Genomic DNA, 72,089 nt, shown 5'->3' on the forward strand with positions numbered 1-72,089 from the left:
ACTTGGCATGGGTGATAGAAAGGTTATACCATTTATCTCTTTTTATTGGCACACACATCCACACACACGCACACACACAAGAAGAAGAGAGTTATAACGTCGTAGGAAACTATCCTAAAAGACGTTAAAGATTAGGTTGGATGTAGACTTATGTTAAATTAGATTTAGGTTTATTTAAGTTAAATTAAATTAGATTTAGGTTTATTTTTAACTAGATTTACGTTTATTTACGCTAGATTTAGATTCACGTTATATTAGATTAGATTTAGGTCTCCATAGACTGCGATGCCTGCATGAAGCGGGTGAAGAAAGCCCTCAATGGAATATCGGGTATTGTTGCCTTCACTCATGGTGGGCTCCGTCGATCCAAAAGTACTGGTGAAATGTCTTCAGAAGATAGGGAAGAAGGTGGATCTTCAAGGCGGCAAGAGTCACTACATCCCCGACACAATGACCATCTAGACAACCTCTAGTCATTCAACAGCAACTTCAAAGTTAGTAACAAGAGCAAGAACGGTCTAAAGGGCCAATTGCTGTCGTCAGATGTGGATGGAGATGAGGCAGCGTCACCCCCGGAAGTTAACTCTCACATCTTTAGTGATGAGAATGCCAACTCTTGCCGAGTTATGTGAAAAATTATGTGTTAAATCAGTTTTAAGGTTCTTATAATCCCTGTTAGTTTAGTTCTTTGTTTTTAATATAACATAATTTACGTTAGATTTAGATTTATGTTAAATTAGATTAGACTTAGGTTTATTTAGGTTTACCCACACACACACACACACACACACACACACACACACAAGAAGAAGAGAGTTTTAACGTCGTAGGAAACTATCCCAAACGACGTTAAAGATTAGGTTAGATGTAGACTTACGTTAAATTAGATTTAGGTTTATTTTTAGTTAGATTTACGTTTATTTAGATTTACGCTTATTTACGTTAGATCGAGTCCACGCAAGAATTACTTACGGTTGAGGGTTTAGAGTTAGACGAACAGTGAAAAGATCTACTGTGAAAAGATGTTAAGATGCTGTGAAGTGCTACAGCTAGAGAAGAGGCAAAGGGGTTTTGTCCACTACATGCAGTATCATGTAGACGTGGGTGTGTAGATTTCTTGTACCCACAAATATAGGTATTGACCAATAAAGACGAGATTATAACCAGGTGGTTCTGATCTCCGTGCACCTCTAGACCGAGGTGTGCGGGGATTGGACATGACTAGAGAATGTGAGGTAAAGAGAGAGAGAGAGAGAGAGAGAGATAAGACGAAGAATGCCAATAGAATATTAAACTTGTTGTCCAGGTTATAAGATTTTTATCCTCATTATGAGTAGTGACGAGGATGTGGGACCGTCCAACCGAAACACCTATCTCTCAACGAGGGTCTTATGTCCTTGTAATCAATGCAAGCATGCTGTGCGACGGACAAGACGTGTTTATTTGCAGCACGTTCGCGAATTTGCGAGTTCAATCCATCTATTATAGATCGAGTTGTTGCCAATTATAACTTGTCGGAATCTGACGCTGGCCAACAAGCACCAATCTTGCAACCCAATAGACGTGTTCGCAGGCGCTTTGGTCAAGCACCATATGTGAGGCCACAAGATGTAGCCTCTGACAGCTCGGGGGATGATCATGCAGAGCACATTCCCAACGAGGCAATGTTATAGCCCGAGATTGATGAAATGATCGAGACGATCATGGATTCAGAAAGGCTTATCTATGATGATATGAAAAGTGAAGCTGATACGCCATTGTATGATGGAGCACATATGTCTAGATTGAAAGCACTCCTGGTTCTTCTCAACATGCATGCAAAGTTTGGATGGAGTGACACTAGCGTCACAGCGCTTTTCAGGTGATCTATTACAATTAGTTTACTTTAATAAAACTCTAAATGTATAATGATCTGATAGATTTTTACACGACTGTATCGTATTTTTATGTTGTGTAGATTGCTTAAAGAGCACATACTACCAGCTGACAATGTGATGCCAGATTCCCGAGATGAAGCAAGAAAGATTTTGCGAAACTTGGGGATGGATTACAATTCTATCCACGCTTGTCCTAATGACTGCATTCTTTTCAGAGGGGAATACATAGACATGGAGAAGTGTCCGAAATGTGATTCCGAAAGATATCGAGTAGATCTCCACGGGACAAAAATTCCACAAAAGGTTTTGCGACATTTTCCTCTGCTTCCTCGCATCAAGCATTTCTTCAAATGTAAGTCCATGGCCGCCCTAGCATCATGGCATGAGGAGAATAAATCTTCGGATGGTGTGCTACGAATTCCTGCAGATTGCGCAGCCTGGAAACATATACATGAAACATGGTCGGATTTTGCCAGGGAAGCTCGAAATTTGCCCTTAGGCCTGGCTATGGATGGCGTAAATCCATTTGGTCAAAGATCAACCTCTTACAGTGTATGGCCCGTTGTCATCGTCAACTACAACATTCCCCCGTGTTTTACTAGGAAGAAGGGGCACCTATGGCTAAGCTTGATTGTGCCAGGGCGATATAAAGTGGGGAATATGGATGTGTATCTTCGTCCACTATTGGAAGAGCTACAACAATTGTGGATTGGCATAGAGGTGGTGGATATGAGCCGACACACAGGACGACGGAATGCTTTGATCAGAGGCATTCTAATGTGGACCATGCATGACTATCTCGGGCTAACAGAATGCTCAGGTGATCTATTGACACTCCTCACTCAGACACTGTAAATCTTGTTTTTTCCCATAGTTGATCTATTATCATGTGTATACATGCAGGGCTTCAAACAAGCGGATACAGAGCATGTGTCACATGTGGACCTAGACTGAATGCACGTAGGGCACCCTCACTGAAGAAGCAAATCTACGAAGGTCATCAAGCGTATCTTCCAGCGAATCATGTGTTACGCGACGGCTTTTTGGGAAGAGAGCCACCAAGGATGTGTGCACAAGCATGGTTAGAGCAGAAGGAGATGTGCGATGACGGATTGCCTCCATGGATGAAGAGACTATCTCTATGGTACGAGTTACCATACTGGCCCCGACTCATGATCAATCACTTGCTCGATCCAATGCACATATTCAAGAATGTGGGTAATCTACTATGGGACCATCTGACCGGCAAGAAAGATACTTTGGGAGCCAGAGTTGACCTTAGAAATGTGGATCGTATGGAGCAATATTGGCCGCAAACAGCGTCTGATGGATCGATAAAACTCCCTAAAGCACCATGGATTTTCACAAGAGCCCAAGAACGCAAAGTAAAGAGACCATTCGATCTTTGCGGACCCCCACTGGCATAATGCACTCGCTCCGAACGTGTTTTACTAAAGAAGGAAAGCTTACCGGTTTGAAGTCACACGATTGGCATAAAATGTGTCAGGTACATTCATAGTGGACTTTAATATCATTGCATAAAATGTGGACTTTAATATCATTGCTGCACATACTTTACAGTTTATTTTACCGGTTGCCATTGAGGGATGTTTGTCTCTCGACATCCGTAACACAATCTACAAACTTGCAAAGCTGGTGCAATGGATCTCACAAAAGGAGATCAACGTAGACTCCATACCATTCGCCAAACTAAATGCTGCGGAGCTTGTGTGCATGTTTGAGAAACATTTTCCTACTACCATGCTAACCATTCAGGTGCATCTTCTTGTTCAAATAGTTGATGAGGTGGAAATAGCTGGCACAGTTCATTCCAGATGGATGTTCTTCTTAGAACGTTTCATGAAAACGCTTAAGGGATATGTGCGTCAAAAGGCACATCCGGAGGGTAGCATGGCAGAAGGTTGGTTGGTATCAGAGTCCCTAGTGTACATTGGAGAGTGGCTAGACGGATTTGATAAAGCCCGGGACACGCTATAGCGAACCATAGATGATGAGCGCATATCTGGGATTGTCATGTGCAATCTCGGTGTTGAGAAGAAGATGACGGAAGATCTAGAGGCTAAAATCAACCAATTTTGCATGCTTCACAATCTAGTGATGCAAAAGTGGATTTCACAATATGAGGATGCAAAGCAAGAGCGACAAAGGGCACGAATCGAGTGGAGACGGGGAAGACGACCACCGATGCACTATCCAGCGGTTCTGGACAGCCTACCAACCTTCATGAGCTTAAGATGGTTGCACAACCAATTGAAAATCGCACAACAATGCGCTGACGAAGTGACTGAGGAAGAGTGGGAGTACTCTCGGGGTTGCGCGACCAAGGTAAGTTTGCAATGTACGACTAGCAAGTGACACTATTTATAAACGTTTGAACGGCCACTCATAATCTTTGTTCGTTGTAGTATAAGTCATACAGAGCAGCATGGTGTAAAGGTCGACATTTTAGTGTGGAACGAATCGACAAAAAGCGTTTTACTCAAGATTGTGGAATCATGGCAAAATTTGAACAGTCTAGTCGACGACGTTCCTCTAATGCAGATCCTGTGGTGGCGGAACTCACTTACTTCGGCACGCTGCAAGAGATTTTGAGGATCGATTACAGAGGATTTTTTGTCGACTTGTTCGACGTGCAATGGTTCAAGATAATCATGGAGGGTCGCAACGCTTCTGTGCGTAGAGGAGAGTCTGGTTTTCTTGAGGTGGATTCTACTAAGAAATGGACTGACCTAAGAGACACTTTCGTACTACCCGAGCATTGTGAACAAGTAAGTATGTAAATAGTTAACATCCCCCTTTTACAAGTTATGTGCTTGAAAGCTCTCATGTAAGTTATGTGGCTCTGGCAGGTAATATTTCATCCTACAAAGTCTACATCAAACTGGTGGTACGTCATAGAGGTAGCCCCTCGTAGTGCAAGGAAGTATGAAGGCTACCATGTGCCAATCACAACGGCATCAATGGAGGAGATCAGAGAAGATGCTCAATCAGAAGCCGTTGCGGTGGTGCCAGACGAGCATCAAGATGCTACTACTCTATATGGGGTGCATGCAGAGGAGCTACAAAATGAAACAGAGGATATGTGTTTAAACGGAGAGCTCTATATAGATATAGGAAGTTATGCTGAGTTATGCGAGGATGAGAGAGAGATCTCTTAAAGCCACAAATATTGTATTTGAACAATTTTGCTCCGTGTTGTAAAAGCTCTGGCTCTCTAAGTACCTTCCATGGTGTATAACGCTCTTTTTTACTCGCGCTCACATCTTTTGATTGAAAATTCTGAGTTTTCGACTTGCCTCTTCTATCACTCAATTCATTGCGTCATTGTATTTATATGCGTCATTACGTCATTGTATTTAATGGTCTTTGTGTCATTGTCTACTCTATTCATTCAATATTAAGTTTAAATATTCGTGTGTTTAATGCAGGTATGGATGATGAGGAGTTTCTTTCTTCTTTGTCACCGCAGCAGAGACAGTGGTACGTGGAGCGTCATCGCTCTGGCGCATCATCGCGCGTTCCTACTCCATCCGCATCTCCCTCTCTTTCGGAGCATTCCGCGCGCTCCGAAGCTTCGGCGTTGATGAGACGAGCTTCACACTCGTCTAGACACCGGCGCTCTAGTGGTGGCGGTGGCGGTTGTCGTGGGGATTCCGCCACCGATGCCTCCACACCGCCTCGTGTTCGACGAGACTCTTTACCCTCCCCTTCTTTGCCCGCCCCCACACCAGCCACAGCATCACCATCTACGCCAGGTTTTGCACGGCTGACTGTTCCTAGAAGCTACACACCTCTACCTACTCCGCCAGGAGCCACCCCACTCGACACTCCTCGCTTCGGGGCCCAGACGCCGATGGAGACACCTGACGTCCGTACCCCCATCGACACGCCGCTAGAGACCCCTACCGGGACACCCAAGTTCACGCGTCACCGGCCAGGGGGCTTGTCTTACTCCGTCAACTTCAGCGGCGGCATCATCATGGATGATGACGGCAAGAAGGTGATCTCGCGCATGCGTGGTCTTTGCTCTCAGCTATTTAGACACTACATACTAAACAAATGGAGTGAAGTACCAAGTGATTTATAAAACAGAGTCATCAGCATACTTCATGATGAGTTTCCCGTTCCAACGCGGGATCAGTGCTTCAATGAAGACCTGATGAAGATTCGAATGCGCGAATACTGCAAACAAAAGCGTTCCGAAGTGCAAAAAGCAATCAAGAATGGGTGGAACAAGCAAGATTGGCTGGCCAAAGAAGATTGGAAGAATACAAAGAAAGCAGCACGCGAGAATCCCGACAAGTGGAAGCAACAAAAGGATGCAGCCAGAGCGCGAGCAGAGGCAGGGAGCTCGCACCACTTGGGGAGCGGTGGATGGGCATCATTTGAGGCCGATTTTGTAAGTGTTTTCGCATTGCTCTTTATGTTCGATAGTTTAGGGTTTATGAGTTTTTTAATTCTAACATAATGAAATCTTTGTATGTTTTGACAATGGTCGATGACAGGACGTGATCCCACACCATACGAGCGCGAGTACGCAGGCAGGAAGGGCTTAAACGCCCTGATGGACATTCTCAGTTCTCGTGGTGGCATAGTTAGTATTAGGGTTTACTCTTTTCTATTTTTTGTATTGTTTTATAAATGTCGTTATATGTTTATACTTACTGAAAGCTGTCTTATTGTCTTTTTTTGCAGAATCTGTCAGATACGCCGCTTGGACGCGATGAGACGTCTGACTAGACGACGTCAGTTTAGCCGTAGCTAGATAGCATTAGTTTAGGGTTTCTTATAGCTTATGTATCATGAGACGGATTTTATACGTCTTTTTGAACCATGTATATTATTACATTTGTCACCGCAGTTCCTTTTGCCAATCAATTCTTTATGCCTATGATGTTGTACAATTGTCATTATTACATTTTCCAATCAATTCATTTTGCCTATGATGTGTACAATTGTCAATTTTGCAAACAATGCGTCTTGTGGGTGACTATTTTGGTCTATTATCTACCCTTGCACTTTTTTAAAAAAGTGAATCAAGTACAATATGGTTGATGGGTGAATGCCCTGCCACCAAAAAAAAAATCTCTCGGGCGTCGCTATAACCGTCGCTATTTATGGCTCTGTAGCGTCGCTATAGTCTTCTGTGTAAACGTCGCTATAACCGTCGCTATGAGCGTCGCTATATACGTCGCTATGAGCGTCTCTATATAGCGACGCATATAGCGACGCCTATAGTGACGCATATAGCAACGCCTATAGCGACGCATATAGCGACGCTCTCGTAGCGACGGTTTTAGCGACGCCGGGGGTTATAAAAACCCAGTGTATTTCCGTCGCTAACAGCGTCACAAGAGCACACAACCTCTTGTAGTGGATCTCAAGTGCTGACTCATTTAGCTCAAATTGAAGTGATACACATAGACCAGTCACAATAGTTAGCAAAATTTTTACAGTCTTTGTGAAAGAATAGCTAACTTGAGTAAAACTGATACAGGAATCCGGTTGTAGACAAGGAAGTGAAATCTTGATAGGAGTTGCGCAATCAAGTCAAGTGGAAGAAATTGATAACGAGTCAATCCGACAGTAAGTACTCTATTCAGGGCTTCACAAGTCTATATGAACCTTATATCTAGTCGTATACTAGAAAAACAAGGCACATTTGGCCGAAGAGAGTGTGAATCAAGGCGATCACTTGGATACGATCTTTGAAGAAGTCTCAAACACTTTTTCAGAATCAGCATCTGAAATGTCTTCCTATTCGACTAGGAACCAGAACGACAGTGCGGTATAAGCACATACTCACCTTTTATAAGTCTAATGGCCATGGAGCTAAGGTTTACCTGGATCCTAATGAAGAGTATGAAATTTGCATTGATGATCATGATATACAGTTTGAAGAGGAAATCAGGGGTAAACAAACAAGGAAAAATGTATATGGATAAAAATGGAACTCAGTATTTACAAGTTGAAAACCCTGACATGATAGACAATTGGGGATTGGGGATTAGAAGTAGATACCATAATTCCAGATATGGCCACGAAAGAAGGACCACGACTTTAGAATTTGAGGGATACCATCAAGTTGATTTGAAGCCTTTGAAACGGCTTAGCACGGATAACCTTAGGATCAGAGACTATTGTTGGAAGGATAGAAATGTCAAAGATCTTCTATGGGCTTATCATGACAAATCAGGACAGTTAACACCCATGAAGATCATCTATATCTTCAAAATCAAAGGCAAGGGTTCAACAGATCTACCAAACTACCTATCTAGGGATTGTTATAACAATAACTTTGTTATGATGAGTCCTGAGGAGGTGGAACAAACCAAATACCAAGGGTACTCCATAAGAGATTGGATATTGGGCCAAGGACCAGAAAGTATTCCAAGAGAGGAACGTTGTGAGAGATCTTTTGGGAGTAATGTTAAAAAACTCAAAACTACCTCATCACAAAGAAAACTAGGTGACACTAAAGCGAGTCCAGGGCTACAAGAGTCACTATTTCCAACAGACTAGTTTGAAGGACTCGGAACAGGACCAATTTCCAGGAGACCGGGGGTTGAACCAAATAGACGTGGCAGACCAGCTAATTTTGAAAAATGGGTCAAAAAATACAGTGGGTCTGGGGATCCATATGACCACTTAGCAAGCTTTAAGCAAGTGCTAAGAGCAGAACGCATATTTGATTTTCATACTCAATTCGAGAGATTTGGAATGATATTAGAAGAAAAAGCACTGACATGGTTCCAAAACATTCGACCAAGGTCAATCATGGACTTCAATACATTAGCTCAAGGATTTGTAGCTGCATGTTCTAAAATGGGGTTCAAACATAATACTGTAGCTCAAATCTATAGATTCAAATAAAAACAAGGTGAGTTTGTTAGGGACTGTGCAACTAAAATGAAACAATACATTACAAGATGCCCATAACTAGAAATACCTCCAGAAGAAATATTAGCATCATTTTTTCTAGGGAGACTTCTAAACAAAGAACTTCATGCTATATTGTATACCAAGAAGCATATGACCCTAGAAGAGCGTGTGTCAGATGCTATTGACTTAGGAGACAATTTTCTAATATTTTCAATGAAGAAGATATCCTTAAGGATAATTAAGTCAGAAAACAACATTCACCAAACCAACACAAGTGGGAATGGTTGTTGTAGCACCCCTTACAGCCATAGAAGACGTGCTCAAAAGGATGAATGAAATGATAAATAACATGTAAAAAGCACGTATGAGGGGACCAGGGCAAGGGATACCTCAACATGGACAACCAATTATGCCTCAGAAATGGTGTGCAATCGAGGGTAAATGGACCAACCATGAAACCAATGAGTGCTATTACCAACCCAAGTATGATGGGAATGTTCAATACGTGTCTATGAGGCCACAAGGACAACCCATGTACAGATATCAGCCTAATATGGCCCAGCTCAAAGACCATCGATGGGTATGGAAAGACCTCAACACGTGTTGGGTCAACAACCTCCATATCTTGGACATAATGCAGTACTTGTAAACTACATGCATTCAGAGGGAGTCATAGATGAACAAGCACTAGTGCCTATTACACCATATGTTGAGCCTAGTCCATCTACATTAATGGTAGAAGGAGACAAGTATAATTCACATCCACCACCAGGGGAAGAACCTGTGACTTATACTACACCAGAGCTTGCACCGATGTACTATGTAGCTAATCAAGGTGTTACACCTCCGGTGGTATGTAATACCCATGATTGAGCCAACGATTGGAAACTGTTATAATTGTGGTGCAGATGATCACTGGAAAAATGAATGCCCAGAGCCTGACAAGAACATTAAGTCAGTTGAAGCTTTTTGTATACAATGTTTCAGAAAGGGAGCACTTCCCTGAAGATTGTCCAAAAAATCCTTTAAACAAGGGTAAAACAATAGTGAACATAGTCCAAGTGACACCTAGTAGCTCATCGGAGAGTGAACCTATTATTTCAATCAAGGTAATCACCAGAGCCCATGCTAAGAAAATAAAGCATAACTCCACTGATGATTATAAGAATACTAAAATTTCCTCTCAAAAGACCAAGAGAAGTAGAAGCAAAAGGTATGAGATGAGAAAACAAAAACAAAGGGCTGAAATCAAGGAGAAAGCCAAGAGGATCAATTTTGGTAGTATGGGAATCATGGGGAAAACCATCCATTAGACAAACTTGAATGAAATTGTAATTGGCTGATGGACATATAGAAAGACCCTTAGGAATGCTTGAAAAATTCATAGTTAAATCCTGTGGGATTGATTATCAACACACTTTTGCAATAGTGGACTTTGGAAAGAAACTCAATTATGAAATCATCTTGGGAAGATCTTTCATGCGACAAGTACAACTCATCCAGGACTGGGGAAACAATTATTTATACTTGAAGCAAGTGGGATCAATAACAATGGTTAATCTAAAAGATCACATTTATAGAGATGTTATGAAAACGCCCATACAAGAATTTGACTCGGTCTCTTCGGCCAAAACTAAGCTTCCACCTTGGTTGAACAAAAATACACCTCTTTGGATGTGCAGAGCTTCAGAAAATGGGAGCTTAAAGCGAGAAGAAAATATCTTAAAAAGGGATTGCACGTATGAAGCTTATGTACTCGAACCCTTTCCGGAGCACTTGTTTGAGCCATTTGTGTAGACAAATTCTAGCAACAATAGATGTGTGTGTAAATACGTATATGTCACCTCAATTTTGCAATGAGGATAGCTATGACATAATTCCCATACAAATGGTCTCAACCCTTCACATTGAAGGAAAAATTCAAGAACCCAAGGACTTAATGAAAGCTCAACAAGTCTTTTCAGACCTCTACTACGATGCAACAGATGAGTTAGAAGAACATTCAGCTACCTCAGATGATTCGGGGTCGGAAAAAGAATATATAAGAGCTAAACTACTCATGAAAGGAGGGAAGGAAAAGTTTTTTGACTTTCCAAACCAAAAACCGAGAAGATAGAAACGGTATAAAAGAAAAATCTTGAGAGAAAAAGAGACACGAGAAACTTGAAATCTAGACCTATTCCATCAGTCTCTAGTAGAACACAGTTTCTTAGGCAGATAGATGCACATGATTGTGTCAAAGACAAAATCACTGGTAGATATCCTTTAAACAAAAAGCAGGAAATATAAAAAACAATGAGAAAAACGATAAAGGAAACTCAAGCAGAACCTAAATACTAGGACAAGGATTCAACCATGACACGAGTTGAACGAAGAAAGAAGTATCAAGAGTTGAAGAAAGCTCTAAAGAGGATATATACAACTAGAATGGAAACCACCAAGGAGGAAGGAAAAGATGTAATGATTGTTCCATCCCATTACAAGAAATATACTCTCCAAGACCGAAAGATCATAATTGAACAACCTGTCAAGGAACTAAGAGAATAGGGTGAGTCCTATGAAGGACCTGAAAACGCAAAAAAGATAGATCTAGCCAAACAGGAGAGGAGCCTAGACCTGCCGACATTGCAAACGACTTGACGAAAAGAGAGGAAGAGCTTTTTTTAAGCTTACTGAAAGAGTATCGGGATATTTTTGCTTGGGCTTATAAGGATCTCAAGGGTGTTGATCCAAAAATCTGTCAACATACCATACCTATGAGAGATGATGCAAAACCAAGCAGACAAAGGCTATATACATATAATGAAACATTTTCCAGAAAGATCAAGGAAGAGATAGAAAATCTTAAGAAAGCCAAATTCATTTATGAAATTGAACACACGAAAAATTTGATTTTTTTAATTCTTACTCTAGAAGACAGTTGAATATGGTAGAGAAAAACTATACAACCACCAAAAGGGAATGATTAGGAAAGATTTATGTCGTAAACAAGTATAGAAATTACCTATTAGCAAACAAATTTTTGTTCTTTGTGGACCACCAAGCCTTATTGTACTTGGTCAACAAGCCAGGCAACACAAGAAGAATAGTGATATGGTTCATCATTCTTTTGGAATTTGATTTCACTGTAGTTGTGAAAAAGGGCACCACTCATCAAAGATCAGATCATTTATCAAGGATTATATCAGGAGAACCACCAAAGGGAGTAGACAATGATCTACCATATGCATATCTGTTCTCTGTGGAAATGATACCCCGATGGTCGGAAAATATAATATCATTGATGACCATAGCTCAAGGGGATTTGCGAATACCACTTCCTATTACAATCAAATTAATTGAGCAATCAACTATGTATCAATTACTAGCTGGAAGGCTAGACAAAAGAAATCCAGATGGAATATTGGTTTTGTGTATTAATCCTAAAGAGAAAACCCAATACCTAAGTCAAGCACATATTACCATAGTTGGAGCTTCACTTTGCAAAAGACCAAACTATGCAACGGATCTTGAGACTTGGAGTATTTGGGCCAACTATGAGGAGTGATCTTCACTCATATGTAAAAAAATGTCCTCAATGCTAGAAATATGCACCCATACCTCATGTGACATTGTTCCAATATCACTCGTTCCTAAGTGGAGTAATTATCTAGTCACTTACTTATCAAGTCGAACATTTCATGAGGATATGAGCAAACGCAGTCAAAGAGAAATTAAAACTGAAGCAAGAGACTATTCTTATTGGAAACCAGTTGTATCGGAAAGGAAAGGATCAACATCTGCATCTTTGTGCAAATGAAGACTTCAATTATAGAACAAGAACATGTTGGATTAGCTGGAGGTCACTTTTCTAGTGAAACCACCGCAAGAGCAATCTTAATGGCAGGCATATGGTGGCCAGTACTTTTTTGCAGATGCCAAAGAATATGTTCAAAGGTGTGATGCATGTCAACGAGCTAAAATTCCAACCCAAGTAGACAGCATGCTTTTAAGACCAAGGATGGGGGCTAGAGCTTTTGCAAAATGGGGTATGGACTTTGTTGGGCCAATACAACCACTTGCTTATAGAACCCAAGCTCAATATATCCCCGAAGAGGTCACCCAAAAAAAATATAACCTATCACGTGAGTTCAACAGAAGGGTATTTAAAGTTCTTGAAACTTACAGAAATATATATACAGAAGGGCGTTATTTTTTCAAATTTGAAAAAAACTTACAGATTTTAAAAGAAAAGGGTACATTATATTCCTAAAAAGATTCACAGATAAGGGGTTTTACAAACATGTCTTGAACGCACGTGATATGGTAGTTTCACACATAGTGAACCCCTCAAGAATATATCGTTGTAGCTACGGACTATTTGACCAAGTGGGCAAAGGCTAAATCAACCCAAAAGAATGATGCCAAAACCAGAGCTGCATTCTTGTATGAGAATGTATTCATAAGATATGGATTGGCAATAGAAATTGTTAGTGTTAGGGGAACTCATTTCCTCAATGAGGTAATTGAGTATATCCTTAATGAACTTATGGTCTTGATGCCATACTGCCGATAGAGTTTCTATTGTCGACACCAAGGGTAGCTAAGGATCTTGAGTGGACTGGACATGAATTTTCAGAGAGTCTTGAAGATTTAGAAAATCTTGATGAGCAAAGGCTAACAACTGTAGCTCACATCTATGCACAAAAGCAAAAACAAAAGAGTTTTTTGATTCCCATCTAGTTTCAAAAATCTTCAAAAAAGGGGACTTAGTCTCAGACTATTCCCTTAAGCAACACATTCCCGAGTTTAAGAAAAAGGGAAACGGATTGTTTATCATTGAAGACATATCTCCAAATGGAGTAGTTAGGTTGTCCACCCTAGATGGTGAACCAATGGCTAATTGGATTAGTGGATTCCATCTAAAGACGTACAATTTGCCACTAACCAATGAATTGCTAGAAAAGATGCATGCAGCAAAGCAAAGAAAGATAAAATGACAGCAGGTCATTGATGAAGCCCAAGAAGAAGCTTGGCTTTGAGTACTCAAAAGGAAAGCTGCTCTCCAAAATCAACAAATAACTATTCCCATCAACACTCTGGAACTAGATGAATGACTATGGGAATTACAGAAGAAATGCATTGGTTGATATAAAAGATCGAGTAAATGCAGTCAGTTATTCCACATACAAAAAAGCAACAAAGCAGTCTTTGACTTAATGAATATTGACTATTAAAGGATGCAACAAGAACCCCACACCGACACTAGGAGTAGTCAACTCAAATGTGATAGTAAATGGATGTTCATGCCCTCATCAATTTGTATTCTTACCAAATGAACACATGAATGAAACAATGGTTATTACAGTCTCATGGATGCGGACGTACAAGGCAGTACCAGATTGGGATACCAATCAACTCAAGCTATCACCTAAAGGCGAACAACTCATTGTACCAATTGCACCAAGCAAAGAGGAATGGAAAGGAGATTCCCAGCATAACAAACCATGAAGCAATCAATATTATCCATCCTATAGACAAGCAAATGCTACAAGTAGCATGCAAGGAGTTAGGCATATCTGGGTACCAAAAACACAACTTAAGGACAAGCAGTGTCACATTTGGGTGCCCAAAACATCATCTATTGTACCTAAGACGGTTTCGAGGTTCAAAACACAAAGAAGAGCATCTCTGAGCAGGGAACCTAAAACAAGATAGATTTGGAGAAAAAAGGAGCACTTATCTTCTTCGCAAACTGTAAAATCGATGAAATTGTGGAGAGTTAAGTCTCAAAACACTCAATCACAACATTTCATTGGAAAAAAACCAAGATATCAATGGCGAGTTAAAGCTCAACAAAAATCATTATTGATATCAACAGCTCAAAAAATCAGTGTGCCAAAGCATCCTGATGGTGCAATAAAGCAAAGAGCACACAAGCTACAAGACTTGCTCTTTGGGAGATAGCAAAAGAAAACCTCGACCTCAGAAACCCTTGAGTTCATTACTCAAGACCCAACTCTTTCACAACATAATGGTTTGAATTGCGTTGATCTTCAAAGCATGGTAGAGCCAACCAAGGCTATACATACACACGCTTGTTCAACCCATACACATAGTCGTCCCAGAGTACGCCATCTAGAAGGGGTGAAAGGGAACTAAGTAATTAGGGGCAATGTTTGAAGAGGGAGGAAAACGTTTGATGTTAACGTGTGATTTTTTGCAAAATTACCTAATAATGCCCTTACAAATCATCAACAGGGGAAATATAACCAATAACATCTCCCTGATGAGTGTAAATAGTGTACATATTATCAAAAAATGGTCTTCTTTGGTTATTTTCATCATTTTTCTTGATATTGGGACTTAAAAATGGAGAAATCCACCAAAACACAATAAAGAAGTGTTTCTTAATGGATTTGCTTAATTATTGATTTTTCACTTTACGTTTTTAGTGCATTTTATTATTTTCTTTGATTTTTTTCAATAAACAGGTCAAAAATTAATAATAAATACCAAATGAGCTCAGATGGAGAAACTGAAGATTTGCTGATGATCAGAAGGACAAGGTGGATAGGCACAAAAAATTTCAATCAAATCGACAGATGGAAGCGGGAAGCCTAAATTAGGCTGCCAAGGCTTACTTTTGCAAATTCTTGCAGAATGAGCTAACGAAATCCGATTGAAGAAATTTTTGAGTCTAACATAGATTTCACGGCCTAGTAGGACTAACAGGGGAATTTGGGGAAAAATAGTTTGGGAAGTCCGAGTATAGATATCCACAGTAGCCCAAAATCACCTCATTTCCACTAGTCACTCTTGGAGGAGAGAGCTCTCTGCCTTCTTCGCACACGATTTCAGGAGTCCACAGTCGTCCATTTACAGTGCCATCTCACACGAGACATGAGGGGTAAGTTCTAAGCTTATCAATGAACAATTTTATATGGCCGGGTAGCAAGTTTAGGCTCAAGAAAAAAACATAGAAACGTAGCAGTGCACAAAGTCCTACGGCACAAAATTGACCATAGCGACCTATCAGCTCAACCAAATTGGATGAGACTTGAACTATAGCATGCTCCTATATAATATAACACTTCTATATCACCAAATGACCAGTTGGCAAGGGTCGGAGGGAGTAACAAGTAGATAACCTAGGTTTTTGCCATATATAAGAATTGGATTCTAACTCCACAGACAGCTTATAGACTAGGTCAATACACAATGTACCTGGATGGTTTCATGAAAGCACTCAAGGCAAGCTCTTGAACAACAAAAAACACCTCAAAGGCTACAAAGTGTCAAATTTGACATATGAAGTCAAACTGACTCCGAATGGGCCAAAACTGAATGGGTAGCATCAGGACTATGTAGTGGACAAATTCATAGCTTCAAAAGTCACTAACCAACTCTACAGGCCATCTACTCACAAAAATCGGTGATTTCAGAGTCGACAAGAGCACGAAGTGATGCCGACACAGTCGAACTTTACCATATTCTTTTTAGGACTTGTTTTAGATGTATTGAATATGTTTAGGTCATCAAATTTTCAAGTCTTGCAAAAAATGACTGATGTAAATAATCGTGAATATTTACTTTTGTGCTTGTTTGGCTTGAAAATAATCTCTTCACTTTACCTATCACTTAAAAACTTGGAAATTGTGAAAAGACGCACCAAAGTCTTTCCAATCCAATTTTTGAATTATCTGTCATATTGTTTGATCCAAATCACCCCATATCTCATACACAGAGTCTACATCATGCCTAGAACCAAGGTGCAACAAAAAATATACATTTTTGATTAAAAAGATAATAATCATGATTATTTACTTTTTTGCCAAAATGAGTGCAAATTACAACTTTAACCTTATGGGACCAAAGAAAATAATGTTCCAAGTCCACTGATCAAGTTTGAGCAAATTTGGATTTCAAAAACTCAAAATCTCTTTATATCTACTGTTTCAGAGTCCGAAAGCCTAAATCTGGCACCATTTCCACCTAGTGCACTCAAATGAGCCCACACTTCTGAAAGCCTAAATCTAGCACCATTTCCACCCAGTGCACTCAAATGAGCCCATACTTCACTCAGAGCACCTATATGCTATATGTTTCAAGCCTATGATGTCAAAAATGCAAACAATTGGAAAAAATCCCTAGCTGTAAATAATCACGATTATTTACTTTTGTTGTAATTTTTTCTTGATCTGTATGATTTGATCTTTACATGTTTTTATGCATCTATGCATGCTCCAAAATTGATTTGAAGAAAAAGGGACATGACATCGTTTGTCAGCAATTTAGATCCAAGGCATTTCAGAGCGGAATTTGCATAATTTTCTCACTTTGGCACTGTATTCCCTTAACAGGAGCAATGCAAGCTGCTGAGAAGGCAAAGAAAAGGGTCTCCCAGAAAGAAAAGTTACAAGAGTTTCCACCATACCAATTAGATCCAAGCTCAGTGAAGAAAACAAAGGCAACTTACTTGTCAAAAGACCAGCTTGAAAAAAACAACACAATTGTTTTCACTGGAAGATTCAAGAGTGAAGAAGGACACCAAGTAGAACTCCAAATGCTACCAAAGGAGATATATGATGTAGCTGCAAAGCCAAACACCAAAGAAGTCAATAGAAGGCTAGGCCTAAGAGACTTCTACGCCCAGGAACCATGCGGCGTGGATTTCCAGAAGGCATATGAATTACTATCCACAATCAAAGAAGATGGATTAGCCCAAATCACTGATCAACTAGGGCAAAAGGTAGAAGTGGTATTCACTAAAGAGATAGTTGCAGAGGCATTGAAGCTTCCAACTGAAGGTATAACGATATGGGCGAGAGACAGAAAGACAGCAGGTACTTTTACCAAAGATATTGTTGCTGCCACCTTTTCTAATATCATCCAAAGGCAATTGGAAGAACCACGTTTCCCATACCATCAACACTTCCACTTCTTTTCAAAGAGGCCGCCATGGTACACAACACCAAACCATGCAGTTGCAACTACCTTCACTTAAATATTGAAGTCGACAACCAGGCAGGAAATTGATCATGTGCAGTATGTGCTGAGAATGTTGAAAGGCACGAAGCAAGAAGGCAAGATCACATATCCAAGTGCGCCAGTAGTGCTGACAAGAATAGCATATCATGCCATTGGAATGGCCGACAATTTCCATCCAGCCCAAGATCAGAACACCTAGATCGTCTCCGCTCAACCTTCTCCAAGAACCACTCGATCAACAAAGAGAGTGTACAAGTCACATCTGAGAAATCTACAGAAAGTTCCCATGAAGCTTATAGCAGTTAAACCTCAAACAATGAAGAAAGAAGATCAAGAATTGAAGAAATGAAAAAGAATGCAGTACAGTACACCAAGAGGAACCTCAGCAAAAGAAGGCTAGATTTGAAAGAGAAAAGCAAACATATGAAAGGAGCCGCCAAGCTGCAAGTGAGGACCCTGAAAGATGGAGTCCGAGAGATATAAGGGGACCAAGAACCAAGAACCTTGCAAGGAAAGCAACAGAGGATCCCAAGGATTTTCTTGAGCGGATGTATGTGGAAGTAGAAGCCTTAAAGCTGAAAGAAGCTCAAGAAGCTCAAAGAAAAGCAGAGGAAGAAGCACTCGAACAATAGAGACAAGCAAAAGCTATTGAGCAAAGTGAGTCACATCATGACTACGCGGATATGTCTCCAAGACCCACTTCACCCACTACAGAGCAAGAAGACCCTCCCATGCCAAGTCCAAATCCTTCACCAACTGCTGAACCGAATGAAGGCAAGGAATCAAAGAGAAACAACAGGAATAGGCCAGTTTTGAACAACCAAAGGGAAAAGACAAAACTGAAGCAGGACCTTCTACAACATTTGAACAACCGCAATCAGTCAAGGCATCCACAAGGACTCAAGGAGGAGAAATAGAACCCCCTCCACGACCACAAGCAGAAGCCACAGCAGAAACCAAAGAGCCACAACCTGACACGGCCCAAACCTCTAAACAACCTCGGGTAGAGCTTGAAGGTTGGGAAAAAAATGACAAAGTCATCATGTAGGTCAATGAATATGCCAAGCAGACGCAGCTGATGACAGATAAACTGCGAACAACAGCACTTAGCCGTAGTGCTAAGGCTAAGGACCTTGAACTAGTCATTAATGCTCTACAAGGAGATCTAGATGACAGGATGAACTTCATTGTAGATATTCAAAGGCAGATAAAAGAGCTAAAAAGTGAAGCAGAACAACACCACGATGCAAAAGAGAAGCAGCAGAAAGATAACAGATGAAGTCTATAAGACTTTAGAAAATAGGAACAAGGACCTTGAGCTAGATCTAGAGCTAAACCTGGAACAATTGCAAAGACGAGACCTTGCATTGATGCAGGTCCAAAGAGAAGAGAAATTGCTCAAAGAGATAGCAGAATTAAGAGAGTCAATCAGTTGCTGAGAGAGGGACAACCAGAAACTGAGGATGAAGCAAGACCCTCTAAACAACTAACCGTCAACATACCCTCACAGTCTCATTTTCTTAGATGGAAACACAGCCATCAAAAGGGCTAGCAGGAGAGTTGGATTTTCATGTACCACTCACTGAAGCCGAGCAAGTGTCCATGGTCCAACTTTCTGAAGCTGAGGAAGATGCACTAAAAGAGCAGACTGTCCAAGAAATAGATGTTGAATAGAAAGAAGCAATGGATTGGGAGTTGAGAGTTCTCCACTCAGTGAATGTAACTCAACTCACTCCCAACCAAATCAATTCTTAGTGGCATCATAAACCACTGCCAAACCCATTGATCAAAGTAGAGCTACTATAGGTTAAAGAAGACTGTACAAGGATATGCAGGCAGAAGGCTCAGAGGATATCCACCCCAAGTGGCAAAAGAACTCGTTGAACAAGAATTCAAGATATCTAATTCTATTCACAAGAGCACTTGCAGCCCTACAAAAAGACCCTACATTCTATCATGTACCAAGAGTAAGGACATGGCAGGCGTACGATGCACTGAAAAAGAAGAGGATGACATGGTTGAATTACCCATGTCTACCAGCTCTAGAGCAGGGACCAGCAATGGAAGAATACATGGTGAAAACCCTAACGGGCACCATTACCTTCTTCAAGAGCCTCCCTAACCTATCGTGCGTAATGCTATGTAAGATTTGTAGAATGTTGCTCACCTACATTCAAACTTTTTGCGAGCTTGGGCAAACAGGAGCACCATGGATGTCTTTTCTCGAAGGCAATAAAGGTCTATGTTATGACTTAATGGACATCCTTCACAAGAAGTTCTTTACGATTTCTATGCCATATGCATGTTTCTGCCCTCTAGCAATATGTTAGCGTTTGAAGAAGCATTCTATACATGTTTCTTCACATGACGAACGAAGATATTTGGGCCAATGATAAGTAACCTTACGTCGAGATTTGTTGGCTATTCAGCCATTGAACTTAAAAACAGAGTTACCATGCAGTTCTTGTTGCAAGTTCCTGACAAAGAAAGAAGAGTCAGATATGAAAAATCACTACATGCGCTTAAACATAGCCTTGCCAGCCGTCAACCCAAAGACTACTTCAGTCCATGAAGCTATGTCAAGGGACGACACAGTCGAGGAAGGGGAGAATGTTAGCAGCAAGCTAACTTGGATAACATTTTTTGGAGCTTTTATTGTAAAAACACTTTGTTTTGATGAATTGGGAATGTTGTAACTCCTACTTTCCAGATAAACAATGTAATTGATGAGCCGGGGCTACAAACTTCCAGATTGTATCAACCTATCTTTAGTTAGAGCTCCCAGATTATTAGTTTTGACCACAAAAACCTTAGCTAAGATATAAAAGCCAATTTTTGTAAGTATTTTGTAAGTTTTTGGAGAAAAGAAACACAGCGTGAGCTAACAGTTAACATTTCTCTCCTTCTCGTGCTTCCTATTCCCTTCCCAATCGTTATATTGTAGTGCCATTTGTTGCATTGCAACCGCAGGTAAGAGATCTACGCATTGACGTAAGCATTTCATGGTAATCCGTAGCTTTTGGCATCACTGACCCACAGCCTAATTTCATCATAAGTAGGAATTTAAGCTTCAAAATCATAAAATAAGTATAGGCGAGGTAATGGGGCATCATTGCTAGGCATTTAGATGCATTTTGGGTCGAAAACAACTAGGTCAAAAACTCACTGCTATTCATAATCGCATTTTTTGCACTTGACATAAAGTGAGATTTGAGACCATAAACATGTGTGCTTAGGTCTTATAAACATGTCCTAGAAGTATTGTAACGTTTGAACGATGTTGTTTGAACACTCCAACCGTAACTCAAACCAACACTTCTACTCAAGAAGACAAGTGAAACAAGTATCACCAACCAATGTCACTTATAGATGCATCATGAATATAGTGTCCTTTCTCAAACAACATGCATGAATGCGTGCACGATGCATAACTAACCCGACAAGTATCACACTTTAAGCTATCCCCATAACCTTAAGCATTGGCTCTGATACCAGGTGAGAGATACCCCTCCCCGGGGGTCTATGCACAAAATATACAATTTACACTTTTATTCAATTTTCAATATACTGTGACGTTCTTGTCACGCGTGAGTGAGAGAGAGAGAGTGTGTACACGAGTCTGAACCAGAATGAGCGTCCCTCGCCTTTGAGCAAGCACCTCCTTATATAATCATGTAAGGGGTTACATGCCAAGATGATCTACACCAAGAACCCAACTGTCGGATACTATCTTCACGACTACACACCACACCTCCCCCCTTAGGGAGAAAAAGATGGACATCTTTTTACAATGTTGGGCTGAGAATGGACTTCTCCGACGCCTCATCTGTGGGGAGTGATCATTAAACGACTCAAGGATTAGGGACTGAACTTGGGGGCTAGACTCAACATCATGCCGATCATCATCAAGGCATGGAACTTAAACATCTCGCTTATGCAAACACTAGGTCGCTATCCCAATGAAACGGACAAGACGAGGAACTTCTATAGGAGCTACGACAAAAGATACAAATTTTGTGCGACATACATCCATCTCCAAAAGGGGCTTGGTGTGTGATCAAAGAAGACAAAGACTATGAAAAACTGAATCATGACTTTTAAAAATTGAAAAGACTAGGCGACTTGGGCTTTGTAGGGGACGTTCAAGGCAAGAAGAATTGTTCAGAAAATGGGAGAGATGGCTATGCACACCAGGCCTTGCAAAGATCTCGTAGCTTCCTTCCACAAGTTGAGAAGAATGGTGATTGACGTGAAGAGCACTTGCAAGTCACTTGCCGCCCATCAGAGCCTGGTTGCAGAGCTCGTTTCTGTGGCTTTCTATTCCTCTTCCAAAGACCCTGTGCTTTGTAGCCATCTGTAGCCTGATGATCCGCAAGAAGAAAGTGCCACCTCCCTCGCTGCCTTGCCACCAACGAATGCGCCTGCTCCAAGATTACCATCAGAGCCTGGGGAATAGCCATTTTGATGCTTGTGACCCTAGGAAAGTACACCCAGTACAGGATGTTAGCGGCAGCATGGGGGAGCTTTTGACTCGCTGACTTCAAATCACCATGGAAACTGATAACGGCGTAGCAGTGGTGCCCAACAGGTTTGGTGTTGGCTTCGTTGTTGACGGCCAAGCTGCGAGCTTGCAAACTACAGGATGCCATGTTGGCCTTGGCAGGTATGAGCATGGTACCCAACTGAAGGGCAACCCAATCAGGACAATCGTGCTGGTTGCGACAGTGACCCATGAGTAGTAGCGCCAGCATCAGAGATGGCCATAGCACTGCTGGCGATAACAACCACAGCAGCAGCGACAAGCAGACTGCTTCAAGATAGGGCTGAAATGTATTGACGAGAGCTCGAGCTGCAACAGCAAGGTCGCTTCCTCTTGCAACTGGCAGGGAGAAAGTTGAAGGTCCGGCCATGCAGTGGTCTGGCAACCTCCGTGAGGGAGGAGCATGGAGCATTGGCGACCTTCACTACACAGGATGGATAGTCGCCCCTTATTGAAAAGGTTTCGCCCGCCTAGTCAGGCTCTAGTGCGAAGTGCATGGCGCCAAGAAAATCAAGAAGCTTCTAATTGCCCGTCTCCTTCACCAATGTGACGTGCTTGTCACGCGTGAGTGAGAGAGAGAGAGTGTGTGTACACGAGTCGGAACCAGAATGAGCGTCCCTCGCCTTTGAGCAAGCACCTCCTTATATAATCATGTAAGGGGTTACATGCCAAGATGATCTACACCAAGAACCCAACTGTCAGATACTATCTTCACGACTACACACCACAATACATTAGAGTTGCAAAAGCATTTGCATAGGGGAGGATTTTTCAGCGCCGGACCAATCATGGAGTTAAGGCCATGAGCCGGACTGCATCCAGAGGTATCTAGTGAGACTAGTGCTACCCCTGAATGGGTGTTATGAATGAAAGCGTACTCAAGAAAAATATAAAATTGTTGAGGGTGTATACATGTGTACACCATGCTGCGGGAAGAGAGAGAGAGAATATAGTGGAGGGTGAAATAGAGTGCACAGAGACATGAGAAGATGACAATAGAGAATCTTGAAATGACTGTCCAAATGGAACACGCAACCATGTATTAATGCAATGAAAAAATCTGGGTATACCATAACATCAAAAAAGAGTTTATGACAAAATAATTAGTAGAACACCGGACCCTGTGTAGGGATCGACCGGTCCACCCATCCACTTCCTCTATACTACAGACAAAGAGAATTTCACTTTGTCGGGAGTGAGCTCGAACACCTCCAACCTACCTAAGCCAAAGATAAGCTAAGGTCGGTTCGCCTCCCTCCATGAACACGAGCTCTGAAAGGATATTAAGTACCAGTAGGTGGTAGGGTATCAAACCAACCATACCAGTTTAGGCACCACGCCTCGTCGATGTCCACACCCGATGTTTAGGCAAATCCAAGGCAAAATGTCCGACGCGTTATCCGTGTAGGTCATTCAACCCCCGACACACTAACCGTGTAGATGAGACTAACAAAAAGAAGAATACCTAGGTAACACCCCCGATCCAGCAAAGCCCGAGGTCAACGACCCTTTAGTCTAAGGCTTAGTGATGTAGGTGATCCTAGTCTTGTAGCGACGCTGCCATGAAAAACATAACACATGATTCCAATCACAATAGCACTTCCCATATGAACAAACAATATTTTCCAAGCAGTTAGACTGTACAAGGTCTCTACCTTTACACCTAGGGGGTCCACCGTTCAATACCTCCCTATATAACATTGGTACAGCTGAGGATGGTCGACCTATGGAAGTGAAAGACATACGGGCATAGTAGTTTGCAAGCAAATGGTAAGGACCTTGAGCAGGTATTTGATGCAGCTAGGAGAGAGGTATACCGAGATGGAGCACTTGCTAGTGGAAACTATCAGTGTTTCTTCCTATCACATGTGGCAGGAGCAAATGTTTATATGACAAGATTGGGAACGAGGCAAGGGGTGTTGGATGTAGGTGCTATCAAGTTTATGATATGGGATTTTGATCGAGGTGTCTGCAGGAGACTCTACTGCCAGGATGTGTACGCCAAATATCACTTTTACCAGGTCAAATGTGGTTCGAATCTTTACTGACTGGACTTTTAAGGATACTAAAGGTTGATGTATATCTCCATCCAATAGTACTAGTATGTATGCAGAATGCTTGCTCATGTTCGGTAGTTCAAGGTTCTCTAGGTGTTTGAAGACATTGCAATGCCTACTAACTCTTGATCCAGCATTATGATTGGCCACCGTGGCTTCAAAATAGATGGTCTAGATCAACCAAGGGAGGGTTTTCTTGGGTTCTTCAATGATCGAGAGCTATTGCAGAGGAGCCTACTATGTGACCATATAGTGGACTAATTATCAAAAGATAGACGCTGGAGTTTGGATCTGACAGTTGAAGGTGTGAAAGAAAGTAAAGTTAAGAGTTTTTCAAGGCGAGCTCAAAGTTGGTATTGCATGGGCGTGGGAAAGGGGACCCAATAAGAGTTTTTTTCTCAAAATAAGCTGAGCTTAACCTGAGATGAAAATCGGTTCCATGCCGAAAAAAGGTGGCGCTAACGACACAATGAGAGCGGCAAGTGGACGGGAAAGGAGCACCACCTGTCTGGTTGCATTGCAGCACAAATTAGGAAGGTGAAGAGGTGGGCCAAGAGGGAGCCATGGGCTGGAGGATGCGTACTCGATAGGGCGGGGAGCATCCGACACTGCCGGAGGGGGTCTAGTTCAACGGTTGTCTGCAGGGCCGCTTAGCGTGAAGAAGAGGTACACGGGGGGGACTGCAGGGACCAGGTAGAGGGAGCTCGATCGAGCTAGTGCAGAAGCCTCGAGGGCTGCAGTCCATCGAACCAAGGAGTTGGAGGGTGGTGGGTCTGCTTGCAGGGCAGCGGCACAGGGGGTTGAGAAGCCATCAAAAGAAGGGGCCGGCAGCTATGCAAGGGCCGCATGAGGGTGGCCAAAAAAAGAGAGCAAGCGGCTTAGGGGGCGGCCAGCACCATGGAGCAAATCCGGGAGCTTCCCTGAGGGGGAGAAAAGAGAGTCGCCATAGGGGTGGCTTTGAGCAGCACAGAGGAGAAGAAGAGCATGGCAAGAGGCCATCGACAGGAGGCTGGGCCGTGACCAAGAGAGATGCCACCATCTGGTTGGAGGTGAGCAGTAAAGGGGGCCGAGTGCAGGGCTGCAGTGAAGAAATCCATGTAGAGAGGTGCCAAGGGCTTGAATATAATTGGAGGGGCACTAACCTGAAGGCGTTCAAGGGGCGGCCGCGGTGTAGCATGGGCAGCAGAAGGGAATAGAGAAGTGATCAAAGTCTTCAAGGTTGACAAGGGAAGCCAGAGGTTGAATGCATAAGAAAGGGGGGCCGAGTGCAGGGTTTCGAGGAGGTGATAGAACCAAGCCCGCCCATAGCCAAGGGTCGCTTTGAGGCGAACAGGCCAGGCTGAGAGGCTATCGTGAGGGTTTTATTTGGGGCTGCAGTTGTTGAAGACACACAGCCGCCAGGTCCTAAAGGGAGAGGGCAGTCACATAGCATGGAAGTGGTCGCCAAGTGATGCCACCATTGTAATTAGATGCTTTTTTTGTGATGCATAATGTGCTTGGAGTTGTCTTGAGTGGTTTGAATTCAATCTTCGTTTCCCTCTAATCTCGTGCAGTGAGTCCGTGGTAGCGTTGGCTCCGGACAAGTTGTGTGTGTGTGCAGAGAGAGAGGGAGGGAGGGAGGGAATGATTGAGTGAGCTATTTTGTGTGTGGTCGAGGCGTGTGTCGCCTCCCTGTGTGTGTGCATTTACCGACTGGGGAGTTGTATGCATCCATTGGTGTCAGGATATGGTGGTTCGTTGACAAGTGTTTGCGGTTATGGTCGAGTGTGTGTAGCCATGATTGCTTGTAGGTGAGTCTGTGGTGTGAAGGTTGGCAGAAAGTGTGCGTGTGTATGAGTTTCTGTATGGTTAGGGGTGCGGGTTAATCCCTGGGCTATAGAGAGGCACTGTAGAGTGTGCTGGGTTTGTTCCCACTTCCCCCTTTCCATCAATGGTGCCCCCATGGAGGACCTACTGATTGCTCCTTGGTGAAGTTGAAGACAGTGTCGCAGTTTGAAGAGCAGGTTCTAACAAGAATGGCATGGTCGGGTTTTCCAACTTTTGCACGTGTTGAAGATGCAGAAGTGTGGCTGTAGGACTGTGGTCTATTTTTGGTAGAGAGCGGCTTGTCAAGAGAAGAGGGAGTGGCCCAAGCTTTCTCGCTCCTGGTTCGTGGAAAAGCAAAGGTATGGTACGAGGGCTTGCAGACTGAAGAAAAACAGGAATGGAGCACATTGAAAGCGGCATTCCGAAGCCGATATGTGGTCAACACGCAGTGGAGTGAAGTGAAGCAGATGATGGACAAGCTAAAGCAAAGCCTTCATGGTTTGGTGCCAAGGCCAATTGCTAGGAAAGAGCTTCAGGTAATCTGACCCTTTGTTGATACACATGTGGTAGCAGCGGATAGGCATGATGACAGAGTAGAGACGATACTGTGTGGGCCTATGAGGCCTCAGTAGCTGCAGAGAGGAGTCTACTGAGTACCACCTGATGTGCTTGACCAAGTGACTTCTGAAAAGAAAGCAGTGGAGAAGATAGCTAAAGTGCCAACGCCGGTGAATTTTGTGGAGAAAGCCGAGCTGTATTCAAGCTATAGCAGTGCCTTGTATATGGACAACACATGGAAAACGGAGTCTACTTTCTCAAGGTATGAGACATATGATGTTATGCATGTCGATAAGGTGGTCAAAGAGCAACAGATTGCAGGTGAAGAGACATTTTGTGCAGACGAGGGGGTTGGGCAACCCTCTCTCTTGCCTTGTGATGGTAAGGCAAGCTATGGCAGTGCCTTGTACATGGACAACACATGGAAAACGGAGTCTGCTTTCTCAAGGTATGAGACATATGATGTTATGCATGTCAATAAGGTGGTCAAAGAGCAACAGATTGCAGGTGAAGAGACATTTTGTGCAGACGAGGGGGTTGGGCAACCCTCTCTCTTGCCTTCTGATGGTAAGGCGAGCTATAGCAGTGCCTTGTATATGGACAACACATGGAAACGGAGTCTGCTTTCTCAAGGTATGAGACATATGATGTTATGCATGTCGATAAGGTGGTCAAAGAGCAACAGATTGCAGGTGAAGAGACATTTTGTGCAGACGAGGGGGTTGGGCAACCCTCTCTCTTGCCTTGTGATGGTAAGTCCATGTTGACTGAAGAAGAGTGCTTCGATGAAGCAAACTGGGGGTTCCATGATCCGGTGATCAATATAGATGACGAGTCGCAAGTTTTGGTTGCTAAAGCTATGGTGAGAATATAAGGTATCCAAGGCTTGCCGTCTTTTCCAGGGTTGTTTGAAGAGTGTACAGGTGAAGATATGCGAGTATCTACTTTGGATTATCACTTGCCACAGGTTGCCTTGCTTAAAGACAATGATGTTGTGGAGAGCTCTCTAGCCATTGGCAGGGAGACGTGTGATGCAAAGGCTTTCGAGGCTGTGCAGGCTTGTGTTGGGCGTGGAGGTGGCTCATGCATGCAATTTTTTGAAGGGTTGTGTTGTCAAGATCTACAGGAAGGATTGGTTTACAAGTTTACCAATGCAAAGCAGGGATGGTGCGTATTTGTTTTACAGATGGATGGTGATGATTAATGCCATATTTTTTATCCAGATGGAGTTTACACTATGCTTGGGAGAGCTTATGGCTTTCCATTTAACCCAGGTGGGTGCTACAACAGACACTGAACCTCTCTCTATCTATCTATTGTTATTTATCTAGCTCTTGCATATAGTATCTATCAATTTCTTCTTATGCAATGATATATTCTCTAAATAATGCTACGGTTGAGCATGAATGCTCAATGAGGGGTTGAGCTATGATGGTACAGCTGAGGATGGTCGACCTATGGAAGTGCAAGACATACGGGCATAGTAGTTTGCAGGCAAATGGCAAGGACCTTGAGCAGGTATTTGATGTAGCTAGGAGAGAGGTATACCGAGATGGAGCGCTTGCTAGTGGAAACTGTCAGTGTTTCTTCCTATCATAGGTGGCACAAGCAAATGTTTATATCACAAGACAGGGAACAAGGCAAGGGTTGCTAGATGCAGGTGCTATCAGGTTTATGATATGGGATTTTGATTGAGGTTTCTGCAGAGACTACTACCAGGATGTGTACGCCAAATGTCACTTTTACCAGTTCAAATGTGGTTCGAAGCTTTGCTGACTAGAGTTTTAAGGATACTAAAGGTTGATGTATATCTCCATCCAATAGTACCAGTATGTATGTAGAATGCTTGCTCATGTTCGGTAGTTCAAGATTCTCTAGGTGTTTAAAGACCAATGCCTATTAACTCTTGATCAGGCATTATGATTGGCGACCGTGGCTTCAAAATAGATGGTCTAGATCAATCAAGGCAGGGTTTTTTTGGGTTCTTTGATGATCGAGAGCTATTGCAGAGGAGCCTACTATGTGACCATACAGTGGACTAATTATCAAATATCGACGCTGGAGTTTGGATCCGACAATTGAAGGTGTGAAAGGAAGTAAAGTTAAGAGTTTTTCAAGGCGAGCTCAAAGTTGGTATTGCATGGGCGTGGGAAAGGGGACCTAATAAGAGTCTTTTTTCTAAAAATAAGCTGAGCTTACCCTGAGATGAAAATCGGTTCCATGCCGAAAAAAGGTGGCACTAGCGACACAGATGAGGGCGCCAACTGGAGGAGAAACGAGCACCACTTGTCTGGTTGCATGGCAGCACAAATTAGGAAGGTGAAGAGGTGGGCCAAGAGGAAGCCATGGGTGGAGGATGCGTACTCGATAGGGCGGCGAGCATCGGACACTACAGGAGGGGGTCTCGTTCAACGTTGGTCTGCAGGGCCACCTTGGCGTGAAGAAGAGGTGCGCCAGAGAGGACTGCAGGGACTAGGTAAAGGGAGCTCGATCGAGCTAGTGCAGAAGCCGCAAGGGCTGCAGTCCATTGAACCAAGGAGTTGGAGAGTGGTGGGTCTGCTGCTGCAGGGCAGCACCACAGGAGGGTTGAAAGAGCCATCAAAAGGAGGGGCCGCCAGCTGTGCAAGGGCCACATGACGGTGGCCAAAAAACAAGAGCAAGCGGCTTAGGGGCCCACCAGCACCATGGAGCAAAGCCGGGAGCTTCCCTGAGGGGGAGAAAAGAAAGTCGCCATAGGGGTGGCTTTAATGAGCAGCACAGAGGAGAAGAAGAGCATGGCAAGAGGCCATCGACAAGAGGCTGGGCCGTGACCAAGAGAGATGCCACCATTTGGTTGGAGGTGAGCAGTAAAGGGGGCTGTGTGCAGGGCTGCAGTGAAGAAAGCCATGTAGAGAGTTGCCAAGGTATCGAATATAATTGGAGGGACACTGACCTGAAGGCGTTCAAGGGGCGGCCATGGTGTAGCGTGGGCAACAAAAGGGAATAGAGAAGTGATCAAAGTCTTCAAGGTTGAAAAGGGTAGCCAGAGGTTGGATGCATAAGAAAGGGAGCCGAGTGCAGGGTTTGGAGGAGCTGATAGAACCAGGGCCACCCATAGCCAAGGGCCACTTTGAGGCGAGCAGGAATGAGAGGCTATCGTGAGGGTTTTATTTGGGGCTGCAGTTGGTGAAGGCACACAGCCGCCAGGTCCTAAAGGGAGAGGGCAGTCACATAGCATCGAAGTGGTCGCCAAATGATGCCATCATTGTATTTAGATTCCTTTTTTGTGATGCATAATGTGCTTTGGAGTTGTCTTGAGTGGTTTGAATTCAATCGTCCGTTTCCTCTAATCTCGTGCAGTGAGTCCGTGGTAACGTTGGCTCCGGACAGGTTGTGTGTGCGTGTAGAGGGAGGAAGGGAATGATTGAGTGCGCAATTTTGTGTGTGGTCGAGGTGTGTGTGTGCATTTATCGATTGGGGAGTAGTATGCATCCATTGGTGTCAGAATATAGTGGTTCGTTGACAAGTGTTTGCGGTTATGGTCGAGTGTGTGTAGCCGTGATTGCTTGTAGGTGAGTCTGTGGTGTGAAGGTTGGCAGAAGGTATGCGCGTGTATGAGTTTCTCTATGGTTAGGGGTGCGGGTTAATCCCTGGGCTATAGAGAGGCAGTGTATAGTGTGTTGGGTTAGTTCCCACTTCCCCTTTTCCAACGTGTGTTTGCAAAGTATTAAAAAAACCTCTCTTTTAATATGTCTAAATGAATAAAATGACCCCTTATTTTAAGAGTTCTTTTCAAAATAAAATATAAAAACCCCTTATTTTAATGTATCTTTGTTAAATTGCGTTAAAAATTTTCATTTTAAAACCCCTCCTTTTGAACTCACGTTATACATTAACATGATTACATAGTGCACCTCCCGAGCCTTACACGTCTGTCATAAACCATCCAAATCACTTCATGATCCAATCTCAAAACCATAAACCATAATCCAATCATCACATGGACGAGCACTCCACCCAATTTGGGTGAGGCACAACCAATCCTGCATAACCACTTAGAAAATAACATGGCTGCAAAAATCCATATCCAAAAAAAAACCATGGGCCACACCGGCTTATACCATAGAATATCAACCATAATCCATAAGGGAATATCAACCCTTAACCATGAATCAGAATCACACTGAACCAACTCCCACACGTGGAGTTTGACACATCCTCTGCAATCAATCGGAGTCCACACATATGTGACCCTTAAGACGTGATTTTTTCATACATAAAAAGAGTCCGACCAGCAACTAAGCATGACATAAAATTCCAATTTGACCACGTCCAACCATGCAAAGTTGATGTATCACATCTGCACTTCACCTCCCTAGCACATAGAGCTAGTTTTTACCTAGGAAGGTGAAAAACAATAACAACCATGCATAAGAGGCATCCACATTAATCCATGAGTTCCCATACATCATATGATAACATTCCATCACCATAAACATGATGCAAAACAGCTCTGACCTTTAGGTCAACCATAAACCATAACTTCATACATATGCAAAAAAACAACTTTTTGGCATTTTCGGGAGCATGCAAAACATGCAATTGAAAGTATTTGACCTCAAACTAATGCATCAAGCTTAGCTCAATAAAGACTATCACTCTATCACATCACTTCACTCATATGGTACTCACACAACAAACGGTAACCCCAAAAGAAAACCACTTTAATCATATCTGCCTATGCAGTTCGGGATGTTTAACCATATACTCTCACATAATTTTATGTCATCCAATAGTTGAAATCAACTCACCAAAACAAACCATAAAACATATAAAAATAGCTCGGTTAACTTACGACGTCATATGGTACCCCCCTAGGTAGCACCCCTACGTGTGTAGGTAAAACCGATTGTACTTGCATTCCCGAGATGATAATGGAGACCTTAATTCATTTATTATCAAGTTTCATCAAGATTTTCAATTGGTTAAGTGGGTTTTCCCATCCGGTGAATCTATAGAGTGGTTCTCCAAGGAGCCTGGAGTCAAAAAAATTGGTTCCGTAGTGGGCAGCAAGCTGTTTCTTGACCATATCTCTTAGCTCCTACGTGTATTTCACATAACACCAGAGAGAGAAAATGTTCTAAATGATGTTTTTTATCTCTGGTATAAAGGGTTTGGATTGATTCATAAACAGTTTGTGATTCATGACCAAAAGAGTGTTCCTACCGTCTCTATGACGTGAAACGAAAAGCGCTTTTTATGCACGGACGTGACCATAAACGCATGATGTCCATAAATTAGCGTATTAAACATGATGAAATAATCATAGGGCAAATTTGTACGTACTCAGTTGATCCATACTCGAAAAAACAATAACTGAGAGGGTGACTACTCAGAAAAACGACATAGAGAGAGAGAGGGATGATGGCTATGGAGTTTAGAGCTTCTCACCGTGCTTTAGAATCGATTAGGGGCTGTCGAAAGGCTTCTTGCTTTGTCGCAAGAGAGCAGTGATGAGAGCTACGTAGAGATATCCGCCATGAAAGCTTTCGGATAGCGCGTACACCGTGAAATGAGCGAGAGAGAAGAAATAAGCAAGTAGAGAGAGAATATCCTGAGAGAGACAGAGAGAAAGAAGAGCTTATGGAGATGGTGATGAAGAGCTTGTACCACTCCGTATAATAGATACGTATAGCCTTGCGGTAGTAGATGCAACAGACGGCACTAAAAACTGAGCACTCTATACCAATTTATAAGTTCTGCAGATGGTCAGAGTGATGCTCAAGCTACTGGTAGCGCTAGTTTTAAGCCTGGAATAGCCTCTTGCTTTTGGAAAAAAACTCTAGTCTTTTCTAAAAATATGGCACAGCTTTTGGTGGTCAACTCTCCCACTTACAATTCAATTTTTACAGCAAAATTGGCCATCTGAGCAGTATCTAGCCAACTAATGGAAATCGTAGCTACTATGCCGCACCGTAATATCTTGACATAATTATGAATTTCCTGTACTGCCCTGGTGTATTTACAATATCTCTTTTTATAAAAATAATTCCCGTAAAAATCCCGTCTGGTCCCGTTTTTGCTCCGAGTGATCATTTCTAAATTTGACGGAGACTAAAATTAATATTTATAGGTTTAGGTCATCATAAAAAGCACATTGCTTTTCAAGAATGCTAAAAAGCAGGAAAAGCAAAAAATAGCGTAAAAAGAAAAAGAAAAGGTAACATTTTCTAAAATTGAACCACGGGTTCCCCTCGTCCACTGGAATAAGAAAGCGGACTCGCTTTTCACCAAAAAGCACTAAAATTTATGAAAAGCTACAAATAGAGTGAAAAGCTTTCAAAAAGTCGATTTTTATAAAATTGAACCATAGGTTTCTTGGAACACGTAGATTAAGGATCCGACCTTGCTTTTTGTAAAAAAAACACCTAAAAGCATAAAAAGCATAAAAAAGCAGATTTTTTCAAAATTGAATCAAATGTCCGTCTAACCTACTGGAACATGGAAACGACCTTGCTTTTTACTTTAGAACCTTCCAATGTTGTCAATCAAGCATCTTAAGTCAAAATTTGGCAAAATAGATATTGAAAGTTATTTTTCTTATTTTTAGAAGAGACCCAAAAATTGAGGATCTTACACACCGAACTAGAGGAGATAGTGTATACAAGCTCAAACTACCGATTCTGTTGGAATCACGGTTGCAGAGAAACACACACAGCTTGGAGAAGATGAAGAAAGCTCAAGCACTACAAGAGGTTGTGTGCTCTTGTGACGCTGTTAGCGACGAAAATACACTGGGTTTTTATAACCCCCGGCGTCGCTATTTGCGTCGCTAATAGCGTCGCTACGAGAGCGTCGCTATTTGCGTCGCTATAGGCGTCGCTATATGCGTCGCTATAAGCATCGCTATATAGAGACACTCATAGTGACGGTCATAGCGACGGTTATAGCGACATTTACACAGAAGTCTATAGCGACGCTACAGAGCCATAAATAGCGACGGTTATAGCGACACCCGAGAGAAAAAAAAAATCGTGACAGAGCATTGAATGCCCTGCCACCCATCAACCATATTGTACTCGATTCACTTTTTAAAAACAGTGCAAGGGTAGATAATAGACCCAAAATAGTCACCCACAAGACGCATTGTTTGCAAAATTGACAAGCGTAAAATTGACAATTGTACACATCATAGGCAAAATGAATTGATTGGCAAATGTAATAATGACAATTGTACAACATCATAAGGATAAAGAATTGATTGGCAAAATGAACTGCGGTGACAAATGTAATAATATACATGGTTCAAAAAGATGTATAAAATCTGTCTCATGATACATAAGCTATGAGAAGCCCTAAACTAATGCTATCTAGCTATGGCTAAACTGACATCGTCTAGTCAGACGTCTCATCGCGTCCAAGCGGCGCCGTATCTGTCGGATTCTGCAAAAAAAGACAATAAGACAGCTTTCAGTAAGTATAAACATATAATGACATTTATAAAACAATACAAAAAATAGAAAAGAGTAAACCTAATACTAACCATGCCGCCGCGAGAACTGAGAATGTCCATCAGGGCGTTTAAGCCCTTCCTGCCTGCGTACTCGCGCTCGTACGGTGTGGGATCACGTCCTGTCATCGACCACTGTCAAAACATACAAAGAATTCATTATGTTAGAATTAAAAAACTCATAAACCCTAAACTATCGAACATAAAGAGCAATGCGAAAACACTTACAAAATCGGCCTCAAATGATGCCCATCCACCGCTCCCCAAGTGGTGCGAGCTCCCTGCCTCTACTCGCGCTCTGGCTGCATCCTTTTGTTGCTTCCACTTGCCGGGATTCTCGTGCGCTGCTTTCTTCGCATTCTTCCAATCTTCTTTGGCGAGCCAATCTGGCCTGTTCCACCCATGCTTGATTGCTTTTTGCACTTCGGAACGCTTGTGTTTGCAGTATTCGCGCATTCGAATCTTCATCAGGTCTTCATTGAAGCATTGATCCCGTGTTGGAACGGGAAACTCATCATGAAGTATGCTGATGACTCTGTTTTTTAAATCACTTGGTACTTCACTCCATTTGTTTAGTATGTAGTGTCTAAACAACTGAGAGCAAAGACCCCGCATGCGCGAGATCACCTTCTTGCCGTCATCATCCATGATGATGCCGCCGCTGAAGTCGACAGAGTAAGGCAAGCCTTCTGGCCGGTGACGTGTGAACCTGGGTGTCCCGGCAGGGGTCTCTAGCGGCGTGTCGATGGGGGTACGGACGTCAGGTGTCTCCACCGACGTCTGGGCCTCGAAGCGAGGAGTGTCGAGTGGGGTGGCCCCTGGCGGAGTAGGTAGAGGTGTGTAGCTACTAGGAACAGTCAGCCGTACAAAACCTGACGTAGATGGCGATGCTGTGGCTGGTGTGGGGACGGGCAAAGAAGGGGAGCGTAAAGAGCCTCGTCGAACACGAGGCGGTGTGGAGGCATCGGTGGCGGAATCCCCACAACAACTGCCACCGCGAACACTAGAGCGCCGGTGTCTAGACGAGTGTGAAGCTCGTCTCGTCGACGCCGAAGCTTCGGAGCGCACCGAATGCTCCGAAATAGAGGGAGATGCGGATGGAGTAGGAACGCGCGATGATGCGCCAGAGCGATGACGCTCCACGTACCACTGTCTCTACTGCGGTGACAAAGAAGAAAGAAACTCCTCATCATCCATACTTGCATTAAACACACGAATATTTAAACTGAATATTGAATGAATAGAGTAGACAATGACGCAAAGACCATTAAATACAATGACGTAATGACGCATATAAATACAATGACGCAATGAATTGAGTGATAGAAGAGGCAAGTCGAAAACTCAGAATTTTCAATCAAAAGATGTGAGCGCCATGGAAGGTACTTAGAGAGCCAGAGCTTTTACCACACAGAGCAAAATTGTTCAAATACAATATTTGTGGCTTTAAGAGATCTCTCTCTCATCCTCGCATAACTCACCATAACTTCCTATATCTATATAGAGCTCTCCGTTTAAACACATATCCTCTGTTTCATTTTGTAGCTCCTCTGCATGCACCCCATATAGAGTAGTATCATCTTGATGCTCGTCTGGCACCACCGCAGCGGCTTCTGATTGAGCATCTTCTCTCATCTCCTCCATAGATGCCGTTGTGATTGGCACATGGTAGCCTTCATACGTCCTTGCACTACGAGGGGCTACCTCTATGACGTACCACCAGTTTAATGTAGACTTTGTAGGATGAAATATTACCTGCCAGAGCCACATAACTTACATGAGAGCTTTCAAGCACATAACTTGTAAAAGGGGGATGTTAACTATTTACATACTTACTTGTTCACAATGGTCGGGTAGTACGAAAGTGTCTCTTAGGTCAGTCCATTTCTTACTAGAATCCACCTCAAGAAAACCAGACTCTCCTCTACGCACAGTAGCGTTGCGACCCTCCATGATTATCTTGAACCATTGCACGTCGAACATGTCGACAAAAAATCCTCTGTAATCGATCCTCAAAATCTCTTGCAGCGTGCCTAAGTAAGTGAGTTCCGCCACCACAGGATCTGCATCAGAGGAACGTCGTCGACTAGACTGTTCAAATTTTGCCATGATTCCACAATCTTGAGTAAAACGCTTTATGTCGATTCGTTCCACACTAAAATGTCGACCTTTACACCATGCTACTGTGTATGACTTATACTACAACGAACAAAGATTATGAGTGGCCGTTCAAACGTTTAGAAATAAAGTCACTAGCATGTTGTACATTGCAAACTTACCTTGGTCGCGCAACCCCGAGAGTACTCCCACTCTTCCTCAGTCACCTCGTCACCGCATTGTTGTGCGCTTTTCAATTGGTTGTGCAACCATCTTAAGCTCATGAAGGTTGGTAGGCTCTCCAGAACCGTCGGATAGTGCATCGGTGGTCGTCTTCCCCATCTCCACTCGATTCGTGTCCTTTGTCACTCTTGCTTTGCATCCTCATATTGTGAAATCCACTTTTGCATCACTGGATTGTGAAGCATGCAAAATCGGTTGATTTTAGCCTCTAGATCTTCCGTCATCTTCTTCTCAACACCGAGATTGCACATGAAAATCCCAGATATGCGCTCATCATCTATGGTTCGTCATAGCGTGTCCCGGGCTTTATCAAATCCGTCTAGCCACTCTCCAATGTACACTACGGACTCTGATACCAACCAACCTTCTGCCATGCTACTTTCCGGACGTGCCTTTTGACGCACATATCCCTTAAGTGTTTTCATGAAACGTTCTAAGAAGAACATCCATCTGGAATGAACTGTGCCAGCTATTTCCACCTCATCAACTATGTGAACAAGAAGATGCACCTGAATAGTTACCATGGTAGTAGGAAAATGTTTCTCAAACATGCACACAAGCTCCGCAGCATTTAGTTTGGCGAATGGTATGGAGTCTACGTTGATCTCCTTTTGTGAGATCCATTGCACCAACTTTGCAAGTTTGTAGATTGTGTTACGGATGTCGAGAGACAAACATCCCTCAATGGCAACCGGTAAAATAAATTGTAAAGTATGTGCAGCAATGATATTAAAGTCCACATTTTATGCAATGATATTAAATTCCACTATGAACGTACCTGACACATTTTATGCCAATCGTGTGACTTCAAACCGGTAAGCTTTCCTTCTTTAGTAAAACACATTCGGAGCGAGTGCATTACGCCAATGGGGGTCCGCAAAGATCGAATGGTCTCTTTTACTTTGCGTTCTTGGGCTCCTGTGAAAATCCATGGTGCTTTAGGGAGTTTTATCGATCCATCAGACGCTGTTTGCGGTCAATATTGCTCCATACGATCCACATTTCTAAGGTCAACTCTAGCTCCCAAAGTATCTTTCTTGCCGGTCAGATGGTCCCATAGTAGTTTACCCACATTCTTGAATATGTGCATTGGATCGAGCAAGTGATTGATCATGAGTCGGGGCCAGTATGGTAACTTGTACCATAGAGATAGTCTCTTCATCCCTGGAGGCAATCCGTCATCGCACATCTCCTTCTGCTCTAACCATGCTTATGCAGACATCCTTGGTGGCTCTCTTCCCAAAAAGCCGTCGCGTAACACATGATTCTTTGGAAGATACACTTGATGACCTTCGTAGATTTGCTTCTTCAGTGAGGACGCCCTGCGTGCATTCACTCTAGGTCCACATGTGACACATGCTCTGTATCCGCTTGTTTCAAGCTCTGCATGTATACACATGATAATAGATCAACTATGGGAAAAAACAAGATTTACAGTGTCTGAGTGAGGAGTGTCAATAGATCACTTGAGCATTCTGTTAGCCCGGGATAGTCATGCATGGTCCACATTAGAATGCGTCTGATCAAAGCATTCCGTCGTCCTGTGTGTCGGCTCATATCCACCACCTCTATGCCAATCCACAATTGTTGTAGCTCTTCCAATGGTGGACGAAGATACACATCCATATTCCCCACTTTATATCGCCCTGGCACAATCAAGCTTAGCCATAGGTGCCCCTTCTTCGTAGTCAACCACGGGAGAATGTTGTAGTTGACGATGACAACGGGCCATACACTGTAAGATGTTGATCTTTGACCAAATGGATTTACGCCATCCATAGCCAGGCCTAAGCGCAAATTTCGAGCTTCCCTGGCAAAATCCGACCATGTTCCATCTATATGTTTCCAGGCTGCGCAATCTGCAGGAATTCGTAGCACACCATCCGAAGATTTATTCTCCTCATGCCATGATGCTAGGGCGGCCATGGACTTACATTCGAAGAAATGCTTGATGCGAGGAAGCAGAGGAAAATGTCGCAAAACCTTTTGTGGAATTTTTGTCCCGTGGAGATCTACTCGATATCTTTCGGAATCACATTTCGAACACTTCTCCATGTCTATGTATTCCCCTCTGAAAAGAATGCAGTCATTAGGACAAGCGTGGATAGAATTGTAATCCATCCCCAAGTTTCGCAAAATCTTTCTTGCTTCATCTCGGGAATCTGGCATCACATTGTCAGCTGGTAGTATGTGCTCTTTAAGCAATCTACACAACATAAAAATACGATACAGTCGTGTAAAAATCTATCAGATCATTATACATTTAGAGTTTTATTAAAGTAAACTAATTGTAATAGATCACCTGAAAAGAGTTGTGACGCTAGTGTCACTCCATCCAAACTTTGCCTGCATGTTGAGAAGAACCAGGAGTGCTTTCAATCTAGACATACGTGCTCCATTATACAATGGCATATCGGCTTCACTTTTCATATCATCATAGATAGGCCTTTCTGAATCCATGATCGTCTCGATCATTTCATCAATCTCGGGCTCAAACATTTCCTCGTTCGGAATGTGCTCTGCATGATCATCCCCCGAGCTGTCAGAGGCTACATCTTGTGGCCTCACATATGCTGCTTGACCAAAGCGCCTGTGAACACGTCTATTGGGTTGCAAGATTGTTGTTTGTTGGCCAGCGTCAGAGTCCGACGAGTTATAATTGGCAACAACTCGATCTCTAATAGATGGATCGAACTCGCCAAATTTGCGAACGTGCTGCAAAGAAACACGTCTTGTCCGTCGCACACCATGCTTGCATTGATTACAAGGACATAAGACCCTCGTTGAGAGATAGGTGTTTCGGTTGGACGGTCCCACATCCTCGTCACTACTCATAATGAGGATAAAAATCTTATAACCTGGACAACAAATTTAATATTCTATTGGCATTCTTCGTCTTATCTCTCTCTCTCTCTCTCTCTCTCTCTCTCTCTCTACCTCACATTCTCTAGTCATGTCCAATCCCCGCACACCTCGGTCTAGAGGTGCACGGAGATCAGAACCACCGGGTTATAATCTCGTCTTTATTGGTCAATACCTATATTTGTGGGTACAAGAAATCTACAGACCCACGTCTACATGATACTGCATGTAGTGGACAAAACCCCTTTGCCTCTTCTCTAGTTGTATCACTTCACAACATCTTAACATCTTTTCACAGTAGATCTTTTCACTGTTCGTCTAACTCTAAAAACCGTAAGTAATTCTTGCGTGAACTCGATCTAACGTAAATAAGCGTAAATCTAAATAAACGTGAATCTAACTAAAAATAAACCTAAATCTAATTTAACGTAAGTCTACATCTAACCTAATCTTTAACGTCTTTTGGGATAGTTTCCTACGACGTTAAAACTCTCTTCTTCTTGTGTGTGTGTGTGTGTGTGTGTGTGTGTGTGGGTAAACCTAAATAAACCTAAGTCTAATCTAATATAACATAAATCTAAATCTAACGTAAATTATGTTATATTAAAAACAAAGAACTAAAGTAACAGGGATTATAAGAACCTTAAAACTGATTTAACACATAATTTTTCACATAACTCGGCAAGAGTTGGCATTCTCATCACTAAAGATGTGAGAGTTAACTTCCGGCGGTGACGCTGCCTCATCTCCATCCACATCTGATGACAGCAATTGGCCCTTTAGACCGTTCTTGCTCTTGTTACTAACTTTGAAGTTGTTGTTGAATGACTAGAGGTTGTCTAGATGGTCATTGTGTCGGGGATGTAGTGACTCTTGCCGCCCTGAAGATCCACCTTCTTCCCTATCTTCTAAAGACATTTCGCCAGTACTTTTGGATCGACGGAGCCCACCATGAGTGAAGGCAGCAATACCCTATATTCCATTGAGGGTTTTCTTCACCCGCTTCATGCAGGCATCGCAGTCTATGGAGACCTAAATCTAATCTAATATAACGTAAATCTAAATCTAGCGTAAATAAACGTAAATCTAATGAAAAATAAACCTAAATCTAATCTAATTTAACTTAAATAAACCTAAATCTAATTTAACGTAAGTCTACATCTAACCTAATCGTTAACGTCTTTTAGGATAGTTTCCTACGACGTTATAACTCTCTTCTTCTTGTGTGTGTGCGCGTGTGTGGATGTGTGTGCCAATAAAAAGAGATAAATTGTATAACCTTTCTATCACCCATGCCAAGTATGATAGATTGATTATGCCATTTCCCTCTTGAATAATAGGTCTTGAGTTCAACTCCTCGTCAGCTAGATCTTTAGGTCTTTTAATTTTAATTAGTTTCCTACGACGTTAAATTAGTTTCTCTCTCTTTCTCGCTCAATGTGTGTGCGTTTTTTTGGATCGTATGCATGTTTTCTCTCTCTTTTCCTTTCTCAATGTGTGCGTTTTTTGTTTATGCATGTTCTATCTCTCTTTTCCTCTCTCAATGCGTGCGTTTTTTGTTTATGCATGCTCTCTCTCTCTTTTCCTCTCTCAATGTGTGTGTGCATTCTTTGCTTATGTATGTGTGTGTGCGTTTTTGTTTATGTTTGTACTCTCTCTCTCTCTCTCTCTCAAAAACACTATGTGTGTGTGTGTATGTGTGTGTGTGAGAGAGAGAGAGAGGGAGAGAGAAAGAGGGGAAGGGAACATGAGAGTGAGGAGAGGGAAGGAGCATACCTGGCTCTCCTTCCTCTCCTCGTGTGTGTGTGTGTGTGTGTGTGTGTGTGTGTGTGTGTGTGTGTGTGTGTGTGTGTGTGTGTGTGTGTGTGTGTGTGTGGAGAAGAAAGAGAGAAAGAGAGAGAGAGAGAGAGGGAGAGCGTTACCTGCTCCTTTCTTGAGGGCGCCGAAAAACTCAGATCTGAGATCTGAGTTTTTGGGCGCGCTCTGTTATTTTTTTAGCCCAGTCGGCGTCGCTATGAGCGTCGCAAATTTCTTTGTAAATTTGCGACGCTCATAGCGACGCCGGGAATTTTTTTTTTGAGCGTCGCTAATATGAATAGCCTCTTGTAGTGAAGGCACACAATAGAGAGTATATTACTTAGTGTGCAAAAGGACAGATGGATAGCCCTAGAATGAATGGGCGTATATACAATGAACGGGGGGAAAAACCTCCTAAAGAGGAAAAAAATGCCTTGGCAGTCCTAGTTTGTTCACACACATCACTACCACATGTATATGGTAACAAATCCCCCCCTGGAGTGATGCGGTGAACGAGAGCTGGCACATGAGTAAAGGGAAGTGCCATGCCGTGAGGACATGATCAGTCCACAAAGGGGAGTAAGCCCAAAGATTTGCGAAAACCTTTGAGCTTCTCACGAGACAATGCCTTTGTGAAAAGGTCTGTAAGGTTGTCCTGTGTTGGCACATAAGCCAAGCTAATCTCTCCTGTTGAGAGACTCTCCCTGACATAATGGTAATGCACCTCAATGTGCTTTGTGCGAGCATGAAAAACTGGGTTCCTTGCAACTTCCAATGTGCTCTGACTATCAGTGTAGATAGTGCTAGCAGTGTCCTGTCCCAACACCCAAATCCGCCATAAGGCGTCTGAGCCATACACACTCAACATTAGCTGTGAAGAATTCCCTGTACTCAGTCTCACCACTAGAAGTAGCCACAGTAGGTTTCTTCTTGCTCATCCATGATATACATGAACTTCCAAGCATGAAGTAAAAACCACTTGTGGACACTTGCGTGTCAAAACAACCAGCCCAATCTGAGTCCAAAAAAGCATGTAAGTCTAGTGGCAATGATCCCCCCTTAGGATAAAACAAACCAAGATGTAAAGTGCCACTAAGGTAACGAAAAATCCTCTTGACATCTTGCCAATGCTTAGACCCTAGGCTATGCATAAATCTGTTGACCTGTGAGACTGCAAATTGAATATCCGGCCTTGTGTTGCATACATAAATGAGGCATCCATGAGCATCTTGGTAAAGAGTGACATCTGCACGATCACCAGCATCATGAAGACTCAATTTTAAACCTGTTTCCATGAGAGTGGGAATAAGTTTTCAATCCTCAATTCCAAACTTACATAGCAATGTCTCTATGTAACTTTTCTGACACAAGGCAATACCCCGGGGGATTCACTCTATATACAAAACGAGACGCCACCTGCGAGTAGAAAAATTTGATTAAACCCCTATATACGACTCATATTAGGGAATATGACTCCCCTTTCTACACTTAAACGACAATCACTGAAGAAAGCTATCATACCCCTATCTTACATATAAAATTTAGGTCTCACATGATCTGACTAAGTAAAACTAGTCAAAGAGTGTGTAGCATAGTGATTGGCAACATACTAAAGAACCACTTCTATTGATAACTAGATGTACCCTTAAAGTGTCTTAGTTTGACTTTCAAACTATGTGCCAAATCAGCTTGCACTCTAGCTACTCGTCCAATTTCAACCCATCTAAATTACTCAAGAAACATGGTTAAAAAGTTGTGTTAGGTTCTCCATGTAAATTTGCATCTATAAAAACTCTTTATAGCTTTCATCCCTCAATAAATGAACTATAATCACAAAATAAGCAATTGATACAAAGTAGTGTTAGTTCCTGCATGTATCTTTGTAGCTATTGACTCACAAGTTTGAGGGCAGACTCTTTTGGGAAGCCATGATTTTGAAACACAAAAACTTCCTCTCATTTTTTTATTTTCTCACTCCCCTCCCCCCCCCCGCCGCCAAATATGATACCCCCCTCTCTTATTGGGAGATAGATTATTGGGGGCCTACCCCTAACTTATACACTTATGTAACTTGTAAAAGAACCCCCCTCCCCTGCACTTACGTGGTGCGATAAGTTTTCTATGGTGAATCCCCCGGGGGCAATACCACCATGACACTACTTAAATTGTATGCACAAGTAATGATGCAACAGTCCCAAATCTTTCATCTTGAAAGTAGCATTCAAATCAGCCTTGAATTCAGCAATATGTCTTTCATTTGGTCCAATGATCAGCGAAATCATCTACATAAAGAACCACACTGATAAGTACATCACCCTCATGCTTTACATACAATGTGCTTTTTGTTGGAGTGTTACGAAAGCCTCGTTTGACCAAATGAGTGTTAGCTTTCTCACACCAAGCACGAGGAGATTGTTTTCTCATACAAGCATGAGGAGATTGCTTCAACCCATACAAAGCCTTCTTACATCTGCACACTTTGTCCTCTTGTCCTTTCTTGACAAAACCGTGAGGCTGTGTTACATAAACTTTCTCAAATATGTCACCATTCAAGAAAGCAGTAACAATGTCTGATTGATTTACATCCCAACCAAAATTAGCATCCAATGCACATAGAAAATGAACAGTAGGCATACGAAAGTGGGAGCAAAAGTTTCTTCATAATCTATGCCTTTTTGTTGTGCATAGCCTTTTGCAACAAGTCGAGCCTTATGGCGATCGGTCTCACCATCCGGCTTGCGTTTCAACTTGTAAACCCACTTCGTACCAATGGCCTTTTTGCCAGGAGGCAAATCACATAAAGTCCATGTGTCATTTTTTATGAGTGCATCATATTCTGATTGCATGGCAGCCATCCAATTTTTTGAATTATGTGCTTCATCAAAAGACAGAGGTTCCTCAACATCATGTAAGCTAGACATAGCCAAAGCATAACAATCTAATGCATAAGATGCATGTCCAGAGCCTGAATGAGTACGACTAGACAAAGGTGCACGCAGGGATAGCTCATTTTAAACTTTTTCAGTTTCTGTTCACACTGGCTCTTCTCTTCTTGTGTAAAACCTTGGGGGTTTCCTTCACATATAAAAAGGGAACTCTTCTTCCTTGAAAGTTTTTCAAGCCATTGATGAGAGGAATTCATGAGGGAGTGAAAGTAGTAATGCCTAATTGTACTTAACCATAAACATAAGCCTAAGCCTACACTTACTCCTAGAGGAAGACTAGCCAATCTTGTAATATATCCTTGGAATAGAGGCTCTAATCAAAGAAGGACTTGAACTTGGTGCATCAATCAAGGTTTGAAGTCTTCCCTCTTCTTCTCTCTCCATCATAATGGTGAACAACTCCCGAAGGGTTTGTCAAGTAAGATGTGTTCTACTTTGATATTTTGTTGATTTCTTGTTGTTTCCTTTTTCATCTCTAATCCAATATATATCCATATTCCAACATATATCTCTAATTTCATCTCCATTCTCTAACCAAACCTATTTCTCTCACTCTTAGAAATTCATTCTCTCTACAAATTCTAAGTTCTCCTTGCTACAAGTACATCTCTCCCCGCGGTATCCTTATTGCCTACGGGCAAGAATAGAGCTTGGGAGGGAAATTCCCTTCTCTTCTCTTCTCTCATATCTACATACTAGAGTTATCCCAGATGAATAATCCACATGATGAGAATTTCTATCGCTTCCACTTTGTACGATCTATTAGAATTAACGTACGGACTAGCCGTAAAATACACTTTCAACAACGTATAGTGTTTCTCTTTGGCCCAGAAAGGCTCAATGAAATACTTCTTTCACCGGACCCCATCATACTACCTCTTATAGACTATTACTTTTGTTTTGACGTAAGTGTAGTTATCTTGCTATGAACCAAGAGGATTGGTACACACAATTAATCCTAATCACTAGACAAAACATATATATTATGGTAAGCACAAAACTACAATTCCAAAGAACAATTCGTAGCTTATTTGGTCGGCAAAGATTGAACGCCATTAACTCATCTATTAACCCTTTCATATTACCCATGATATGATATAACCATAGCCTTGATGTTTTCATCTTTGTCTTGTTTGATATTCTCTTTTGTGTTCTTTCTTTGTGTGTGGGAGTGCAAGAGAGAAAGAGTGGGGCTTCTTTGATTGCACTTCCTTCCAAACCCTAGTCTTCATGGCATCTATGGTTTAACTCCTTCATATAGTTTTTTGGAGTTCTCTCACAAACTCTCACAGCCAAAAGCCCGGTGCTTTCCTGGCAAGACTGCAAATTTCTCGACACCGGTCCAGACGGCTTGTCCAACGGGGCCCCGGTGCTCAAGATACTGAAGTCCAAAGTTAGAAGGTTTAGCAGATCCCCGACGGACAGGGCAACTAGGAACAGATATCCCAGGCAAGTGTTAGCAGATAGGTGTGTAGAGCTTGAATTATGGAGCATGCCTGTCTTCTCGGGTCACCAATTTGAGCTCTTGATAGCAAGTTATGGCTATTTGAAGATTTTTCGAGGGTCGGATCTGTGCCCACTTGCTTGCATAGGAGGATGCACCATCTCGCGTCTTTTTGGCTTTGACAAAGGCTCTGGAAGGTGGAGGACATCGTGTGAAGATAGCACAAATCGACAATTCGTCCATGGGATGCTCGGTTAGCAAGATACTGCAGGATGAAGTCGGGAGCTAATGATGATAAGGAGGGGAGTAGCATATTTTTTTTACCTTTTTTGCTACCACGGATAGTGAGCTCGAAGGAGACCAAAGGCAATGAAGCTTGCATGTGTTGGAGTTGGCAAAACGGATTCTTGGCCGGGCTTTGCGGCTTGGGAAACCAACACCGAAACAAAATGCAGCAGGCTTGCAAAGTGGGGAAAAAAAATGTGTATGAGGGGATTTTATAAAGGCTTTGGAAATTACCCCAAGAGGGGGACATCCAATTGCTGCCATGTGGCACATAGTGGACCCACATATGCAGTTTGGAGCAGAGGAGGCGAGCTATATAGCCGGCAACTTCATTGGAGCATACAAGTGTGGGAGGCGAGCTCCCCTTTGAGCATGGCTATGATGGACCGGGGGGTGGCTCTGTCGGGCGCTGCGCAGGCAGTTATTGCCTATTGGCAGGCGCATGTGGTGGTTTTGGAGGGCAGACACTGTGTTGCGATAACCGGCGGCCAATGGCTGAAGAGGGCAGCTCGCTAGCGGTCGTGACTGACGACATGGCACGCTTGTTAGGAGTCCACTCATGCGGCCCTTGAAGGCCCATTTTTTGAAGGCAAGGGAGGAGGCATTAGCGATATCGCTAATACCTCCCCGGTGCATAGATAGGGTGTAGTCCCATGAGAGAAAAGAGAGAGAGAGAGAGAGAGAGAGAGAGAGAGGATGTGGCCGGTCAGAGCAGCCATGCCCAAGCCGCGGGCCCAAGCCAGCCAGGTCAAATGCAAAGGGGTAGTCCCATGGGGTTCAAGCGAGAGAAGGTATAGCCGGGGCAGAGCAGCCGAAGGTTCCCATGTGAAATGAGGGAGAAAGGGAAAAGAGAGGAAGCCCAAAGGGTGGCCAAAGCATGCAGTCAAGAACCGGACAAAGATGGTCAAAAGAGCAGTGAAAGCTAAGCCTCCCCAAAGGGTAAAAATAAATGAAAATAAATGAAAAGGAAATAAAAAATAAAAAAGCCAAGAGGCACTAGCGACATGGCTAGTCCACCCCCCCCCCCCCCCCCCCCCCCTCTCAAGTGCAAAGAGAGCAAAAGGGAGCAGAGGAAAGCAAAGCGGCTACCCCTTCCAAAAGATGCCAGATTGGGATGCCAGATGGGCCAATTAAGGACAGATTCTAAAGTTGAAGGCCCCCGACTATAAAAGTCATTTTTCAGTCAAATTAAGGGCTTTTTTTGTGTCGTTTGAAGCCTGCAAAGTGGAGCTCTCTGATAGACTAATGCCTTTGTACTCTTTTCTTGAAAATGGCCATGGTAATGGCATTGCCTTTGTACATACCTTTTGAAGTGTAATCAAGCCATTGTTTCCCCGCTTTGCTGTCGTATCCCCTTCCCCCCTTCTCTTTCTCCTGCTTTCGTGTTTCCCCTCGGTGCCGGCAGTGTGGATGTGTGTGCCCCCCCTGAACGACGGTGTTTTGTGTGAGAGAGTGATATTGAGCAACTGGGTGCATGTGTGAGGGTGGAGACAAACTGTGACAGTAGGTGTGCGTTGTGTGGTGGATTTGTAGAGTGTGTGAGAAGTGGAAAAAGAGCAGGCAGTGGTTTGCTAGTGTAAAGAGTGTTTTTTTAAGGTGTTTTTTTGAGAGGATAGGGGTGTTGTGGATACCCTGAGCTATAGAGAGGCCCTTGTGTTTGCGCCGGGTGTGTTCCCCCATTCCCCCTCTCCAACGTCTGTGGATCAGTTTTCAACACGTTGCTTTTATTTGCTTGCGTTGTTGTTCGTTACGTTTTTTTAATATATAATTTGTCGATGCCAGGTGGCTATTCGTGAGCTCAAGGAGCTGACAAAGGACCCTCGGCTCACCAAGTAAAGATTCTCTGTTTATTTTTTAGAGCAATTAAGCAACTAAAAGTGCTTTTTTTATTTTATTCACTTGGTAGCTTGTCACGCGGAGTTTTTTTATTTAGAACAATGATGTTTTCCTCGACTGCAGAGCTGCTTACTCATGCTCCTTTCAACCTCCTCACTCTCTACTACCTTCACTGGCAACCCTTCATCTTTTTGGCAGAGCATCTGCGGATCGCTTTTCAACACGTTAATTTTATTTGCTTGCGCTGCTATTTGTTATGTTTTTTTTCTATATAATTTGCTAATGCCAGGTGGCCATTTGTGAGCTCAAGGAGCCAAAAAAGGACCCTCGGCTCACCAAGTAAAGATTATATGTTTATTGAGAGCAATTGAGCAACATAGTGCTTTTTTTATTTTATTCACTTGGTAGCTTTTCACGTGGAGTTTCTTATTTAGAGCAACGATGTTTGCCTCGATTACAGAGCTTCTTGCTCTTGCTCCTTTCAACCTCCTCACTCTCTGCTACCTTCACTGCAACCCTTCATCTTTTTGGTAGAGCATCTCTGGATCACTTTTCAATGTGCTGCTTTTATTTGCTTGTGCTCCTGTTCATTACGGTTTTTTTTAATATAATTTGTTGATGCCAAGGTGGAAGTTTGTGAGCTCAAGGAGCCGAAAAAGGACCCTCGGCTCATCAAGTAAAAAGGAGTAGAAAAAATAAGGCAGCCAACGATGTTGACTAGGTGGCGTGCAAGATACTCTTGGGCTCATATTGACTATTGCAAACCACAGTTGGCGTCGTGAAAGAAGGGGGTGAAGGTTGCAGTTGAAAAGCCGACAGCCATGTCACCAAGAAGAAGTTCCCACGTGGTGCTTTTGAAGCCAAAAGCCGAGGAGGTTGCTTTTGGATGACGATATAAAAAGGAAAGTTGGGGAGCTATTTAAGGGGCCCTTCCATTTGCCAATTGAAGGCATTGTAATGACAAGAAGTTGAAGTTTTTAACAAAGGGAAGGAATATGTAGAAAGAGCATCCAGTGAATTAAGAAAACATATGCAATGGCAATTCAAAAGACGAGTTTAAATACAAAAGAGCAGGGAAAGTCAAAGAGAAATGGGTAAGTGCTGGCGTTAAGGGAAGAAGGCAAGATAAGGAGGGGTTTGCCCTCACTCGTGCTCTTGTTGTCTAGGGCACTGCTTCTCTCTCTTCTGCTCTTGACCAAGCAAAAAGGAAGCAAAAAACCTAACCTTGCGTGCAATTAGACTTTGTAATCAAATTCATAACTTGTTAGTAATTAAAAATCAAGTTCCAAAGTGTTGTTTGTGTCTTACATCATTGCGTTGTGTTTTTTCTCTCATCTTTTTCCACAACAAGCAACATGGTGTTGATCCCGCCTCACTGACCACAGAGTAAAATACCCTCGCAGCGGGATGAGGGGGAGAGAGAGATAAAAGAGCGAAGGAAGAGGGGGGAGTGTAGGATAGAGAAGGGGAGACCATACCTTGCTTTCTACAACAACAACAAATGGTCTCTCCCTTCTCTCCTCCTCCTTTCATATGTATAGAGAGAGAGAGAGAGAGAGAGAGTAAAGGGAGAGATGGTGAGAGAGAAAAGAAAGAAAGAAAGAAATTTTTTTAATGTCTATGTGAGGTCAAAGCTGGACCCTATGAGACAAATTAGGTATACATGTGTGTATGTCCTCTATCTATATCGAAAAAGACAAAATAGTACAAACTAGTATAAAATAAAAGAGAGAAGGATGTATGGTGGGTGATGAGATCTATGGGGGGTGGGTGGAGCTCTAGTACTAGGGATACGTGCATGTCTATATGTTGAGGGTAGTACAACTATGCAAATGCATCAATCTAGCTAGCTCCATCTTATGCTAATGGGGGGGGGTGTTAAATGTAGTACATGGGAGGGTCGGCAGCAAGGGCTGCCCTAATGAACGCCTCTAGGTGATCCATCATCTAGGCTCATCTCTCCTCAGCAGCTCAATGTGCTTGAGTCCAGATCTCCACGATCTGTCTACGATGGATTCGTGCCGCATGGCCTGTGTTAGCTCACGAGCGTCGTCTGGTGCCTCAGCCTGCTGAAGGGCCACTCCCCTCGGTGGGTCTAGGAGTGGAAGGGGTGTAGCTCTCTGAAAAAAATTGTTAATTTGTGATTGTTTCTCCCACCCCTCAGGTCTTTGTAGGTGGCTATAGAAGTGTGTCCCTATGCCTCTATATCTCTAGCAAGTAGCACCCCAAATGTCTCTGATCTTGAGAGTGCATGATATCTCGGAGGATAGACTACCCTCTAAATAGTGGTTTGTATCGGCCTCTGATATTCAAATAAGCTCTACATCTGCAAACAAAATGCTCCTCACTCTCCACTTACACTCTGAATAGCCTACACACCTCTCCTCCCTGAGAATTTCATGAGCTCTCCCCACCACGATCTCTAGTCTGTGTGATGACACTCTGAGTTGATTGATCGCCACATGTGAGCTATGTGGCATGTAGGTGTCCATATAGTGTGGTCGTTGTATGAACCCATCCTCTAGTTTGGTAAGATAATGGTCTCTGTAGTGTGACAACTTCCACTGGAGGGGAGATGTGATCCAAGTCTTTATGATAGAGAGCTGCTAGAGATCCTATCGAATCACTATGTTTCTCTCACTACGTGACAGATGAAGTTGAGGGGAGTCGGGGTTGTACTAGAAAGGTGGAAAACTCTCCAGGTCAAGGTTGTGCTCCAAACCATGCTCTTATCTATTTGTACCATGCTCTATCGTATCCAACTTTTGATCTTTGAATTAGCTGACTCAAATGCTCGTTGTGTGAGTCTATTGATTGGGAGCTCTCTCACTCTCTGGATGAAGTAGATCATCTAGAAGAGTGCCTCCACTACCATGGTGGGGCGTGGAAAGATCTGCCTTGATGATGTCTGGTGGCACTATGTGCTTGCCTCAAAATAGGTAGATATGTGATCTCTCAATCGGTGCCCACTGGCTAATTGTCAATCCGGGTGCCCACACTACTGCTTCGTACATCAGGGATGGGGTGACTAACGTGTTGAATAGCCACCCTTTGTGTTGGGCTCCTGAAAGTGTGCCAAATGGCATCTTTGCTCTAGCCTGGCCAATGGTGCATATCCTCTGGTGACTCTGTCAGTGGTAGCCTGTGCCATGGAGAAGGTTCCCTGTCTATTCGTGAATGTGACTCCCAGGTAGATGTAGGAGGTGACTACCTCTATTGGTCCTCCTACTGCTGTAAATGTGGCTACTCGTCGAACTACTCTGGAGGTGTGGAACATCATGATCTTGGATTTCCCAAAATTCATTGTGAGTCCCCTATTTGTACAAAACTCATCCAAAGCTCTCATATGGATCTTTCGGCCCTCTGGTGACTCTGAAATCAATACAATGTCATCAAATATAGCATAATGTGGACTGGGGTACCCGCTAGGTCTGCTCTTGGCCCTCCTACTTGTAGGATGTAGTCGGAGATCTCGTCAATGTAGAGTCCAAAGAGGATTAGGGAGAGGGGCCATCCCTGCTTAGCACCAATGGTGGAAGCAATAGACTCTGACATGTAACCTGGGCAATAAAATCTCCCAATAACTCTCTCATAGAGATCATAGATGCCCCATATAATCTCCAAAGCTATCCCCAAACTTTGAAGTCATCAAAAGAGTCTCTCTTGTGGGATGGTGTCAAATTCTTTGCGGTAGTAGTAAAGCCTCTTCTTCAGCACCTTTACTCCATCAATGAGGCAACGTAGAATGAATATGTGGTCAATGGTGGAGAAGGTCTGCCTGAACCCTACCTGGCCAGGATCCCGTAGGCCCTCAGCGTCCCTGTAAGAACTAAGCGCAACCTCAAGAACTACCCCATATAGTTTGGCCATTATATGGCCAATCATGATAGTCATGTAATTCCCTAGGTCCCAAGTGTCTCCAGCCTACTTGTGGATCCGCCCAATGGTGTGCCTGGTCCACTCCTCTGGGAATCCATGCCCTATAGCCCGATTGAATGCATGTGCGATCAATGGGGCTATCATTGGCGGCTGCGTAAATGAGATACTCACTCTGTATAATTGTATGATCTGATGATTGGCAATGTTGTAGCCGGTGAATGGCCTTCTTGACCATCTTCATTGAAGGAGCAGCTCATGGGTCGAGGCCTGGGAGGTTGTGGAATCAGAGGCCGGTTTGGCACCTCATAGAGTTTTTCTGCATAGTCATGCCATACTTGTGGATCCTCAATGGGGGTAGTCAATCGTGGCTCCTGGAGGGTGAGTCATGTTGTGGCATTGTCCACGCTCATGAAAGGTGGTATAGCTCTAGCTCCTATGCCTCCTTGAAATCTCTCCGCTTTTACGTGTGAGTGTCTTCATCTGGCATATGGTCTCTTGATCAATGGTCTCTCCAAGATTCCGTTGTGCACACAACGGACTCTTGATCAGTGGTCTCTCCAAGAGTCCATTGTGCACACCTCTACCATTGGTTGTGCACACAACCAGTGGTAGAGGTCTCTGCACTCATCATTGTACCAGCGGTTCTGTGGCATAGTCCATGGGAGGAGTGTGGCTTGTATGGGTGGTGTGCAAGAAAGAGCTGATGCCTAATGTCTGAAGAATAGATGTGATGTGGGAGGCAAGCATAGGTAGTTGTGTAGAGGGGTGCAGTAGAAGGAGTCCCTTCTCGACCTCTACCATGTATAAGGGGGCTAGCTCATGTGTGAAATGGATTGCGGTGTGTGCGGTGTGTGTCATGGGTGTGTGGGGTGTGGCGTCGCTAGCGAAGGAGAGTGCAAGATAGGTGTGTCCAGCTCCAATTGGTATGGGTGGGATGGTGAAATATCTAAGTAGGTTGGTGGACTCTCTGGATCCCATGGTGTAATCGACGGTACCCCCCCCCCCCCCTCCCGCACTGCAACTCCATCTGGTATGGATGGCATTCCTCCGAAGTAGGCCATTGTGCCATCCCATTATAAATAACGAGGCAGTGCTAAGAGCCTAACCTGAGCAAATGGTGGATGTACTTTGTGGTACAAGTTGTGTCTGTTGACTCTCTCATGGTGGCCTCCTCCTATAGGAAAATAGTGCCACCGGGTCCTCTGTGTCATACGTCTCACACTAATTCCTGCATGTTCTGGCATTGAAGTCTCCCTTAAGTAAGACTTCCCCTAGTGTAGAGTACTCCATAGTCTCATCCGACATGCATGTGGTAAGGGATGATCTCTCCTCTCCCTCCCCTGTTGTCTCTGTGCTAGAAAATCTAGAGCCTGAGGGAGCGAAGTAGCAGAGAGCGATGTAGATAGTTCTCTCTTGTGATAGCTCAAAGCTGGATCCAAAGATAACGGGCTTGTGGGTCTCGTGAAACAATCTATGGGTTCTCTCTCAATGTGAGGACTCCCACTGAAAGCCCTCAATCTTTGGTAGGCTGTGCTATTGACTCTCATGTGTCTTTGTCAGAAGAATGAGGTCCTGTCCTCTCATGATCTCCTCAAGCCTCTTTGAATGTGTCCATAGATCCCCGTTGCAGTTCCAAACTACAAGGTGGATCTCCTCATGTGTCCCATAGGCTGTGAGTCCCTGTGTGATGGTATTGCCATCAATGATGACCACCCTACCATCTCGGTATACCGCCTTCTTCCCTTCTTTATGAGCTTTCTTGACTCTAGGCATGCATGCTCGGCAGTGTCCCTGTTGCATCTTTGTGAGGTCGCCATCAAGTAGATAGGGGCCCCTCGAGTCCTCTCAAGATAACCCTCTTTTAGATGAAGGATGTTTGACACTCCTTAGTTGGAGGATGACGGATCTTTTTTGCGGATCTTTGCCAGTTCTGCAAGCTTTGGAGAAGGGTAGCTCCTCGTCTTACTTGCGTTAGTGTACTTAAGGAGATGCAAACAAATGAAGGGATTATATATAGAGGGTTCATTTGAGCTTCTCATTTTTTTTCTTCTATTAGTGTTCTCTCCTCCTTTAGAAGTCCACATATCCATCCAACGCTCCCTCACCCCCATTTTTATCTCACCCCATCTCTCCATTCTCTCTCACCCCCTCCCTCCCTCCTCAACCCCCCTTCCTTCTCTCTCTCTCTCTCTCTCTCTCTCTCTCTCTCTCTCTCTCTCTCTCTCTCTCTCTCTCTCTCTCTCTCTCTCTCTTCATTTACTCTCACTACATCCCCCAATCCTTCACTCTACCTATCCCTCTCTCTCTCTCTCTCTCTCTCTCTCTCTCTCTCTCTCTCTCTCTCTCTCTCTCTCTCTCTCTCTCTCTCTCTCTCTCTCTCTCTCTCTCTCTCTCTCTCTCTCTCTCTCTCTCTCTCTCTAGGAAACAAGGAAGGTGGCACATTGGTTTCTAGGCACAATGGAGAGCTAGTTAAGTTGGTGTCATGTGAATTGGGGCAAGTATTGATTTATGTTTTTGGATAGGTTTTAGGATGTCCATCTAATTAGGCCTTATATGACGTCAATGGGATATTGTTCCATTGCTTTGCAATCTCTAGATGACCACTGCATCGAGGTCGTCCCTCAAATGAATCTCTCATAGTCACGTCACACATCATGCTAGCAAGTGGTCACAAGCAAAAAAAATCTTCGTATGATGCAACAGTTTTGGACATTGGGAACACACACCTAGAACAATCCAAAAAATGGCAAATACGGAGGGTAAGTATATAGGAAGAAACCAAGCATAAAGAAGATGAGAGACAAAGCAGCTTCACGACCTATCCACACATCTAGTCCTCATAGACTAGTCGTGTTGTGAAGGATGCAATAGGAGGCACTAGCCTTCCAAGGATGCCTTAGTTTTTTGGAGACACGGTAGGTTACAATGATGAAGCAATGCAAGGCAATCGCCAATGTTCAATGCGTGGAGGCGAATAGTTTGCACAAGTGAGAGAATGTCACTTAAAACATCGTTTGTCAAGAAAAGGAGAGGAAATTGTCGTTTGATGGTGAAACACGGATAATAGAAGTACCCCTTGTTGTGCACGAGGAGAATGTCGGGATGAGGATTCGGGCCATCAAGGTTGACATAAATGACACCATGTGAGTCATCTGTAGGTGCAAACCGGGGTGTAGATTCACTTTCCAAGGAATTATCAAAAGAGGAAAGTGCAAGAAGAACGTGAACATATGCACTGAGGAAATAGCGACACCAAGTTTTTGAGAAAAACGCAAGTGGGAGGGATGCGACATTGACACATGGATATGGTTTTGTAGCGATGATGTCAAACATGTGCAGAATGTATGTCCACACATTATGATACACCCTCCAATTCCTCCAGTTGAGTGGCCAGTGGCACGCGGCATGTCCTTAATGCCATCAAAAATAAAGGCATTGCAGCTTGCAGAGTTTCATATGGCAACAAAAATTGTGGAAGTACAAAGGCAAAGATAGAGAGAGAGAGAGAGAGAGAGAGAGAGAGAGAGAGAGAGAGAGAGAGGAGTGTCTTGTCTACTCCATTGGAAGGAGGGGCGGCAATAGGTGGTGGCACATGGTGGCAGCAAGCTAGCACCACCAATCACCAATGGTGGGTTAGGGTGGTGGTGGCCATGGGTGGTAAGTGGTGGCAATGGGAGGTAGTCGTAGTGAGATGGGGAAAAAAAATGCTCGCTTCAAAGCTCGCTTTGTTGAGCTTGCTTCGTAATCTCCCCCTTTTCTTACAAACACAACGGCATTAGATTATGAAAGGGGAGTGTTCCTTTAAGAGAATTCTTCAGAGGATAACTTAAGATTGTGTCGGCTGATTTCATTGCATATTTTATACACTAGAACATCAATTCATGCACCTCAGCGGGGAGAAAGACTTAAGAATAAACCCATTGCACACACAAGGAAAATAGTAAGCAAAGAAGTTAAGCACTTACAAAGAGGTAGATGAGGGTGAAAAGAAGTATTTTTCAAGCAAAGAAATAGTACTTCTTCATGCCTACTAGCAAAAAAGAGAAAAAGATGATAGCTCACTTGCTTGGATTTGCATTCATAGCCAAGTGCTTCAGCATAGAGACCACCTCTTGAGCTCCCATGGAGAGGGAGAGAGAGAGAGAGTAATTGCTTGGCCACACTTAGGCACGTAGGGGAGAGTGATAGAATGAGAGAGCATCCCCAAAACCCTACGAGCCCCTCACTTTTTTTCCTCTTATACACTTGCTAAAACTCAAAGTGGAATGATCACTACTTGGACACGAGCCCCTCTCTTTTTGTCCTCTTGCACACTTGCTAAAACTCAAAGTAGAATGCTCACTACTTGGATAACCAATGAAAAGTAAACATTCAAAAAATGCAACTAAGTGCATGCTTTGACACTTGCCACCCCTTGCTATCTTGCAAAAAACATGCCCCCTTCTCTTTTGATTTGTCTTAGGCAAGTGGGCATACACACATACAGACACTTGTCCAACTTCCAAGCAAGTATGAGCTACTTTGGACATGTGGCCTAACCAAACTTGGACGAGAAGGACTAGAGTCAACTTTCTAGTTATGGTGAGACTGATCTAACCTTAAGATTTTAATTTTTTCAATCATAAATTAAAAACCATAGGCTTACCTATAGTTTTACTGGCTCGGGTGCAAGATTTTTGCACGATAAAGATTAAACTCACCCTTGTACTTTAGAACTTCATCTCTTGTGCAAAATCTTAACTCGGTACTTTGGAGATACCACGAACCTAATCTCAAAACCAGTTAAATTTAGATTGACTTTGGTAAGTTTAAACTTTACTCTAAGGCTTCACAAACTTCATGCTTGAAGTCTAATGAGTAATTTTAATTACTTGAAATTAACACAGCTAGTTTTATTTTTAAACTCATATAATTGCTCTAGGTAATCTCCTTTGTCATGTACCTTTGATCGAGGTTGTTCAAGATAGATTCATCCTTCCTTGATTTGTAGCTTTGACTGAGATAACTAAACAGCAATTATCCTTCTCTTTTATAGATTTCTCTCCTTTGGTCCAAACTTTTGACCGACGTGGTCTATAAGCACTTTAATCAACTTCACTTGTTCTCTTTTATTTTCCCCAGACTTAAGTAGCTAATTTAAGATTAAAAAACACTTTAAAAAAGATAGAAGATAATTTTCATGACAATGACTAATTAGACACACACAACCATTTTAACTACACAAAATCAAGCATTTGTACATTTGTTGAACAATCCTTTGCTTGACCTTTAAAACAAGTGATAAAATCACAAGGCCTACCAACTCAAGTTCATTTTCCCTAGAATCAAAGCTACATTCCATCCTATCTCTTAATGAGGGTTTCTGGCTTCTGTACAAGAGGAATCAAAATAAATATGTATGCATGCATAATGGAGTTTTGCAACAAATCATTTGCAACTTGCAAGACAAAAGATTCACCTAGAATTCCAAACCAACTATATTGACACTATCTCATGATACAACTATATTGCAGGGGACCATGATGGAGGCCCCAATGGCCAGAGAATCTACACTTCTTTCTGGATTGGAAGTTTGACACCGGTCCAAGTAAGGCACTGAAAAGTTGAATTTGCAACCTTGAAGAAGGTATCCCGAGATTGAATAACATAGTAACAAACTAATTGCAGCTATTGCAAGCATAGGAGATGGGGATGAAGATCAGATGGTCTAGGGGGAGGTCGACAAGGAATTTGTTGATGCGAGGGGTGAGATATTTAGAGGGAGGTGAAACTAGAGAGTGATTGCAATTGTCCAACTTAGTAGTATATGTATGTTTTGCAAGAGGGTAGGGATTGAGAGCCTGAGTAGTTCACATTAATGTCAATGGATGTGTTCGCGTGTTGGTGAGGCAATCTCCTCTGAGCCTAGCCTAGCTTTGCTAGGCAAAAGCTCCCAAGATGCCACAACACAGAAAGCACAAAATTCAAAAAGCAATCTTAAGTGATAGCATCGATTTTGCTAGCCTTAATTTGTCTAATTGAAAAGATAGACACAAAAGGTCCATTTTGATGTTCACAGTAAGGCAAATAGATAGTGTAAATTTTTCTTGCAACCTTATTGTCTACCTTGGTAATAACGTCAATATGATGCGAATTTTAAAGCAAGTGTGGGTCAAGCACAACATCCCTTTTTAGTAATCCTTCTTTCAAAGCCACATAATGTATTTCCATTCCCTGTTTTCTTACTCCTAGAGCACCATATGCGTGCAACATACAAGCAAGCAAAGGTAACAACACTAGGGGAAGATCCCTCGACCTGCATCTGCTTGGAACATTCAATCGATTTCTCACAATAGCCATGCTAAGAATATCTAGTGATAAGTGCAATCCACAACACAAGATGTAGAGCACCATAGGCTTGCAACATATAAGCAAAGGTAATAACAATGGGGGAAGATCCCTCAACTTGTACCTGCTTGGAGTATTCAACTGATTTCTCATAATAGCCATGTTGAGTATATCTCATGTTAACTGCAGTCCACAACATAGGATCTTGACAATAAACCTCAGCGAGCAAGAGTTGATCACTTGCAAGGGCACCACATTTAGCATACGTATCCACCACTGCTATGGAAAGCATTCCATTTTTTGTCCATCAGCCATGTATATGCATGGCCCTTTCCAGTGACTTGCATGTTGCTAAAGGCTTTGAGAATGTATGCACAGGTGGCTACATTGGGAGGAAGAAGGGCCATTATGATGCATGAATTTGAAAATTTTTGAGCGCTTACTCGCCATGATAGGCATGCCCTATGCTGAGCGCATTCAAGATGACAACATCCAGAAGTGAAAGCTCATTGAAGACTTCTTTTGCTTTAGTGAGGGCACCACACTTGGGAGACATGTTGACTGAGTTGTTGTCAATATTGAAGGGGGTTTTGAGAAAAATCTTCTCATGGATGAGACCATAAAGCATGCTACCTCTACGAAGATCTTGTTGGTGGGTGCTAAGTGAGGCAAGCAACAACATTAGGCTTGGGGAAGCGTTTGTGGCTAAACTTCGCAGGTGGAAATCTTGTTCTAGACAATAAACACTAAACAAGGGGTAGCATTCTCACTCAAGCTAGAAAAAACTAGATGTATTATATACAAGCCGACAAACATTTGATACCTACTATATGAAATATAATGCTTCCACATGACAGACTCAATAGCTTACTCCTAGAAGCAAAATTAGTTGCACCTCTCCTTCTTGAGTGAGATAAGTAAAGAATCTAAAATAGAAAGGAAGCATCATGTTTTGGTGGTGCCATGGCCAGCACAGGGCCACATCCCGGCCACATCAACCCCATGATGTGCTTCTGCGGGATGCTAGCCAAGCAAGGCGTCACCATCACTTTGTCAATATTGACCCTATCCACTACCGCATTGAAGAACTTCAGCGATAGCAATAGGATCATGATATTGTGGCTAGCGAAATGAAGCTGGACATACGATGAGCCCACGTGCCCATCGAGGGCCTCGATCTCAGGCAAAGCTTTGCTCTCTCTCGAAAGACCTTCGACGAAGCAAAAAAGAGCATTACTCCCCACCTATGGTAAGGTTTGTTTAGAAAACGGACTCTATGCCTACGTTGCGCAATCGACAACTGGGGACGCTCGTACACATAAAGAAAACAAATCCAGGTAAATTGTAAGCGAAAATTGTAACACCTAGATATTTCTAATTCAAGGAACCACAATCAAGGTGGTGTTTAAAAACACCAGTCAAAGCTTTCACCACAATGCAAAGCCGCCTGTTATTCATCGTGGCCTGTCTTGTTGCAGCGTACTTCAGACAACAAATTTCAGAGCGCCATTAATGGAAGCTTTGACTCTTTAGGCCCTTTTAGAGAGAGAGAGAGTGTGAGAGAGAAGAAGAAGAAGAGAGTTTTAACGTCGTAGGAAACTATCCCGAGAGAGAGAGAGAGACGAACTTTCATGAAACAACTTTTCATCCTTTCAATAAAGAGGCAGAGATTTCTGCTTCGCGTTTGCTGCTGGACGCCCGCTCCGCAACCCTGCAGAGTATACTCCTCACATCTGGCAAGCTTTCGCGCATACCCCTCCTTGGTATGGACGCATCAACCCTGCGCATCTGTATGGAGTTCTTCTGCACCAGAGCTGTCAAAAGTAACATCCCCATTGGTGAAAATGTCTCTGAACTGAGTCTGAAGGTAAAGCTCATTGCATTCTCCTGGAAGTCAAAGACTGTTGATGCGCCCACATGCCATACAAATCCAACCAGCAGCATACAATTCCACATGCTCCCCCTCTTAGGTATTCTAAGTTGGACTCCTCACTCGGAGAAGTGTATCTTGACCCTGTGCAGCGGTAGCACAGAAACGGCCATCCCGACCTCTCTTCATTGCCCCCCTCCCTGAGCGTACCATGGGCGGCTGCGGCCTGCTGTCCCTCCCTAATTGAGAAAAAAAAATGTTGTCTCTTGAATAGGGCAGAGACTGGTAGCTGCAGTTCAGCTCCAAGTTCCAACATCAAGACAAGGAGAATCTCAAAATATGTCGAGAGACAGAGAGATCTGAGAGAGATCTTTTGCTTTATTAAACTCCAAACCAAAAGTTTTCATCATATCACACATGTGTGACCTGATCATTCCTCAATGGTACGGGCTGCTCGGGACACTCAAGATGAACACCTTCACCTAGAGGCCAAGGGCCCGCAACTTGGAGCTTGCGTGTTGGGAGGCTCGCGTCCACTGACTTGATTGGCGGCTCGTTGAGGGGCTCGTCCAAAAAACGGCCCGAGATCACGTCTTGCTTGACGCACGTGGGAGCCTTTGTGGCACAGGGCGGAGTTGAAGTTTAGTTGAGTGCAGAAGCGTCTGTAGGATCAATGTTGAGCGAACGAAGCTACTCGGGCCTTGAGCGCATATCTAAGAGGTCCCCCTAGAACTCTCTCAGGCCACTTTGGGCTAACTTGAAAAAATGTCGAAAAGTCTCGGACCGCCTCGGGTCGGGTAGCTGAACCTGCCAGCAGCCCGTCGATTGAGAACGAGGAGTGCCACAAGCGCGCGTTCATGATTGTGCATGGCTGATCTCGAAGAGGAAGCCGAGGTCTCCGCGTGGAGTACCTAAACGTCCAAAACGGACATGCCGTCCGCGTGTAGCGTCGAGCCGACGCTCGCCGCAAAGAACCGACTACGAATCTGCTGCAGCCTTCGTCTGCGAACGAGGAGCACCTCGGGCGCGTGTTCGTGAATGTACATGGCTGAGCTCGAAGAGAAAGTCAAGACCTCCATGTGGAATACTTGAACGTCCAAAACGGACAGCCCGTCCGCGTGTAGCGCCTTGCCGACGCTCGCCGAAGAGACCCGCCGGCTACAAGCCGACGGCCCCGAAATTGGGTCATGGAGTCCCCGTGCGTGGCGGACTCCCCCGATTACCTCCACGTAATGTAGTGGAGGGAGACACTCCCATTATAGAGCACTCTCAAACCCCCGCACGCGTCCGTAGTACCTAGACGGTGAGGTGAGGAGAAAATCAAGGTCAGGACTATGTCCCATCGTCCGTCGTCCCCAATTGGGTCTATCGCGCGTCCCCGCGGCACCGAGCCGTGGTTAGCCGAGATCGGGTGGTCACGTCCCACCGTCACCCCAGAGACCTCCGAATCAAGCGGAGTCGAACATACACCACCCCCCTCTTAGAAAACTCTCGTCCCGAGAGTAGCATTGTTAGGGCAGGAAACTCCCTGGTTGATGCTTTGGAGGGTGTAGAGCTACGTGCGTCTACGAAATCCAAAATGGGCTGCATGAGCGGTCTTACCGAGAAGGCAGTGTCTATCTCAAACAGTCGTGCTTGTTGAATGCAGAAAAAGCTGTGGGTACCAAGTCCGCTTGGCACTTTTGATGGGGCTTGAATGATAGGTGTATATACATTGAGTGGCACAGACCACGTTGCTGCGTTGATCCATGCTGAGGAACCTGTCTGTTCCGGATATTTTACATGTTGCTGCAATGACGATGCAGCACTCGTCTTGAGTGTAAGAACCAAGTCGCGTTGATTCCCACTGCTTCTTGAAAGCAGATCTGAGTGACTTTGTGTTGATTCCTTCCTGGATGGCGACGAAGGTCCACTTCGCGTTTAGCTGAGTTGATTCCATGGTGCAGAGTTGCATCTTGTGCACCGAAAAGGATTTGCTCGCTTCGCGTTCCATGGAGAGTAAGGTACTCTGCCGAATTGAATCCTTAGGCTTGATTGCCGAGGTGTTGAGGCCTCTTGACGATTTGGCCTTTGGATTTTCCTTCTTGAAGCACTTACTGAGTGCTCGAGTAGACCTGGTTGTCTTGATGAGCTTACTTGCTCGTTGAAGTAAGGTACGTTGCAGAAGGATACCTTTTACGCTTATTGAGCATCGGTCCGCCTCTTGACCAAAAAGATGAAGCTTTTCTGATTCCTTCCTTGGCATACAAACCAAGGTTTTCCTGAGATTGCTGACGGGTCAATCCCATTGATACCTTGAAGCTTTGACATACTTTAGGACTCGGTTGAACCTGAATGTTCTGATCTGAGTCTTGCGAACTTGAGGGCAAGACTTGAAGTACATAACTCGTAGAGAAGAAGATTGGCTGAGCCGCATCTGTTCCTTGCTATCTGCTTGAAGCTTGTCGCTTGAGCTGAGCCTGAGTGCTCACATATATCTGTTTTGATCTGGAAGAACTTTGACTTGTTCTTAACAAACCTGCCTTCGTTGGCCGACGAAAACAAACCTGAGAATCACTCATTTTGGGTCTTCGTGTTTTCCCTTGCTTAGATCCGCTGCGATCTTGATGAAGGGTTGAAAGTTCCATTGGAAGAAAGAGGGTTGATGGTGGGGCTCATCCTCTTGAGCCCGATGTAGTCGCACCACATACCTTTTCTTGTGTGCCCGTGAGGCTCCATCTTGAGCCAAATGTTGGGCTTGACTGCATGTGTACCTGTAGAGGCTCCTCTGTGAGCCGAGTTTAGGTGTACTCTTCGTGGTACCTGTTTGGGCTCCTTATTAGCCGGATATAGACATACTCGCTATCTTTACCTTGGAGGGGCTCCTGTCTGAGCCCGGATATAGGTGGGTTTGCCTGTTTGCCTTGTCTTCTGCTGAAGATGTACCCACTTTGATTGGGCTGATGTTGGCTTATGTGTATGAGCAGTGCTATCTCGTAGACCGTCACTGCGGGAGGCATCACTCAACCTCCGGCCTTCTTGTGAGGGAGCCTTCCTCATGTGGCTCTTGCATTGAGCCGTCTTTGTGGGGGGCTATCCCCAAGTCTGTGTGCTAAGGAAAAAGATGCTTGGCCCGCCGCCCACTCACAGGCCTCCAGCTTCGCTGTGGTGCTCAGTCCACCACTTCTGGGTCATCCGGCTTCGAGAAGATGTGCACGGTCCACCCAAATTGAGTTGGGTCTTCGGCTTGGCTTTGGTGCTCAGTCTACCCGCTCGCAGGTACCCAGCTTTGATGAAGGGGCTCGGTCCACCACTTAAGGGTCATCCGACTTTGCTGTGTCTTTTGCTCGGTCCACCCAAGTCGAGTTGGGTCCCCAGCTTTGCTGCTGCATATCATGGTGCACGGTCCACCCGAGTCGAAATCGGGTCCCCGGCTTTGCTAACGCTAAATGGCCCTTACATAGCCTGATGGTTTGCAGGCACATAGTCCCGCTTGTGAAGATCCTGTCTCTTTGAAATGTTGAGACTCTAGTGTAGCCTGATGTTCGACAGGCACTCGGTCCTGCTTTTGAAGTTCACTTCACTGCTTTGAGGCTCTGGCTGTAGCCTGATAGTCCGCAGGCACTCGGTCCTGCTTTTGATGATCAGTTTGTTGGTTGCATCTCGATTGAGTTTGGGGATTGTTGCCTTGCTTGGCTCACCCGTTGAAGATAAGGGCTAGGATCTGGACATCTTGCCTTCACCTACCGATTGAATTCTCCTCAAGAGGTACTCTTGACCTCACGCTGATCTAGCGCGGCCTTTCCCTGTCGGCTTGTCTTTGCCGATGCTGAGGAGGGCCTTCCTTGGCACCTACCTCGCTATTGTTGATGCTGCTGAATGGAGGGGGTTGTCTAGCCTTACCTCGAGAGAGTCCCATTGGACTACATGCTAGGGTGACATCTCGTTGTCCCCGCACGGTGAAGAAGCCTTGGCTGTACTACTTTGCTCTGACTGCGTCGAAGCAGGCCTTGGTCATCTTAGAATAAACACTGGCTGGCGGCTGGCTGGTGAATGTTGTCTTATGTCAAGTCACCACCTCTCTGAACTGCGCCCAACACAATCCAGGAGATCCTTAGAAGGATGAGCGACCCCGTCCCATCTCGGGTGCTTTATAGCTCGCGGCTTCGTTGTGTCCTTTGTCGTTGATACATTTTGTGGTAGCATCCTTGTACCTGTTCCTACTTCCTCTGAAGTGGTCTCTTTACAATCATCAGGGGTCCGAAGCCATGAGGGTGGAGTATTCCTAACATGCCCTCCATCCACAGCGCTGTTGTTACACTTTCCCATGGGGGGTTGCCTCTCGATGCTGGAGAGCTACACTTAGCTCCATTGTTATGACGACCAAGGTTCCCAGGCCTAGGCCGCTGAACTGCTTTGCTTTTCTTTCCACCTGTGAGTTCTTGAGCTGGAGATTCCGTCCAAGCTTGTTTGCTATTCGGGTTCAAAACCCTTGTAGACAATCTACACTTGCCGTCGATATTCGTGTCAGGGTCACACTCCCTGTAGTTCTTCATTCCTTGTACCCTTTAGCTCGATGATGCTGGGTTTGCATGTTTTGAATGAGGGACAGCCTGTCACGTTGCCCGTGACCCTGCCACAGGGGTCTATGTGCATATGCTGCATTCTGAACATGAGCCACTACCACTGTGACTCTGAGCATGTGCCACCAGGCTTGAAGTGCCAATGCTAAAGTCACCTCACCGTTCTTGTTGACAGCTGAGGCTGTATCTGAATGAGTCGGTCCCTTACCTTGGGCCGCTTTGCCAAGCCATACCAATACCATGTTGAAGCTCAATGGATGATAGTCACGATTGACTCCGGGTCCGCTTACCTCTTCACAAGGTGCTGGTTAACTCCTGACGAGCCTGACTGATGAGAAATTGCATATCTTGAGGGCCGATCCAACTGGAGGCCAAGCTCGCGTGCTGGGAGGCTCGGGTCCACTGACTTGAGTCCCTTTGGCAGCTCGTTGAGGAGCTCGTCCAGAAAACGGCCCGAGATCACGTCTTGCTTGATGCGCGCGGGAACCTTTGTGGCACCGTGCGGAGTTCAAGTTCAGTTGAGTGCGGAGGCGTCTTTAGGATCAATGTTGAGCGAACGAGGCTATTCGGGCCTTGAGCGCATATCTAAGAGGTCCCCTTGGAACTCTCTCATGCCACTTTGGGCTAACTTGGAAAAATGCCGAAAAGTCTCGGACCGCCTCGGGTCGGGGTGGGCTGAACCTGCCAGCCGCCCGTTGGTTGAGAACGAGGAGCGCCACGGGTGCACGTTCATGAATGTGCATGGCGGACTCCCCCGATTACCTCCACGTGATGTAGTGGAGGGGAACACTCCCGTTACCGGGCACTCTCAAACTCCCGCACGCGTCTGTAGCACCTAGACGGTGAGGTGAGTAGAAAATCAAGGTCAGGACTATGTCCCATCGTCTGTCGTCCCTAACCGGGTCCATCGCGTGTCCCCGCGGCACCAAGCCGTGGTTAGCCGAGATCGGGTGGTCACGTCCCACCGTCACCCCGAAGACCTCTGAATCAACCGGAGTCTAACACTCAACACCATAGATCTCTCTCATTTAAATCCATTATATTATACTTGTTTTAACCCACCTGGCACCAATGGAAATTTTTGTTTTTTGTCTAAAATAATCTGCCCTTTTTCAGGCTTCCAACGTTTCATGCTTTCAAATTCAAAGGCAAGCAACAACCCAAAATCTTTGCCTTGGTAAGTGAGCATTCACTTCATATTTCAAAACTAAAGACGTGTCCATCATTAAATTTACACACTCTTCATTTAAACGCGTGTCCACTATTTTATTTCAACCAATCAACAAAAAATGCTTTAAAATATAACTCAACCTTTTTTTCTATTTTAGTCAACAAAAAGAGAAGACATCTCTATAACCTTTGCCCTTTGGGCAGGTCAAAAATGCATGATCAACAACAATACTGTTGGCTTAGAAGTTAGAAGACCTACTTCCCCCATATGAAGCCAATTTATAAGCCAATAAAGAAGCATATGGATCTCAATGGCAATGGCAATGGTATGCTCAATCATACTGTGCAAGAGTTACCCCGTGACTTGACCTCGGCTTGTCATGATAATTATTTGGCAATAGTTAACCCATGATTTTTATTTTGATTTTAATACACCCACAATTTATTTCAAACTAATTTAGGCAATACTACTAAGTGTTTACAAGTGTGTCTTCAAGAACAATGTTTCTTTTATTCTAGTATGATGATGTCAAAGACCATTTCAAAATTATCATATGGCTTAAATCACAACCTAGATCCACACCTAAATTCATCTTCTTGCCAACATACATTACTCTTAGTGTCATTGCTATTAAGAAGTCTATTTTTTTGGAGTGGCTATAATAAATGATATCCAATCAAACTTTATTGAATGGCTCTTGAAGTGCTAGGTTCAATTCGCAAGAAACCTCTGAACGAGTGAGTGATAGCCAACCCACCAAGAGGTGCTTAGTAGGAAAAAGGGTAATTTAAGTCCTCAAAGGGACTACCCTTTCAACGAAACTCACTTACACTCTTTTGGTCTAGAGTGATGGAACTAAATCAAACACACCCTCACCCCAATATCATTCATTTTTTGCAATTTTTTCTATGCAACAAGTAAGAATATCGAACTCTCCTCAACTCTATTTCATGATCTTCCTTGTAACTACGGTTGCTTAGCACTTTCTTTCCCACATTGTCATTTGCAAACTTGTCATTAGTTCCCACAACATTGTAATAGGCTCACTCCATGGTGGTCTATAGTTGATTGAGCTAGTCACTCAAGTAGAGGAAGATAGGATAATGTACACTCCTCCAAAAAACATCTTTGTCACAACTCACTGTCAAGCTTTAATAAATGCATTTTGAGTAATCGAAACTTATTTTGGACGTGTTACCATGGACTAGCTCAAGAATTGCCCAGATTCATCTATAAACAAAAGTGCAAGGTCTGCACCATCCCAGGGGTTACCTCAAGGGACCAAAGCCCACACACATTACAAACGGCCGTTTTTGTTAGGTGCAAAAGGTAGTCACATTATTAGAGTCATTACCAAAAAATTGACACGTGAGAAATCTTCAGCAGATAGTATCCCTGTTTCAAGAACAATTTGCGCATTATATTTTCTGACCTTGTAAAATCTAAATAGGTGATATCCCCTGAAACAATCACAGCTTGTGCATTACAATTCTGCCTTGTAGGTCAGCCTGAAAAAACCATTGCGGTGTGTGTGTGTGTGTGTGTGTGTGTGTGTGTGTGTGTGTGTGAGAGAGAGAGAGAGACCCATATTGCCAACAAGCTAGGAAAAGATCTGAAGTATGATGACCAAGCATGCATGGATTTAAGTGACAAGCCGAAGTAAACAGAACACGTCAAGCTCTCAAGCATGAATATGCACGTGAAATTTTACAGGAAACATCGCATTCAAAGCAGAGCAAACTATATAGACGCCTATTCTTGAGGTGAATATCATAAGTTATTCCACCATAGCTCATATAGTATAACATCGGTGCAGCTATCAAATTTGCACGAGCCCATACATCATCCCAAATTTGCAAGAACCCAAATCCAGAGCCAAAAAGGACCACATAAATTGAGTGTACACAAAGCTCATGCTGAGAAAAGCACAGCATCAGGGAGGAGGCCACAACACAAACAAACTGCATAAGGGAAGGGGGCTTCTTGAAGCTCAAAGGACCTTGGGTTACCGAGCTATTTTTTAGCAGGTCCAGAAGTATCTCTAAGAATTACCTGCTCAACACAGGTTGCTCTGCTCTTGCTTCCCTTGATTATGCTTTTTGTAGACCTACCGATATGCGGAACCAATAAAAATCGGTCGGCTGATGAAATGAACCCTTTCAAAAACAAATACTAAAGAAAATGAAATCTATTTTTGTGGGCTGCAGTAGGTCAGAATAATACCATCAAGGATGTGCTTCCAGAAGTTCGACATCAGTGGCCGATGTTGAGCGGTACAAATATTACCACGGCTTTAAATCCCCTGGAGGCCCCTCAGTCCAATTCAGAAAAGTCTGCCCTGGTTCCAGGTATATGCTTTTGTCATGGGGTAGTTTCCGCGCCAACCCATTCAGAATTTGATGAAACGCATCCCCCGGTTGGGCCGGCTGTGGAAATAGCATCGCTTGCTTCATTGCAGGGCTTGCCAAAAGCCGTTGCTTTCGCAAGATTGTCTCAGGCGGTATGGAAGTGAGAATTGTGTCCAGATTTGGCACATCCTTTTCTTCCACAAAAACACCAATATCCTCCCAAGGTATGGCATCAGCAAACGGAAGCACAATGTCATCTGCTATGATCACCGGTATGCACCCAAAAATGACCCCTTCCACTAAACGTGGGCTCCATGGAGCCCAGCCCAAAGGGCAAAGACAGAATATAGCCCTTTGCATGTCTTCATAATAAGTGGTTGGATGGTCTGTAGATATGTCAAAATAGGGATTGTCCTTAAAGTTTTCCCAGACAGCTGCCCGTGCACCCCTGCAGATAAAATGTTGCACAAAATGTTCATATAAAATTACCATATCTAAACACGAATACAAACAACATAAGCCATGCAACATTGTACTTGGTTCAAATCCAGCATCTCAACTAGAGAAAGTGAACAAATTATAGCAACATAGGTGTGAAAAAATCACAAATAGGTTGGATGAAGGAAAGGTAACAAGCATGACCTACCGTGCATAATAACCACCTTCAGGATCATTTCCTTTGTCATAAAAAAGTCCTCTAAAATACACAAAAATTGATCGAGGTATGCTGGGAGGAATCAAATGCGTCTCCATCTTCTGCGGTGGTGCATAAGGAGGAACAATTATGGAACCTTCTTTTAAGCAAACATGATATCTTTGCCCAAATGTCTGCACAAGCGTAGCCCGTCGTAACAACGGTAGGATTCCTCTGGCAATAGCATTCTCCTCCTACATTCATACATAGGAACACACATCCACCTCTTTTATTAGTCTTTCAATACTGCAATCAATAACTTAGGAGAATGTCATGTAATACCTGGTAGTGGAAACAAGCACCAAAATCGTGAGGTACAACAAAAAAATGGTCTGCTCCTTCTGTAAGGTTCCAATAAGGCCATCTTGTTGAGATATAGTGGATAGCACTGCGCATCATTCGAGGAGATTTGAATGGTAGTGGCAAGCCATTAGGTGTGAGGTCACATGTGGTATATACAGGGGTATAGAACCAGTCTGCTTCATCCGGATTGAGCGTACGGACTGGACTTGTCAACAAAAACTGATGAACGAAAATTTCAGTCGCAAACATGTGCGTTAAGCATCGCCGATCTTTTTCTAAAACTTTCTTGTTGTATCTTGCTGGCAGCTCATAAACAAAAACCTTCAGCCTTCCAACCGGATCATCTTCTAGAACATCTCCTGCACTACCTGCAGGTTGCAACAAGCATCTTCTCTTAGTGCAAGGACTCTATTATGGAAGCACACCCACACAAGGACAAGAGACAGACAAAGAACATAATAAAGTGTAAAACATATATAAGGATAAGACTCCAGGAAAGGTGCAAGTTTTAGACTCATGATAGTCATGCACAAGGCAACATAACCATGATACCTTCAGCTTCATCGTGCTTAACATTACTTATACACTAAGGCATCCCCACTAGTATTGTCAGTGCCCAATAACGTGTTTAAAATCTGTCAATATATTGCCCCCCACCCCACACGCACGCCAATAAAAAGATCATGGTGAGTTTCGCTCATAGCTCTAGAGATGAGAGATAACTTTGAAATCATTCATGATAAAACCTATCACTAAACAAAGCAAAAGATAGCATACACACCACTAAAGATAGAAAAACCACGTACCACCAATGGGTAGGTGTTAACACAATGACCTTATGTAACAAACTGCTGACGTGTCAAAGCCTAAAGAATGGAGCCAACTTACAGATGTGGCCAAGAGGCCTAAATTGTCACAAAGTGATGACGTGGCTGCCCGAGAGCAAAAACCCTAACCCTAATTTTTGCCAGAAACCCTAACTGCTGAAACCCTAATTTTGGAAACCCTAACCCTAAAACCTGCAAACCCTAATTCTGGTAACCTAACCCTCAAACCTGCAAACCCTAATTCTGGAAAACCTAACCCTAAAACCTGCAAACCCTAATTCTGCTGCCAAAACCCTAAAACTGCAAAAACCCTAACCCTAACCCTAAGGGCAGCAGGGAGTACGTGGCAGGCTGTACGGATTTCCGTGATTTACACTGGCAACTTTTTGGCTTTGCTTTTGGACCAAAAGCTTTTGAGTTTTAAAGGCTTTTTACTGTAACTGCTTTTTAGGCCAAGGGCCTTTAAATATGAGGCTAGGGCTCATTCTCCGGCATGCTTCTTGGAGAAGGTGTAGAGTTTGGAGTACCGGCTTGTATTGTGTTGATGCAATATACCGAAAGGGGTGCCATGGTTTGAGGCCAATACTCTCTAGGGTGGAATTCCGCCACTCCGTGTCGCGTGTCGTCTCTCTCTTTCAGTTCAATTGTTATTGAAGTGCTAAAAGTCTGTTCTTTTCTATTGGCATGTGGTGCCCGTCTTGTGACAATGGTATCAGAGCATTAGGCATGTGCTTTTCTGAAAGCATACCGGTTCTACAAAAGAGCAAACAGAGCTATTGGAATTTTTATTTGAGGTATCTTCACCCTCCAACCGGGACTTATTAGCCACTGCCACCCTTACTTCATCGTGCATCGGGCGCGCTCCCGTCTCCACCGCTCATGTCTTATAAGGCATAAGCCATTAAGATCACTTGCAAGAGAAGGATCCAAGATTTGTTTCGAGCTGCTGTTTTTTCAGAGATAGTGCCATGCAGATGTTGATGTCTAGAGCTACCAAGTCGCACACTTCCAAGGACTTGGCAAGCTTTCAAGAAAATTTTTGCCCGAAGTTATATGGTTACTGACATCTTCCTTCGGAGTGCAACTTCTGGCAAAGTGGGGTACCCTGAAATGCTTGCCATGGAAACCCTAGTAGATCATAACTTGAAATTCCTCGACATCTCTCAGTAGATGTCTCTTCACGAGCAGATGACCTTGGAGGTTCGGTGTGATTGCTATCTCTTGGGACTACCATCGCCGCCAAAGAAACACTGTCTGTCCAAGAGCTGATGGACCATGCTGCGCTCGGCTACGACCTCATGGAAGGAACCTAACCCTAATTTTTGGTGCAAGTTTCAAGATGGAAAGTCAGTCGACTTTTCGAGCTCGACTGATGTCGAGATTGCTTTTTAAGTTCGAGTTCTGTTTTATCTTGTTTGGTGATCCTTTTTGGAATTTGTTTGAAATGGATGGTATCTGTTTTGAACCTGTTTTGGTGCCGATTTGAATTGTTTGACTCTGGCTTGATACTGGTTTCAATGATTGGTGATTTTACTCCCGAGTGGAGAAGTGAGAAATACTGTTTTGGTATTGTTTGAACCTCGAGACGACGCAGGCCGATGCCTCGGGAGCGTTTCGTTGTATGTTTGAAAACCTCGGAACGACGCAGGCCGATGCCTGGGGAGCGTTCTGTTGTATCCTAGAAAACCTCCGAACGACGCAAGTCGATGCCTAGGGAGCGTTTGTTGTATGCTTGAACCTCCAAGCGACGCAGACTACGGTCTGGGGAGCGTTTGGTTGTAGAGTCCTCTGAGCTCATGGCCCGGACCTTTTTAGGTTATTTGCGGGAAGAGTGACGAGGTAGTCATTGAGTAGCTTCATACCGCAGACCGTTTGTCTCGGGGGAGTGCTCAGCGGCGTTGTTTGTTGTGTCTTGTAACATGCATATGTAAGCATTTGTGTTGCATTGTGATGTGCCAATTGCTAAATATTCCTAATTGGACGAGATTGCCTGGGTATGTAATTTTAGTGCATCACGACACCCGTGGAAGATCAGTACGGTCTAGGTGTGGTGGCTAATTTTACTACGCCAGAATATCAAGAGTTTCGATCTGGACGAAAGGAGAAGCTAACTCCTTGATCAAAAGAGCACAAAGGAGAAGCTAACTGTCACCAGCGTGTGACTACTATCTATCCTTTTTGTTGATTTCTTTCTTATTATCTATTTACTTTCACTTTTTGGAAACACCCCTCGGGAAATCTAACTGCCCTGCATTGCATAGCTAGTGTGGAACTGTCCAGAGGGAGTCCAGGCTTGAGGGCAAGAGAGCACTAAGGTTGGACAAGGACTATGGTTAGCCAAGTGGGGTCATTGACTAGCCAAAGTGGAATCCTTTGCTACAGAGGCTACATTTCAATTC

The 72,089-nt window shown here is 43.6% G+C and overlaps 2 protein-coding genes and 2 pseudogenes across 4 annotated transcripts in view; 1 reads left to right on the forward strand and 3 right to left on the reverse strand.

The window, feature by feature from the left end:
* Positions 1 to 24,932: 24,932 nt before the first annotated feature.
* LOC147446861 (uncharacterized) lies at positions 24,933 to 25,936 on the reverse strand (annotated as a pseudogene).
* A 1,364-nt stretch (positions 25,937 to 27,300) lies between these two features.
* LOC147446862 (uncharacterized) lies at positions 27,301 to 30,002 on the reverse strand. Its single transcript, XM_086522818.1, has one exon. The coding sequence runs from the start codon at positions 29,926 to 29,928 to the stop codon at positions 29,377 to 29,379; it is 552 nt and encodes a 183-aa protein (XP_086378944.1). The 5' UTR covers positions 29,929 to 30,002; the 3' UTR covers positions 27,301 to 29,376.
* On the forward strand, positions 27,319 to 27,915 carry LOC147446863 (uncharacterized; annotated as a pseudogene).
* A 37,271-nt stretch (positions 30,003 to 67,273) lies between the features above and the next one.
* LOC147446864 (putative beta-1,4-xylosyltransferase IRX10L) overlaps positions 67,274 to 72,089 on the reverse strand; it is a 12,479-nt gene continuing 7,663 nt past the window's right edge. For 2 of the 3 annotated variants that reach the window (XM_086522816.1, XM_086522814.1), the window contains 4 exons: positions 68,843 to 69,231; positions 68,513 to 68,754; positions 67,742 to 68,314; positions 67,274 to 67,625 (listed from right to left, as the gene is read on the reverse strand). In XM_086522816.1, the coding sequence (XP_086378942.1) occupies positions 67,801 to 68,314; positions 68,513 to 68,754; positions 68,843 to 69,231 (1,145 nt within the window). In that variant the 3' untranslated portion in view covers positions 67,274 to 67,625; positions 67,742 to 67,800. Of the gene's footprint in view, positions 68,315 to 68,512; positions 68,755 to 68,842; positions 69,232 to 72,089 lie in introns of all 3 variants that reach the window. The other variant, XM_086522815.1, reaches the window with a different exon arrangement.

Source organism: Adiantum capillus-veneris, chromosome 11, assembly GCF_014529385.1.
Source record: "Adiantum capillus-veneris isolate H3 chromosome 11, ASM1452938v2, whole genome shotgun sequence".
Classification (NCBI taxonomy): Eukaryota; Viridiplantae; Streptophyta; class Polypodiopsida; order Polypodiales; family Pteridaceae; genus Adiantum; species Adiantum capillus-veneris.

What these genes read in the sequence shown, in the direction of transcription:
- LOC147446862 (XM_086522818.1), bottom strand. Translation starts at nt 29,928, where the DNA reads ATGCTATGTGACTGCCCTCTCCCTTTAGGACCTGGCGGCTGTGTGCCT.